Source organism: Lonchura striata, chromosome 2, assembly GCF_046129695.1.
Source record: "Lonchura striata isolate bLonStr1 chromosome 2, bLonStr1.mat, whole genome shotgun sequence".
NCBI lineage: Eukaryota > Metazoa > Chordata > Aves > Passeriformes > Estrildidae > Lonchura > Lonchura striata.
The window spans coordinates 6931204-7003292 of NC_134604.1; the positions used below are offsets into that span (position 1 = coordinate 6931204).

At 34.6% G+C, this 72089-nt stretch overlaps 1 long non-coding RNA gene across 1 annotated transcript; it reads left to right on the plus strand.

Moving 5' to 3' along the window:
• The first annotated feature begins 11276 nt into the window (after positions 1 to 11276).
• Positions 11277 to 31102, plus strand: LOC116183410 (uncharacterized). The gene is made up of 4 exons (XR_004148039.2): positions 11277 to 11331; positions 15901 to 15969; positions 28135 to 28271; positions 30546 to 31102. It is a non-coding gene; the product is annotated as an uncharacterized LOC116183410 (long non-coding RNA).
• The last annotated feature ends 40987 nt before the right edge of the window (positions 31103 to 72089 follow it).

The following is a 72089-nucleotide window of genomic DNA, read 5'->3' on the forward strand; positions in this document are numbered from 1 at the left end:
GAAAACCGGAAATCTTTCAATGAAAAAATGCAAACCAGAAAAAAAGACTCGTTTCACTCAATCAAAACCAATTTGAAATTTGAAAATGTTTTCAATGCCTTTAATCTTCTGTAAAAAAAAAAAAAAAATCTCATCTAGATATTGTACAGATGAAATTATACATAGAATTATAGAATTAATTGAGTTGGAAGGGACTGCTCTGAGGTGGGTATTTAATGTTTTAAAGAAAGGAAAAAAAATTAAGATACACTGTACTGGTAAAAAAGAAGTCTGTCTATTTCTTAAGACTTCAAGAACTTCAAAAAATCTCCATATTTGCCTGACTGGGAAAAGGCAGATCGCTCATGGCCATGGGAAAAATTATGGGTAAGAAAGTTTCTAACAGACTTACAGAAATAAGACATCCTGCTGTAGGAAGCAGCTGTTAGCAGATAATAACATTATTAAGAATTTGTAATATTCTTGAGAAAGACGCAAAAAAGGCATACAGAATGAGTAGGAATTATCTGAACAGAAGTCCTATGACATGTGCTACAATTTTCTAGGACTGGAAGGCTACAGTCAAAGATTGTATATTTGAGTGTACCATTCTTTTGCACTCTCACAGAGTTTTGCCCTTTCTTTTTTGTTTGTTTTAAAGCTAACTTACTAGTGATTGCATCCTAAACAATGATGATTGAAGTGTCCTCTTTATTTGATTTTCAAGTAAATTAATAGTTCCTGTACAATGAGCACAGATGGAATATGATTACTGATTGGGGAATAACAATCATAATCTGAGGCTACCTAATATTTTCAGAGGGTGTTAGGACCTGTGATAAGAAAATGTGAGCAATCATAAAAATAAGAAAGGATTTTGTTAGTCACCTTTTACAGACTTAGAAAAACCCCTAGATCTCTGAGGTTACAGACTGAAAATTACTGATTGAGGTGCTTTTCAGAGTTTCAGAATGTAATGAGTCCTTAGGGATCTCATCTTCACCTAGGGGAAGGGACTTTGTATCAACCATTAAGCAGCTGATTTACTGCTTAGTATTTGGTCCCCCAACCACTGGGTAGTTGTGGGAGATTCATAAACCCTATCTGTCATCAATCTTGAACAGTTACGAGCAATAGATCTAATTTAGTTAGATTTTTTAATTTATTTTTTTTTCTTTACTTGTATAACTGTCATCTAAGTGAACAGTGCTCTTCAATTTTTTTTCCACAGGTAGAAAGCTATATTTTATATATGTCTTACTTTGCAATGCATGATGTGTCCAGGGATGTGTATTCTATTACCATCTGTTAGAACCAGGTGAGGCAATTATCTTCTGTTAATGGGCCACCTGTTAAAAGCAGGTGGGACAGTTCTTTTTATCTCTTCCATGACCCATCCTCCCTCTGGGGAGATATCTTCTGTTAATGGTCCATTGAGGCTCACTGCATGACTGATAAAATTACATCATCCCATTGAGAGATGCTCCACCCAGTGGGAAGAGCCAAGCATCCCTACCTGGATGTAATCTGAGATTTGGAACACCACAGGCAGACTTTTCCCACTGGATTCCCAGAGGAAGACCAGGCCCATCTACACCACTGCTGGACCTTCAGAGGAAAACTACACCCTTCCACAGGATCACTGCTTCAACAGAACCACATCTGCCACTCCAGCAGGACTAGAGCCACCATTCAATCAGACTGCTACCAACACCCTCACCAACAGGGTGTCAGGTTGTATTCTGACTCTATCAGTGCTGGTGTGTATTACTGCATTTTTATTTTTATTTTCCTAATAAAGAGCTGTTATTCCTACTCCCATATCTTTGCCTGAGAGCCCCTTAATTTCAAAATTATAATGATTTAGAGGGAAGGGGTTTACATTTTTCATTTCAGGAGTGGCTCCTCTCTTCCTTAGCAGAAACCTGTGTTTTCAAACCAAGACAATATCATTTCTAAGCATGCTGAAAATCCCAACGCTTTTTTAGGAGAAGAGAATTTGTCAGATTACTACTGGATTGTTTCTTTCGTTTCTGAAAACATTTGTAGATTGCAAAATTTTGTTTGCAAAGGAAGCAGTTGTGGCTAAATATTTGCACAAATATTCACTTGAGTATTTACCTTGATAATGCTTGTGAATTTTGGCCTGCTACATGATCAAGGAAAAAGAAGAGTTTGCAGCTAAACTCCTACTTGTTTTCTTCATTTGATGAATTTGGGAACTGCTCTGAAATCCTTAATGTTTCTAACACAATTTGACTTAATGTCAAGACAGATACATTACAGATAAACCAACACTCTGATGAAACTAGATTATCACAGTTGGATACAACTTAAAAGTCACCCTATTTTTCCAGTTAGAAATATAATCTTAAAAGATGGCATAACCTTTTTTTACTTGTTAAAAGAATGCTTTCTCAATATTATTTCATAGGATCCTTTTTGAATTAGTTTGCTGTTTGTCAGAGAAAACCTGAAGAAAGTGTGTTGTTCTGAGTTAACACAAGAATCCTAATCACATAAGCTTCTTTTATAAGAGTAGTGCTATATTTTATTTCATTTTTCCAAAATTTACCAGCCCTTTGTCTCCCTTTAGACAGCTTACTGTGATTGTGCCTTTTGCTAAAGGAATCAGAGGTATTTATGGTTTGGGACAAAGGTCCTGTTGAGGATTGATGAAATGGAGGGTGGATTCACGATCTAAGACAATAAGGATCAATCAAAACTTGGGTTTTTTTTTTTACAGAATTGTTACTGATAAGCTATAGATTTTTTCCTTCTTAGGATTTCCATTATTAATTTAATGATATAATTGCTATTAAGTAGAGGAATTAGAAATTAATCCTTGCCAGTGCATTTAGCACTCACTTTTAATGAGTGTTATGACTTAAGAGAATTGGGCTTCCTTTTTAATCTAAGTCCTACAAACCAGTATAAAAAAGGAAACATATAGTAGAAATGCCCCTCAGAGCAGCAGCATATTTATGAAACTATAGGAAAAAAACCACAGAGTTGAGCGAAGAGGGGGAAATAATATCATCTTAAATGCTGAACTCCATGCAGCTATGGCTATGTAATTATCAATAATTGTGTCAGATATGTAGAGGTATCTCTGGGACCTCTGCCCTCGATGAGAACATACTTTTTATTGCTGTGTAAGTGCAAATAAACAAATGGTGCTATTCAAAATTCCTGAGGTTATGAATGACCTGAAGTTACAGAAAATAATTTTTGCAGAACTACATATAAATGAATATAAATGAACCTACTGAAAAACTGGGTGCATTTCCTTCTTTTTTAAAACATTTTTGATTTGGAATGGATTAGTGTGGCCTTATAGTTTCTGATCTGGCTGGACTGGATCAAGGGCATCAGCATCTTCACCCATGTAAGTAAAAAAGTTACAAAATACCCCTGGGCATCACAGTCGAGTTTGGGCATAGCATATCTTGCAATAGCTAGGTCCCATGTCAGTATCTCCTGACAGAGTCAGTGTCCCTAATATTCAGTCTGATAGCTTAGCATTTGCACTGTCCTTCCTCTATTCTACTCCCTGTTTTTCTTTTTTAGGAAATGAAATAGATATAAGCAATGGAAATAGGAAAAAAATATATTGTTCTTACTTTTGGTAGCCCAAGCCTCAATTTTCTTTAAATTAGCAAATGAAAAGTATTGCCTTCATGACAATATTTGAATTCCCCAAGTGATTTTTATCTCAAACACTAAAAACAGTCCCTACTTATTTTTATTATTATTTTTTTTTCTGCTCCATTTTGCATTCTCTTTAAACATGGATACTTTTCTGGAATTGGTTATGTGACAGAAAGGCTCTGCTGCTGAAAGTATGTGCAAGGATAAGACCCATGCAACTATTATTTACCACTCATATAGCATTAACACAAGCATTTTAGATTAGGAAGCCAAAAAGAGAGGCTAATTAAAGTTCTTTAATATTACAATTTCCTAAACCAGAAGAATTTTTCCTATGTTGGGTCTTTTCCCAAATTAAGTATTGAAAACAACACATGTAATCAAGAGAGACAGAGGGAAATGCCGAAATGCTGCAGAAATGATATCTTCAGTAGAAATTTTGAGGCTCAAGGGAATGGTATAGGCTTACAGAAATAAGATATATAATCTAAGAATAGCTGAAATGATCCTGCTCAAGGGGCTCAAACTGTACAAGAATTAAGTGTGACTGCTGTGATTTCAGAAGCTCTGGAGGAAGGGCAGCAGCTGTTTATAGCACAGAAACAGGGGCTGAATGTGATAAAGAGGCCCTTCTTCCCACAGCCACTGCCAGAGGAATGGAGATGATGGCAGGTCTGGCAGGCTGAGGAAAGAACTGAGAGTCACTTTCCCCCAAGGACTCATTTTTTGTGTCCCCAGGCTGTATTTGGACCTTGGCTCTGTGTTTCTGAGAACCTGGTTTCAATGCTTGAGGAAGCATGTGAGCTAAAATGATACAAGATAAGATAGAAGTGAAAACTCAGAAGTGTCACTGCTGAAGCACTGGGAGCATTTCAGACTTTCAAAAAGGAAAATACTGACATGAAAAGCTATAAAACACTTGGGGTGGCATCTGGAAAAAAAGACAAAACAAAGAATCAGAAGAGTGGTTCAACAGCATCAGGGATCTACAGGTAGCAACAGAGGCTGATTGATGTTTGTAGCAGATTCTGACTCTTCCATCAGGGCCAGTGAGACTTAATGTTTGGCCTAGGAGCTTCATCATCCAAGATATCTGCTATTGCATTTTTAAACAAGCATGCTGCACTCTCATACTGTAGATATATTTTCAAATTGTCTGGCCTAAGTGACCAGGGAAAGAGCAGGAAAGAAGATTACTGAACACAGGAATGGAGAGGGACCTGAGGTAGTGCTGGGTACAGGCAGGAGAAAGTTTTATCTATCCCACTAATGCAACTAACAGAGCTTTGAAAAGGAAATTCTCATTTGGCCTAAGCTGTGCTTTCATGTTCCAGCTTATTTTCTCTAATGTAAAATCATGATGTAAAAGACATTCATTACTGGAAATTCATAAGCACGAAAATCTCAGGACTGCTAATAGTGTTCTCTCCCTTCTAACGAGACTTTATAAAAATAAATGTAATGAGAGTGTCAAGAAGAAAGAGGAAGAATAATTAAGAAAGGGAAAATAAGAACAGGATGAAAGGGAAGAGCAATAAGGAGCAGTAGCAGAAAATGAGAAATAGAAATATAAATAGGCAATAGGAGAAAAGGATGTATTACAAGAAAAAAATAATACTGTTGAAAATTAATGCTTTTTACATTTTTGGCTGTTGGCTGCTACACTGCTATTCTTTCTGTGAGTTACTAAAATCACATTGTCTGAATATTTTTTAGTATAGAAGATTATTAATGTGTAAAAACCTCATGACAGCTATCTGCAAATGACAGACCTTATGAATTCTGACAAATGACTCTTGATATTAATCATACAAATACGTGAGTACTCTAAAAAGATTCATCTCCAGGAATTTCACGAAAATGTGTTTTAGACAGATGTGAAAGCACATCCTGCTGTGCTTATGGAACCCTTTTCTGAAACTTCCTTCAGAGCAACCTTGTTCTTGTATTATTTATCATTTTATTGTCTCTGATCTATAATTCAAAAAGGAAAACTCTTTGATTAATATATATAAAATATATTTTCAAATCAGTGTTGAAAATTTCAGCTATCAAATGTCCATTATTGTTATCAGCCACAAAAATGTGGAGACAGAGAACACCATTCAGGTCATTCTGTCCACATTTCTGCCAATAAAGGACATACTCTGCCTATTTTTACTGCTGTTGTTATGATAAAATAACGAGGATTGCAAGACTTGCTGTACTTTCTCACTATTCACCTGTGACTACTGAAATGCAAAAGTCTTACTCTCCCTCTGTAAACTAGTCTTGTCATGCCTGAAACATGAATTATATCACAATTTGCTCCAGGGTCAGTCTGCAATCAGGTACTCCTTTCAGTCTTCTTGGTGATTATATCCATCCATTAAATTACAAAAATTCCCTAAAAATGAAGATAAGTATTCGCAAGTATACTACTGATGAGTTGAGCTCTAACATTCTAATAGGTATCATTATATTAGATTATGATATATTGTCTCATGTTTCTCATTAAGATTTCATTACAAGTTTCTAATTATAAGGGTGCTCCCAAATGCTACCAAGGGAAAGCATGTACTATAGCTAAAAACCTGACTTTCTATAGGGGGAGAAATTTGTAAAAGCAGAGATGTCTCTAACTTGCATTGAAATTCAGTTAGAGTTAGCTACCTAACTACTATTTATCCCTTAGGAATGTAACTGAAGCATAAATATTTTTTATGTTTGCACAGCTTGACTGGGGCAAAGGAAAGATTTCCTTTTCCTCCAAAAAACCCAGAAAGACAAAACTGCAAAAGGAAAAAGCAATTTCCCTGAAAATTTTATGGCAGCAGGTAATGATATATTAACAACCAATTTTCTAATTAAGAAGCACACAATTTTTGTCCTTCATTGTAATTTTAACTCTTTGAATACAGAGACACCTATAACTATGAACAGGTTTATAATTAATTGTGCATGAGATTAAAATGGTAATATGATAGCTGAAGCTTTTCTATACAACAATCTAGAAAATAAGGGTTTGTGTCTATGGGAAGGGACACCTTCCACTAGACCAGGTTGCTCAGGTCTCCATCCAACCTGGCCCTGAACACTTCCAGAGATGGGGCATCCACAGATTCTCTGGCAAACCTGCTCCAGTGCTCCATCGACTTCTGAATAAAAACTTTTTCCTATCATGTCTCCTCTTTTGTTTTAAAACTCTTCTCCCTTGTTTATCCCTTACCTTATTTGCTTGTGTAAAAATGTCTCCCTCTTTTTTATAAGCCACTTTCATTAGGCTGAAAGAGGTCAAATGCTGCAATCAGGTCTCCCCCAAAGCCTTCTCCAGAGGGAATAGCCCAGATGTTGGTTGTTGCTGTCGAGGCAGGACGGGAATGAGAAGACTGGCCAGAAGGCTGCATGAGAGTAAAACTCTGACTTTTTTAAAATACACTGCTCTTTTATACAGAGCTTCATGAGGATCAACTCCATTGGTTCTGAAGTGAAAACAACTCAAAGCATTGGTGCAAAGTGCTTGACACACATTGATAGAACTTTACTATAAACAATGTGAAACACAAGAGAGATAAAGAATTGTTTACATTCTTCTCCAGCTCTTTCCCAGGCTTTTTGCCTGGCTAGAAACTCTCAGTTTCTTTCTTTGACTGAATCTGAGTCCCACAGTTGGTCACTCACAGACCTCATAATCTGTCTTTATAGGAAAGGTGCTCCAGCTCTATGATCATCTTCATGGCCCACCTTTGGACTTGCTCTAGAATGGTAAGATGGTCCACATCTCTTTTGTGCTGGAGATCCTGGAATTGGATGCAGCACTCCAATTGGGATCTCAGGAAGGCAGAGTAGAGAGGGAGAATATCCTTCCACACCTGCTGGTCCCACCTCTTTTGATGCAGCCCAGGATTCACTTGGCTTTCTGGAATACTGGCACACATTGCTGTATGCTGTTCAGCTTTGCTTCTATGAGAACTTCCAAATCCTTCTCTGCAGGCTGCTCTCAGTGAGTTCTCTCATGTCTGGGATTGCCCTGACACAGGTCCAGCACCTGGCACTTGTTCTTGTTGAATTTCATGAGGTTATCAGGGGTCAGTTTCTCAAGCTTGTCCAGGAATCCCATCCTTCTATGGTGTCATCTGCACCACTCAGCTTTGTGTCATCTGCAAACTTGCTGAGGCTGCACTCAATGCCACTGTCTCTGGTGTTGATAAAGGTATTGAAGAGCTGCCTGCACCAGCACACAGAGCCACTGGAGAAAACTCTCTGTCTGTGTCTATCCAGCTAATTTTTTATCCAAATAATCCACCCTTTAAAGCCATGTCTCTCGAATTTGGAGATAAGGATATCATGGTGGACAATGTTGAAGAAGTCACAGAAATCACAGAAGTCACAGAAGTCTGGGTAGGTGATATCAGTTTGTCTTCTGCTGATCATTGCAGACACTTCCTCATAGATTGGTTGAGGAACAATTTGTCCCTAATAGAACCACGCTGTCTGTGTTGGATCACCTCTGTAATGTTTGTCTAGATAGGAATAGGATAATCTAAATCTTCATGCACAAAAGAGAGAGAGCTTACATTTCAGACTGAAATTCCTCTTCTTTCCACAGACATTTACTCCTGTGTGATATAGGTGAGATTACTTCTATCAAGTTAGAAAATTTGGCTAATTTTACAGGAGCAAACCTGAGAGATAGTAATGAATATTGCTGCTGGATTCTTACAGACTTTTGAGTAATAAGAGAAAAATGTGAGCCATTTATCCAATAACTGCAACAAATATTATGAGTTTAATCTTCTATATTTTTAAAGAGCAATGTAATGTGCTCAGCAGATCTTTTTTTAAAATGCTTTAATATTAAACTTTTTGCAATTACACAAGGCTGTTTTTCAAGTGTTCTTCTGAAGTGAGACAATTCCTCTTCACTTTGCTTTACCCACCTTTCATTGGCTGGAGAATGACTGCATGCAGATGGATTCATCAGCTTTTCACAGCATGTACACATTTCATTTCCACCAGTACTTCACTAAATAACTGAAAGTGATGATAAATTAGAAATCTTGTGCCTACAAATCCATTTCCTTGTAAAATCTTACAGTCAGAATACTTGCTAAAAATACTAATGAGTGACCACATGATTTTTGCCCAGAATAAGGGTTTTAAGTATAAGTATACAGCATATGTACAATATAGTATGACATATAGTATATATTTATAACATAAGTGGTATCCCTATTGAATTTGGTTTGCTAAGAAAACAATTATATTATTTAAAAAAGTAGAAATAGCATGGCTCTTTCCTTCTAATTATGTGAGAAAATATTAAAATGTGTATCCTCAAGTTTTGAGGAAAGAGGCATCAGGATATTTTAAATGTGTATGAAATTATGCATATGCAGATAGATACTTACACAGTTACATGACAAACTGTTGCAGGTATCAAAGTCACAAGTTTTACTGATAAGAACAATCTGCTATCTTAGGGTGACCAGTGCTTTTATTTCAGTGCACTTGAAAAGATTTTTCAGCATTTTACTGCTACATAATTATTGAATTAAGTGTTGTATATCCTTACATTATATAGGTAGGGATGGTGCTGATATTCTAAAATGGATATTTACCTTCAAAATCCTCTTTAAAATGACAAGATGTGACAATAAACAACCTAACCTGAAGCATATATTTTATTTTTCAGTTTGTAGAGAAGTCCTGAAATTACCGGAGATATTTAGCAAAAGCTTTCCAAGGGAATGATGGTAAGTTGTGAAAACTTATCCCACTAATAAAATTAAATTAAAAAGGAGTAATTTGCTTAGATTTTTTTTTTAAAGGAACTTGCCATGTCATAATGTTCACTAACTTTGCTTCAGAGAGACATCATGGCTCATTAACCAAGTGACTGAAGGCTGGCTCATGAGATCTGTAATTGAGTTGATCACATTGTTCCTGGATGACCTCAGGCAGCCACTGCACCTCTCCACACCTTATGTACTGTACACCACACAGTGGAACAGGCAAACACCCTTGAGTCAGCATCCAAGAACCTCTCTTGGCTCAGCTGCTTTGTGACACTTTTCCTGGGTGATGTTTACACAATGCAAAGATCCCTTTCCCATGACAGCATCTCTTCCTGAAGGAAGCTTGCCTGGACTCTGACAGCAGTAGGATTGTGATGTGGCTCGCTTTTTATGCCCAATCTTTAAAGATCAGCCTCAAAAAAAATAAAGGAAAGCACAGTTTGTCTGAGCCAGAACTCCCCCATTTGGAGTGAGCAGCTGCCGTGGGAGACCTAACCAAGAGTTATTAATAAAAATGGCATCAGTAATTCCAGAAAAATACAAAAATACAAAAATACAAAAAGCAGGTGAAAGTAGTGATGTGCATCAGTGGTTGTGTTTTGCTGTCTTCTGGTGTACAGCCTTCTTGTGCTTTTGGAAAACAGAATCATAAAATCATAGTATTATTAAGTTTGGAAAAACCTCCAGGATTATAAAATGCAACCTTTGACCAATCTCTCCCTTGTGAACCAGACCATGGCAAAATCCAGTTGGAGTGCCACATCCAATCATTTCTTGAACACTTTCAGTGATGGTAATTCCATCATTTGCCTAGGCAGCCTATTTCAATGCTAGGTAACTCTTTCAGTGAAGAAACTCTTCCCAAATAGATAGACCTTCTCTATTGTGAAGGTCTAGGTGCTACAGTGTGAAATACGTTGTTCAACATAAATAATTTTTCAGCGATTGAATACTAAGATCATGCTCAAAATCTGTTTTAGAATAAAACTGGTGTGAACTCAAAGATAGCTTGAGTGGGAATTCAGCTCACTGAAGGTCAAATATCTTCAGCTATCTGCATCCCAATCTATGGTTCCCTTTATATTATGTTTCAGTTTTCTTTTGTTTGTTGTGATTACTTGTCACTGCAGACCTTAAAGGTGGATAGTTTCATACTAAATTCCTGCAATTTCTAATGTCAGTTCCCTGAACATGAGTGTTGTGCTCTATCCCATCAGTGTGAACGCTCTTTTTGTTCACAAAAATTTTCTTGATTGAAAGTACATGAAACTGTAGCTCAAGATATAATTTAGGGCTTTTGAGAATTAAAACAATAAATGACAATTGAAGAATGTCAGTTTTTTATCCAGATCTTTCACAAACCAAATCATTTCAGTTAAAGATAAGTCCTCTCTATTTAAAAGCTAAAAGTATAAATTTAGTGTAAGAGGGAGTTTAGAGGATACACAGATTGCAGATACAGCAGCTAAGGTAGAAGACTGAGTAAGATGTACATGAATGTACATAATATGTATGAGCTTCTCTGCATGGTAAAAATGCCAAACAAACAGAAATCATAAACCAAAGTGATAATTTTTATTACATTCATCCTAACATTTTTCTAAAAGCTTTCAATTGCAAAAGCAACCCCCACTGCATTCATTTCAACCACTCCCAGCTTTTTTTTAAAGAACACAGTAATTAAGAAGAAGCCAACAAAAGTGAAGATACCCAAGTGGATAAAAATTGGTTTGTAATACATTGAAATATATTTCCCAATTATATTTTGCTGCAGTCTTCCCTGTGTGGGTTTTTTGGTTGTTTGGATTTGTGGTTTTTTTGGTTGGTTTTTTTTTTTTTTTGGGGGGTTTTTTTTGGTTTTTTTTTTTTTTTTTGTGTGTGTGTTCTCCAGGGTCTGAATCTTCTGGATATATTAAAATCCAAGGTAAGAATCCACAGCTTTTTATATTCCTCTTTGTTCTTCTAATATCATAAAAACTTGTAAATCCAAATGAACATTAAGGAGACAGATTGATAATATAATTAATTACACACAAAGCTGCAATTAAGTTAGACTAACTGTGTTGAGATGTAAATTATGTCATAAGGGTGCCCATGGGAGCTCTGCAAACACATAGAGCAGAATAATTTGATCTTTGGATTAGAAGTATTTTATCTCTGTGTTTATGTGTATTTAAACATATTTTACATGAAGAACACTATTACTTCAATCTTAGGTGGTTTTCTGGTAGAAAAATATTTCTTGCCCAAGATATTTTCCACTACATTATTTAAAGATTATTGACTGACTGTGGTGGGCTGACCCTGGCTGAATGCCAGAAGCACACAAAATTCAGTCTATCAGCCCCTCATCAGCTGTGCAGGGCAGAAAAAAACATGCATCAAAAAACCCATGTGTCAAGATAAGGTCAGGAAAAGATCATTCAGCAATTAATTAATTAAGATGGGAGGCAGATGACCTGTAATAAAATACTGTATATATTCAAGCTTTAGACAATGAGGCTTATTTTTTATACTAAGTGAAATCAAGATTTATCTACAGAGAAATAGAAAATATGCACCCAAAAGCATAACAAATATTGAAGAGGAGATAAAAGCAATATTTGTCTTTAAGTACAATATTAAATATTTATGATCAGTAGGCATCTACTGTATAAAATTCTCTTTCATATGTATGATTATTTACCTAAAATACAATAGATGCAAAAATCAGAATTAGAATTATTTCTCAAAAGAATGATTAGTATATTTAGTTGGAATGATTGAATCATAAAATAGTCTGGGTTAGATAGGATTTTAAAGATCACCTTGTTCCAACACTGCCATGGGCAAGTGTTCCACTTTCCACTAGACCAGGTTGTTCAGGATCCCATCCAACCTGGCTTGAAATAAAATTCAGTCTGATGGATTGATGGAACAAAAAGCACACATTCATAAAACCATCTTTCTGAATCAAATAGGAATGGATAATTTGGTATGAAAAAAAAAAAAAAAACAAACACAGAAAGAGTGGAAACATTCACACTCTTCACTGCAAGTTAAAGTCATGTTTTGCCAGAGATCGGAAAGAGAGAAACTGAAGAACAAAGGGTCCAATTTAGATTCTGAAACCAGAAAAACAAATCAGAATATACTGTTGAAGTCAAAATAAAAAAAAACCCTAAATTTATTTTGAATATTATTTTTCCTCTGGAGACTGATCCAATTCTGAATAAAAAATGTATTTTTCAAATGAAAAATATAGTCATTTTTTCTTTAATAAATCTCAAATCAATGTGAGAAATTTTATGAGAAAAAAAATCAAAACACATCTGTTCCAAACCCTGAATTGCAAAAAAGAAAAATGAAAAATAATATTTGCATCTATTGATGAACATTTAAATGAAAAATTCTGACAAAATTTCAAAAGTTTGAAAAATCATTGAAAATTCATCAAACCCACCCTTATGTATGTTTCTAGAAATCATCATTTTCAAATAAAATTTTTTCCCTTTCATATCTTTCTATTGGTAAGTCCTAGTGCAAGAAACCCAGGAATTGTGATTTTACAAAGGGTCTAACATTACTGGACTTCAGTCCTCTCTCATCTGGCTTTTAGACACTGAGGGAGTACAGAGGTACATAGAATAATTTTAGCATGCTAGTTCTCAGAATTATTTAAAGAAGTAAATATAAAGAAAATATTTAATTTCATGTACACAAGAGGTGGCTCGAGTTCTGCTTTTAAGTACACTTTTTGAAACAGAAGCAATTTCTCTCATTGGTTGTTTCATGGTAGTCTTGACCAGTATTTCAGGTTTGACAAAAAAGGCAGCCCAATGTATTGCCTGCAATGCGTATTAAATAGAATTGAAAGCAAAACCAGTAGCAAAAAAACCCTCAAAATTGTAAGACACAAACACAGTAAATCCCCTATCCAAGTGGATGGAATAATTTAGATTAAAAAAATGAAAACTAGTGGAGAGATTGGAGAAGAAAGAAAAAATGCACAATATTTTTTTACTGTGGTCAAAAAGAGACTGCAGAGGATTATAATTTAATAACTTTTGTATCTCATGCTTAAATATTCCTTCAGAATACCCTGTGTATACCTTCTCCTACAAAAGAAAAATAACAAGCAGTTGTTTCAGATTTATTTTAGTCTCACAAGGATTGCTGTCTCAACACTGCAAAAATTTTGAGGAGCTCTAAATAATAATCAAGATACAAGGTACAAGAAGCATCACAATAACTGACAAAAGGAAATAGGGTGCTGCAAATATCAAATACTGAAGAAATGCATGAGGTGACCCAAATATGCCAGCAAAGGCTTCCTTGCTAGTCTTTCAAGAAGTGATAATTTTACACACGATGCATTTAACAGATATTCACAAAGTAACTGTGAAATTGTACAGCCAGCGTTACATTGCCAACAACTTCCTCCTTTGGAAAGTAAGCTGTGGCAGGTGACATCCATATTTACTTTTTCTAAACTTATTTTTATCACCAGAACAGACATGTCAGCTCACTTGGAAGAAGAGCTAGAAAAATTTCTCAAAAAAACAACTATTATTTCTACAATTCCTGAGCACTAATGATAGAGCATAAACACTATTTTCTTCCAATGGCATGGAACATGGCTTATCCAGCAGGCTCTACAGTCCATTTTTACAGTTTTCTTTAGGAGATCTCTAAAAAGGGGGAGAGATGACACATGCTTAAAAAATTTCATAAACTTTCTACCCAATTAAAAAAGTTGTGTAAGACTTAAAGCCCAAATATTTCTACAGCATGAATTACAAATGACTGAGTTTCTGTAAGAATTTCCTGGGATGTTTTCGGGTACAGGTAATCCAGAAGCTGGAGATGCTTTCCCAGACTGTATAAAAAAGCATTTTGGATATTGTTTCCTGGACTGCAGCATGACAAAATAATATTGCTCAAAGAGTGAAATTGTTCATGGCAGAAATAGAAGATACCACCCAAGAGCAAAGGTGACATGTTCCTGGCAGTGTTCAAGGCCAGGTTGGATGGGGTTTTGAGCAACCTGGTTCTAGTGGAAGGTGGCCCTGCCCATGGCAGGTGGGTTGCAGATGCTCTTTGATGTCCCTTCTGACTGAAACCATTCCATGATTAGATGATTCTATGAAAAATTAATGCTCATAAACAGAAATGTCCTTGGGACACAACATTCATCTGTTCATTGAGAAAAGGCAAAGTCCAATACTGTTGTTTTGCTGTTTGTTCAATTGTAAATATTTTCTAGTTATTCAACAAGACCATCTCCATGTGGAAGTTCTCTTGTTATTTACAGGTGGAAGCATTACGATTCTGTAAGTTGCATAGTCTCCAATTAAAAATACAAAAGCTCAAGCAGATAAAAAAAGAACTTATACTTAAGCTGTTTATCTGAGCAGGAACCACCAAATTATCAGGAGGATTTGATGTGTACTGTCAAATCTGGAACTGCTTAAACTCTGTGACTACATAACTTTATTAGTCATTACTTCATTATTAGAAAAATAAAGTAAAAATAATAAATTTTTAAAAAATGGGGAGACAGAGCTAATGATATATCTATTAAAAATAGAATTTTTGATCTGAAAAAAATAATATTACAGAAAAAAATGTGCTATGTGGTAATATAAAGCACTCAGTCAACTATCAAAAGAAACATTGGAAAACTAAATATATAATCTTTTAAAAACAGAGAAGAAAAATTAGTGGTGATGTCTTTAGAAGCAAGGCTTACTGACTTAGGTTTGAAAAATTTATAGCTAAATTAAACCTGTAGACAAACTGATTTTTAAAAATTTATTAATCTTTTAATCAGATTTACATAATGTTAAGCTATTCTTTGATATAGTTTCAAAACCAGGTCACTTACTTCTGTGGCAAGAAAAGGTAAAGGAAGGTGATTTAAACTTTCTGGGTAAGATTCATTGGCGCAAACCTTTCTGTACTTCAGTGAGGTACAGGCAAAAATCTTGACCTCTAAGACAACGAATTTTATGGAGTTCTACAATTTTAAAAAACAATCTACACTAAAAATAAAAAGCAATGTCTAGGAGATTATTTCTAAGAAGTATTAATATTTCCTTTTGAAGTGAAACTGTAGACCTAGTGAACATAAAAACATTGACCTGAAATTAAAAATGTTTGAAGATCATGGAATCATAGAGGTTTGGATTGGAAGGGACCTTAAACAGCATCTTGTTCCAACTCCTGCTGTGGGCAAGAGCACCTTCCACTATCCCAGGATGCTCAGAGCCCCATCCAACCTGGCCTTGAACACTTCCAGGCATGGCACAGCCACAGCTTCCCTGGAAACCTGTGCCAGTTCCTCAGTGGCCTCACAGGGAAGAATTAATTTCTAATATCTAATCTAAACCAACTCTATTTCAGTTTGATACATATCAACTTTGCATAAGAAAATACAAGATATTGCAAAGAAAGTATGAAATAACCATTTTTTGTCTTTCAATATTTTAATTAGACATATTTTTGTTTATAGGTATTACACTCCACCTCTTCACCTATTTTTATGTACTTCAAGAATTTCAAGCCTTTTCTGGTTTTGGAGGTGAAGGTTTCACTTAATATCATTACTGTCAAAAACTGTATCAGGCACATGCTTAGAGAAATGCTTAGGAGTGGCATGAAAGAAAAATACTGTCTTCATATATGACTATAAAGTTTACATACATGTTTTCTAAATTAGACAGTATTTGAAATGTCTCAACACTATCTATCAGTAATATTTATAAAATAATAACAAATATGGCAAATAATCCACCCTGTAATTACCTGATTGGATAGACTGTAATAGGTACTTTAATGACATTATAAAAGACATTATACACATGTTAATACTCACAAATCTAAGCTTGTGGCAAGTCTATCATTTGTACACTGTAACAACAAATTCATGCTTAGAAGATTTAAGCATGAAAATTGAACTCATATATGTATTATTAAAAACTAAATATAAAGATGTGTTCTCAGCCACATTGAAATATAGAAATTCTTCTGACACAATGATATATGAAGTTGGTTTCTAGATGAAAAAATATGGAATGAGGATTGTTTTTAGGAGCACAGTAATTATGTTTTTTTCTTACTATACACTTCTGGTTTCAATAAACTAATATTCAAAAACACCTTGGTTATGTATTTTGGGGTGAAAAACTTAAAGGATTCATATAAGAGCTCTTACATCACACCATCTTTGATAGAAAGTAACACATTTATTAAAGCAAGAAAATTGAAATTACTATAGTAATGAAACTGTAATAATTGTGAATTCTCCCTCTATATCAATATGTACTATGATTAGAAGGAGCTCTAAAACACGATAAATCAGATGAAACTGAAATTAAAGACAGGTTAAGTAATATTTAAATAATTTATAAGATTTATCATTAATTGCTTTTTATCTTGAAGACAATAAAAATATTAATTATAGGGGTGTTAATCAATAAATGAAATATTACGATGCATTTTTAGCAATTTATATATCCACATTCTTCACGTTCTGCCAGAAAAAAAAAATGAGTAACATGCAGAGTAACATCCAAAGTAGTAACATATTTATAGCACATCAAAACTTTTCTGGATAAAATTGTGCATTCTCACAGGTATCATTTCATGGTGTCCTTATCACACAAAGCCAAAATATACTCACTACCATGTGTTTAAATATATTCCAATCCCCCAAATGCACACATTTTAAGGTTTATTGCCCATTGTAAAAAAACTTGAAAAAAACAAAAAACACTCTTTTTTCTCAAAGGCAGCTCATTCCTATTTTCATACTCTTTTTTCCAACCCCAAATGTTCTTATTATCCCCCTCAGGAAACCAGTCCCTTTCTTTGTCCACAGAATGCAGCCTTAAAAGTATAGATAAAAATATCAGGCATACATAACATAATTCATAATATAAAATATAAAAAATCATAGATGCTTTTATGTTCAGAGAAAAGTGATTATCTCCTTTCAGCAGGAAAACTTACTATGTGTCTCTTAAATCAAGGCACAATTATAATTCTGATTTAGTTCTGATAGTGTTTAAATATCCAGATATCTCTTTAAACAGAAAAACAAAATGGGGGAAAAGCACCAAATAAAACAAGCAAGCAATCAAAAAACAAAATAAATACAGGAAACAAAGAAATAAAAAAAAAAAATCCCAAACCTACCCACCAAATCAACAAAAACCCTGACAAAGTTTCATTAGAAAATCTTTCTTGTCAGAAAGGGAAGCCACTTCATCTCATGTTGCATATTGACTGCAGTTGCTGAAATTAGAAGTCACTTTTGAAGACCTGGATCAGGTCAAACAGGAAGCACACAAGTATTTAAAGATTTCAAATGCAATACCCTACTCTTCTGTCCCATGCCAATTAATTTCTACAGAGAGCACAAAGAATCACTTGCAGATGAAAATTCCTGTATCTAAAGGTTTAGGCTCTGGTTTTGTTGTGTTTGTTGTGCCCACATGTTCTCTTACTCAAAGAAACTGATTTTTGTCTGACTTCATCATACCATCTGACGTGAGTTACAAACAAAACATATCCAAGGAATTCAACCATTGTTGGGGAAGATGAAACAGGAAAGACTTATAAATATGATTGCCTGGCAAAAGATTTTGAGAACATGGAAACTATAAGTGAGATTGAAATGAAAGCAAGCTTTGAGATACCAAGCCGTAGTTACTGAACAACTGGAAAACAACAGTTGAAGGTAATCCCCTTTTGATTAAAGAATACCCTCTGCTTGCAGACAGGTCGAAAGGTCAGAGCAGACCCTACTAGTTTGGCAGAAGGGGTCCAAAGAGTAGTTTTTATGGTTTAAAATGTAACACAGTATGGTAATGTAATGATTCTTATAGGACATATGTAAATGCTATAGGATTTGTATCTTGTACTAAATTGCTAAGTGAAAATTAGAATATTCAGCACAGAAGAAGATTTATTGTATTGTAACAGGAACTTCTGTCTCTTACTCTTGCTCTCTTAGTCTCTTGCTCTTGCCTCTCTTGCCTCTCCCTTGCTCTTTTGGGCCTGCTCAGAGCTGGGGCTGGCGTCCAAACAGGGCCCTGCACCCAGCCCTTTGCAATAAATCATAATGATAGTAAAAGGGTTTTAAAATCATGGGGATTTAGGGTTAAAAGGAAAATTAAGCTTAGTAGGCCCTGAAAAGAAAAATAAATACCCTAAGTACACGAAGACCTTGTACCTTGCTAGCACTGCACCTGTGTAGCTAATACATGATAAATGATATAATTGTTAGATGTGATGATTGTTTAGTAATTAAATATAATTACTGTTTAATCATAAGAATAATCATGAGAAACTGTGGTCAGGGGCCTAAGAAAGATTAAGAGAAATTCATGTATACAATAGAACAATGTAAGTTTAATAATTAATATATAAATTATATAACTATAGAATATAAAATACGTTCAGCTCGAAAGCCATGTTGGAGTCAGATTTGGGTCTGTACCTCTGATTCCCAGAGCTCTCAATGAAAGCACCTGCATAGAATCATATCCTGTGATTCTGTGTGTTCCTGAATGCTGACAATAAGTTCCAAGACCTGGCTTCAGACGTCTCCCGTCTCCGTCCATCCCGACCCTCCTACCAACCAATGCTCCAACAAACCATAAATCCAGGAGATCTTTTATTTAACTATCAATTCTTTGCTTTCATTACATTCATATAAAAATGGTGATAGCGATTAAAAATTAAGAGGTAAGGAAATAACGTTAGCAATAAATTAATTCAGGGACCCAAATGCGGTGCAAATTGCTCTCTGTTTGTTTGGTTTTAAAGTGTGGGGGTTTTATTTCTTCTGTTCTCAGATGAGGAAAATGACATGAAAACAAGTGCAAAAAAATGTTTCATCAAACACAGACAATAAAGTACCATTGGAAATCAATTAAGATGTCTAGTTACTTGCAAGACAATTTTTGCTGCGTGATAGACTTCTAAGTTTATTCCAATATATTGAAATCTATAAAAGATGTCATATTACTTTGGCTTCATAATTTCTTCATCTGTCCCAATATTCTTAAACTTCTTTCCATCAAAGAGAATATTTAAAGTTTTCTGTGACTTGTGTGTTTTTTCCTCTTATATATTGTCAGAATTGTGAGGAAATATGTGATGAGAATAGAAAAACTGCTTATTATTCAGGTCTTATAACAAGACTTGTAAGAACTTACAGAGAAAAACATTTCTGTCATCTAATTTCTTTCAGAAATAATAATACTAAGAACAGAAAAACACTCCATATCTGAAATGAGAATGGAATATGATTGAAAAGCAATCTATTTTAATGTAAACAAGAGGTAGAAGTCAGATTATCTATTTTTTTTTTTTGTTTGTTTTTTTTTTTCTGTTTAAGAGCTAGACTTGTGGTCAAAACTAGTCATTAGACTAACTTTCTAGGGTAGCAACCTACTATAGGTGGAGCAAAATATCCTCTGCAGATACTCTGCAGATACCCTCCTAAACACAGAAGCTTGGATGACTAGGTGCAAACTCGTAGTGAAAGTGAGAGGAGGTGACATTACCGCATCAAAGTCTTTAGAGAAATTAATTTGGACAGGGGAAATTCATGGTATCTCTCCTATGGGTTTGGTCATCTTGTTACCATGTGAAGTTTTTACTTATGAAAATGTGAAGTGTTCTCTGATGTTATTTACAAGAACCACATAATTTAGTTACTTTGGAAGAAAAATTTTAGAAAAGGACAGCATTTTAGAGAGAGATGACCCCACAGTAATTACTTTCTATGGCATTTTTAGTAACTATACATGTTAAGTACAAATTAAATCAAGCTTTACAAGAATCCAGTTATTCAAGTGTACTATTGCAAATAGAATTGAAAGTCCTGAGACATTTTCCAGAAGCTGTCTGAAGGAATAGCTATAGAGTTACCAGGACATTACATATCACTTGATATCTAAAGATAGGCTTCTGCTTTTCCAAACTGATGAAGAAATTAGTGCATCATTCGCTGCACTCGTGTGGTAGCAAAATTAAGGCCTGCCTTTGTATGTGGCACAATCAAAAATTGAACCTCTAAAAGAGTTCATTAAACTTTGCTCTTCTTAAGGGTTTTTCTTAAGCATAACAGGTAACAGCGTAACAAATCAGTGATTTGTTTCCAAAATTTTACACAAATTTTAAAAAGTATGCTGGATTTAGGGGAGGTAACTTAATTGAAGGCATAGCTGAAAAGATTCATGCTTCCAAAAATGCATCACCATAACTATTAAGTTCTGGGATAGACAACTGAGTATAAAGTTTTATGGAAGAGGCAGAGTGAAATGAAAATGCATTTCTAATCTCCTTCTATCAGATAGTTTTGATCCTTTCTGCAGACATCTGAAAACAAGCAATGTCTGGGATTATTCCCAGTTGCAATCATAAACACAACTATAAATACTTCTAGGACAGCCTTCTTGACTGGCCACCTGGAAACAACCACATGACTTTTAAAATCTTAGTTTAATGCATGAAACTTTAAGAAAGGAAAAGTCAAATTACTATGACAAAATATTGAGTACTCATTCATATCCATTGATTTTTAAAATTATATTTTAATGCCAGTTCTGATAGGAGACACACTTCAGTGATCTCTGTGAATATGGGAAGGAGAAATCTGCAGCCAGGCACACAAAGAAAAGAAATTCTGGTATCTCTGTTTAAGAGTACAATTTAAACAGATAATTATAATGGTATAAAAAGAGATAAAAATTCAGCAATGGTGACACCATCAAGAAAGAAGGAAATGTAAAGTTGACCTTAAAAGAGCGGTTACAAAAATAAAACAAAACCAAAAATTGTGCTTATTGCTCTGCACTTGGAGCCTGCTTAGAACTCTGGTAGACTGTCAAGCTGAGAGTGCTAGAAATGCTTCTAACTATTTATTTTGTCTTTTTCAAAGCATTTGAATCTGTATGCAAAATATAAGAAATTATATATTAATATATACAATTTATATATATAAATAACATTTGGTCTGGATCAGAGCCACTGTGTATACATTCATTTGTTGGATTAAAACCCAGCCTTGCTTTTAATAGCACCAAAGTGACAACACACTAAGCTATTAGGTGAAAAAATTGTACAGCCCTCAGAGAAGAATTTATTTTTTTAAAAAGAATATATAAAGAAAGAAAATTAATATTCTTTTCTTCTTAGCTCCTCATAAAGTATTGCCATAAAAATATTCAAAACGTGTTTTCACTTGCAAAATGAGAGCTTTACTGGATTTTTCAAGTACTTTGAAACTGCCCAGTTTACTCATAAAACAGTCTCAATGCATCTTTAATACATTCAGCATTATTGATTTCTACAAAATATTCTCTGTCAGATAGTTTGAGTTATAGTTGAATACCAACAGTGGAATTCTCCAGGGTCACAGAGATAAATTGTATACTGGAAATAGAAGAACAAGTAATTGTGTCTCTTTCTTGGTAACTCCAGTAAAACCAACATCCTGAGGCAGCCAAGCCAGCATTTATTTCATGTGGGTTCAACTTTTGAATAAATAGAATTTTTCTTCTGTTGTGTTAGGGAGCTTGGTTTTTTTTTTCACTTTTTTGTTCTTGTTAATTATTATAAATAACAGCAGTGTAGTTGAAACTTTGAGATAAACTGACCTTGCTAATATTTATACATAAGTTTTATTAGCATTTTTTAATGGAAATTACTTTTTTTTATATTAGTTATGGCAATTTCAAATAGTAAAATATATTTTAGTAGGAGCACAATGGTTAGGATAGTTCTACTCAGAACAAGATGTTTTTGTTTTGAACTTTTAAAGTCAATGCTGTTCAATCCAGATATATTTAAATCATGAAAATAAAAGGATGTAGGACCTGTGTTTACAATAGTTGAACTTGATTGAGGTTCAGCAGACAGTTTCATGATTCTTTGGTATAAAATTACAGATGAAATATATCAACAGAAGCCTCAGACTGAGAAAACACAACATGGTTGCTGGTTATGGAAGGAGTATAATTCTGTGGATCAGCTGCAAACAGCTTTAGAGATTAGAAAGAGAGGATAAAAGCATACAAACCATAGATTTAGAAACTAATTTAAAAAATTCTAAACTACAAATTTAAGAAAATTATATGTCTAAACAAATTCTGATCCAAATAAGGAGTCATGCAAAGATAGAGCCATGTCAACCTCTGACCATTATCATCACACTTTTAGCAAAATACTGAGATGCTTGATGACTCATTGTAAACTCCTTCCAAATCTTTTCAAGTTCATTGGAGAATACTAGCTATGTCAGTCTTAGGATCTGGAGTAACACTGGAAGAATGAACATAACAAAATGAACAAAAGATACTAAAATGAATAACAACGTTAAGAGTGTTATGGAGATTTCAAGGGTGTAATGAAGCTTTTTAGTAATAGAGATGATGAGAAGATTTGGGCTTTGAGCATCCAGTGTTAGCATCCTTATACCTAGACTAGCAATAATGGCTGTTTTATAATTTGATTATCCTGTAAAAACATTAATCACACTAAAAACTAATTCCAGACAATGCACAGAATGTGCTATCTTTTTGCTTATAAGATTTTTAGTGCAATTTTTTCTTATGAATGTTTTCTGCTTGTTCCTCTTGTAAAAATTTTCCTAAAGACTTTTTTTATTATTCAACTGAAAAGATGATACTGATTTATCTTATACTAATAAATGAAATTCAGTTTTAGTGAGACATGAAGATTTATCTGTTAAATGTAACACACTGTTGATCAAGACCTTGACCCTCATCTTTTTCCCCCTTACAAACATCTTTTTAATAAAATATACCTGTATGGATGATGTCACACCAGGTATATCCACAAAGAGCATTTTGAGTGAGTTTTGCTTAATCCACCTGCTGCATTCCTAGCATGCAGTTCCAGAACTTTCTCTCTTGTGCTTATAAGTGGGAATGCTATCAATTTTAATACACTAAACCAACCTGAATGCAAGAAACTATTCATTCTTCTTCTAAAGATAATAGACCATAGAATCAAAACCCTAGGTTGGAAGGGACCTTGTAGATACAAGGTCCCTTCTGCTGTGGTCAGGGATCCTTTTTACTAGACCAGGTTACTCAGAGTCCCATCCAGCCTGGCCTTTGAACTCTTCCAGGAATGGGGCAGCCACAGCTTTTGTAGAAAACCTGTGCCAGGGCTTCACCACCCTCACAGGGAAGAATTTCTTCCTAATCTCTGATTTAATCCTACTCTCTGTCAGTTTGAAGCTGTTGCCCTTGTCCTGTCACTCCAGACCCTTGTGAATAGTCTCTTTCAATATTTCTCTTGAGCTCCCTTCAGGCACTGGAAGGCCACAATTAGGTCACCCCAAAATCTTCTCTTTTCCAGCCTGAACAATCCCAGTTGTCTCAGCCTCTCCTCCCAGCAGAGCTGCTCCATCCCTCTGCTCCCCTCGGTGCTCCTCTGGCCTGGCTGCAGCAGGTCCCTGTCCTTGCTGTGCTGGAGCCCAGAGCTGGATGAGGCACTGCAGGTTGGGATGGATTCCTTTATTGTGTCTATCTGCACGTGCACACCCACAAACATGTCTGCGTTCACATATTTCTATTCATTTCCTAACTAGCAAAAAAAAAAAAAAAAAGGTCCTACTATGCTTTCAATTGCTTGTAAATCTGTCATACTGCTTCAACAAGCTTAATATTGACTTGTTTGCTTGACTTTATTGACTTTTTCCTGCAGCAGTCCTTTTTTCCAAGAATATATTGTTGCTTTCAGATTACTTTACATCACATTTCAAAAATAACCTGATGAGATAAGTCAGCATTGTTGGAGATGTAGCTGAACATATGTCACATATTTCACTGTTATACACACACGCGCACACACACACACACACACACACACACACACACATATATATATATATATATATATATACACATACATATATATATATATATACACACATATGTATGTATATAAGATTTTCCATGTTATTCTTACTAAGTTTTACTGGAAAGAAAGCATAGATTATGACAAAATTGATCTGAAATGTGAAGGATGAACAGAGGTACATGATCTGACATCTACAAGATTACAATGAAAAAGTCAATGACTTCCTTTTAAACTCATTTGGAATACTATTAATCTTACAAAGAAATTATATTCTTCCAAATGTATTTTTTAGTTCAGTATCTCTAACTTCTCTGCAAGCCTTACTCATGGCAATGGCTTTGTTCATAGACCTGGATTACAAATCCCTTTAAGAAAAATTAAAGCTCAGGTTTTAAGATCTGTTTCATCTGGGTTGTCTTTTTTGGGGGGTATTTTTGTGACTTTGTTTTTTTTTTTTTTCCTTTACCTTTCTAATTTTGTTCTTCAAGCTTTCTGTCATGGCTAATATTCTTACTAGCATTGTAATTGATCTCCTGCTAATTTTTTTCTTTGTGCATTTAAGGCACACTCCATTAGCTCATTCTTCTTAAGCTTGATAAAACTTTTCCCTGTGCCAAACTGTTAGCTCTTTTAAGGCTTATTTTCATACAAAAATAATACCAATATAATTATATGGATATAGTTAACACAGTACAGTTCCTTCAAATTGGCACAGCTGTTCTGTTATACATTTAAGCCAACAGAGATGCTTCTTTAGGCACTGCTATGTGACAAATTCTACACATAATTTTATATTACTGGTTTTACTGGAAAATGAACAGTTTCTGTAGAAAATTGTACCCTTAACCAATTTAATTATGCCAGAATGAAATCTAATAATAGACATCTATTTTCTTTGGCTTCAATCCTGCAATAAACAAAAGATCAAGCTCTATATTTGATTACACAAAGGACTATATCCATAAAAATGAAATTATTAGCATCATGGGAAAAAGTATTCTCATCAAAGAGAGTGAATAGGCCCAGCCTTCTGCTATTATGAAATATAGCCTTTCCATAGCTGTGTATAGAGAGGTTTAATTTTATACCTCTGCAGTGCTAAATGACAGTGTTTAGCATCTTATTACAGCAAAGATGAGCATGATTAATACTTCTGCACAGAAAGGAGACCATGCCAGGATCACACTTCACACTGAGTAATGAGTTCCCCTTTGACTGTGAGGCAGAATTTCCTTATGCGTTATATGGGAGTCTTGGAAGATTAAACCATGATTCCACTGAGGGCAACCAGGGAAGCCTCTCTGCCTCTTATGAAGCCCGCTGTTTCTTTTTAATAACAAAGGAAAAACTTGCATATTTTTTTACAATATATATATTCACAGTGGTGATATATTTTTTCTGTACAATGTTTAAGCATGTTTTCTTCTAAAAGTGCTTCATTCAAATAATATTAAGAGTATAGTACATATTTGTGTTCAGCTTTCAAATTTATTTGGAGACTAATTTAAACTGCTAATTAATTGTTTTGTTCATTACAGAAAATAATGAGTTTATTACAGAATCTCTAAAGCAACTAGAGTGCTTGGAGGAATTACTCTTTGGATATATTTACATAAAATAACTACTAAAATTATTCTGTGCTCTATTATAGATCCTAGTAGTATTATGTTTTTGTGAGGCATTTAAAAATAAATTAATATAAAAAATATCAGGAATTAAGGTTTAAAGAATGTCAGTTGACATTCTGAAGTATATTAAAGCATTACATTATATCCCCTTGCTATGCTTTACTAGAGAAAACAAAATATTACAAAAACATTCACATAACACAGTTGTTAGCAAGAACTTAGTAGTAAAGAAATATTAGTCTTCCTGAATGGATTTAATTGCAAGTCATGAGCATAACTCATGATTGGAAAAAAACAATGAAATGGTTTTTTTTTCCCCAATGCTTTTGAACGATTTCATTTTGTAACTTCTACTTTTTGTTAAGTACCTTTAAGAATTCAGTAAAATAAGGAAAACTTCAATATATTAGGATTGAAATTAATTTAAATTATTTAGATTCAAAGCCCAAACATATAAAATTGAAATAACAGGCCTGTTATACTGTGAGTTCATAAATCTCAGACACAGAACAGAGGACCTTGGGACCTGTATGTTTTAGTGAAAAATTACCCCTGAAATTTTAAATCCCTTATAGAAGTATTACTTATCCAGGAAATGAACAGGGTTTCTTGACAGGAGTGGGATTACAAGCTAAGGGTTTGTAAAGGTGTTACCTGAGCAATCTGAAGACACAGTTTTAATCTTCTTAGTTGAGGCAAGAAAATCAACTGCCCATCAAATTTTACCGTGCTTTTAGTTTAGTTTATTTTACTTCCCTAAAGCATGAAATTAAAAAGGAACAAGTGAAACTCAACTTCTCTCTTGTTTATGGGATTTTTATCTTTTTTTTTTTTTTGCATTTTTTGTGGTAACATAAAGAGCAGCAAATAGGATAAAAGAAGTCCATGACTGTTTCCATGGCTGTCATCAGCAAGGATTTCAAGAAGTGAGGTAAGAGATGTTCTTCATGCAGGTGTGGATCAAGGCCGTGCACATATTGCACTGCACATGTGGTTTTATGGCTGTGCACCTCATAATATGGAAATATTTTTAATTGCAAAGTCATCTGCAGAATTTTATATCTTATGGAATCAAGTTCTATTCCTGAACACAGTAGCAACAATTTTGAACGGAGAAACATGTAAATGTGTTTTGCTATTTGCCCTTGCAGGGAGATACATAGCAAATACAGCACAGGATTTAGTTATTGCCAAAGAAAAAATGGTAAGGGTTGCTGCTACTTTTCACTTGTTGATAAAGAATTTTTAATTTCTTCATGATCCACCCTTTTTGGGTTCTTTATTTCTCACACATGTAAAACTCTTCAAGGCCAGTTGAAATGCAAACTAGCTGGTAAGGGCTCATAATTCATATCACATAGCAGTGTTTTCAAACTTTGTATAGTTTGCAGTAAAATCCAAGAGCTGAGAGTTCATCAATCACCTGTTTAATTGCCTGTAACAAACATTCAGGCAGCAAGAGGAAGAAAGTGAAAGGAGGGAGTACATCATCAACATAAACTGCAATCAGGCTGTTCTTCTGTTATCTTTATCTAGTACAGTGCTATCCATTCCTGTACTCAGGAGCAGGTTGGGAAAAGAAAAACCCATGACTGCTGTAAAGATTCTTCCTGCATATATACTCTTGAAGTTTGTATATTTGATACTTTTATGACACCTCACCTGCAATGTTACATTCAGCACAGCAAGGACAGGGACCTGCTGCAGCCAGGCCAGAGGAGCACCGAGGGGAGCAGAGGGATGGAGCAGCTCTGCTGGGAGGAGAGGCTGGGAGAACTGGGATTGTTCAGGCTGGAAAAGAGAAGGCTCTGGGGTGACCTAATTGGGACCTTCCAGTGCCCAAAGGGAGCCCAAGGGAAATATTGAAATAGACTATTTACAAGGGTCTGGAGTGACACGACAAAGACAGCTTCAAACTGACAGAGAGTAGGGTTAGATTGAGGTTAGGAAGAAATTCTTCCCTGTGAGGGTGGTGATGTAGCTGAATATATGTCACATATGTCACACAGGTTTTCTACAGAAGCTGTGGCTGCCCCATCCCTGGAAGTGTTCAAGGCCAGGCTGGATGGGACTCTGAGCAATCTGGGATAGTGGAAAGTGTCCCTGCTCATGGCAACAGAGTTAACAAAATGGCCTTAAGACTCTTTCCAACCCAAACCATTCTGTGATTCTGTGAAGTACAGAATTTTATAATTGCAGTGTTTTTCTTGCAGGATTTCTTTTCCTTTAGGAATATGTAGAAGAATGGTGTTAAAACAATGATGCTTGCAAGCATTTTACATATTTTAAATTATTACTTAAGGAATTGATGTGGGGCATTCAAGATGATGGACACGAACTAAAGATCATGGTAGGTACTGACTAGCCTTAAATGTTATCTGTTTGCTAGGATGAATAGTTTGCATTATTTCTATGTTTTCCCAAGGGGACTGGCAGAAAGAAATTTCTGTATGGAAATTCAAGTACTCAGGGGTACCTAAAGAACTCCAGGGAATTTTCAATTAGTTTTCATCATAGTTGTATCTCTGGAGAACTGTGTGCAAATATAAATCCCTGGAAACAACTCACACCACTTTGCATTGTTCTGTTCTATTGTGATAAGAAAATGATATGTTTGGCGGCATAGAAAGCTTGGAGGTCAGTAAAAGAAAACAACAAGAAGAAGAAAACAAACAACCCCCCATTTAATTAAAAGAGTAGACAACTCAAAAAACATTGCTTCTAAAATAATTACTACTTTCAAGAAACTTCTGTCCAACTTTCAGTATATAAGTGTGTTCCTTAAATGAAATTGAAATTGAAAACACTGGAATTGAGAACCGACAGATATCAATCTTTTTGAATCACTAGAACTTTCACCTTTGAAGTTTAGCACTCCAGTTTTTCTGAGAGAAAGAATAGTCCTTGAGATAGCAATCATAATTAATGCTGCAATAATTAAGTTGACACTGAAGGTTTTCTGTAATGTTTTTATCTTGAAATCATGTCATGGAAATTCAGATACTAATTGCCATTATTTAAATATGAATTAAGCATGAAAGATTTCAATACTGATGAAAATCCCAAATTAAACAAAGCTTGTATCTTTTATGTATGCTGTAAACCACAAGTCTATAAAACTAGAAGTGATATAAAACAAGAAGTCTGTCTAAAAATATTGACTGTCCATCAATTGAACTATTGATTTCTAGATATTCTAGCAGGTCATTTCCACAGCTGGAGAAAATGAAATCTTTTGGACCAATTCCCTTTTTCATACTTTCCCTGCCTAGACTTTATTCCTTATATGAACACTCTTTATTTAAAACAACAACAACAAAAAAAAATCTGTCCAGTAATCCACTTCTCCTAGGACTAGCTGCAATGTATAAAACTTCCAAAAAACCTGCTACTAAATATGTAAATTTATAGCAAATAGGATTTTAACTATCTGCTTATGGTTAGATGTTTGTTATGTTTTTTGAAGTTTATTACTGAGACTGTAACAAAATGTTTCAATCTTCTATATTTTATGACATAAAAATCTAAGATAAAAGTTTTCCTTAACTGTTTTTATGTGAACAAACCAGGATCATTCCTTTCAGAAATGAGCTCTTTCAGTTTTGAAAATATTTAATCAGAAAAATATAAATGAGCAACTCTGATACAGCCAGGACTAACATATAGATAAGATTTAATTCTAAATATTACCATTCTTTCATAGGGATGTAACTGCAATATAACTGTAATAAAAAGACTGAAAGTATTCTAGAATGAAAGGAACCAAGTGAAAATTTGTTCTTTCTTTCTCTGATTCCTCTTTGGATGTGTAAATGTGAAATTTTGTTTTTTCTTTCTTTGAAGCAGACAGATTGCCTAGCTACCTGCTTTTGGCACTTTTCTGTTTGATCTTATATGGAAAAAATAAATTGAATAAATTGAAATACATTCTAAATTAGTATTTTCAAAATCTTGTTCTCCCTCCATATGCCCAAAGATTATAATCTACCGGGATTATTTCTCCTTTACAATACTACCAGGAAAGCATTCTTGTCTTAAGAAAGAAGATAATTAGCCATGAGAATGTGTTCTATATCTACTCCAGCTAAGGCTTTTGTGGGGCTGGAAGGGAATTTCTGCTCCAACACCTGGAACACCTCTCCCTCTTCATTCCACCTTTGTACTATCACAGTTCACATGACACCACTCTCTGCCAGGTCCCTTATGCCTAATTATACAGGCACACAAACATTAACAATATAGTGTCTCAATAATACTTGTTTAGAATGAAGTGAACCTCCAAACCTCCAAGAATTGGTCCAGTTAATATCCAAACTGCAGGCAGCATTTGTATTCTGGGAAGTCAGCAATAACATAACCTTTTCACTGTTAGAGAGTCTTTTAGCATCAAAAAAACTATGCATGTGTATGTTTGCATTTTAATAAGTTTCCATATGTGGTATATTCAGTATGGATGTGTCCAAATACCAGGTCAAGAAAAATACATGGCAGCACATGATGCCACTAGAAAATAGTAATCATCCCTTTCCACAGTCTTCAGGCAGAAAATACAGCAATTCAAATTCAATTTTTCCTCTTTTTTTTCTTAATTTAAAAAGACTTTATCTTTCCATTTTCCTTTTAGATTTGTATGTAAGTGCTCAAGCCTGCAGCGTCAGCTTTACGAACCATTAACGCACAATTGTCCTGCACAAGTTATCACAAGTTTGTATTTACTTGCTCTTTTTGCTCCCTGAAAAGTAATACATGCCATAATCCAGAGAGAGGAATCCTGCCTGTGAAAGATTGTTCTGGATTTGTTCATACTGCAGTTCTGAAGAATCCTATCAGTAACTGAGAGTTTTCAATTAATTACTCAATTGGGAAATACTTGTATTTGCATTCAATAAAATATGAATAAAATTTGTATTCAATAAAATATGGTCTTCATTTTCAGAGTGAAGAACTCTTGCCTGGGCTGGCTGAAGAGCCAAACAAGCATTTAAAATTTCTATGCTAGAGTGAAGTTTGGTTGGCAATGATTCATGGGGTCTTGTTATCATTCAGACTATCTCAGAAATTTCGTATCTAAATGCTTACATAGCTTGCATATGGGTAGGAGTCTAAAAATAGATGCATCTGTTGATGCATCTAGTAATGCCTGTAAATGCATTTGCAATTAAAACAGTTTTTCTAATGACATTTAACCTGCTTTCATTTTTTTCTGTATCTCATTGTGTAACTGTGAAGAGCTCCTGTGACTGCTGCCTGCTACTTCGAACATCTAAGCTGCAACATTTGCCTATCATTATCTCATCTTGATTTTCCAATTAGTCTCTTCTCTTGACAGCTTAATGCCTTGTTCTACCTACATCCTAAAAAAAAACTGTGGTATGCCTCTGGTATTTCAGAGTACATAACTCTGGGATTTACCCAAGAAAGGATTTTATGACACCTTAGGTATAAACAATTTTCATGACCATGATATGTAGAATCAGAAAGTATGAAAATGCAAACCTTCAAATTAACTCCTCTACTACTTCAGATGAGAGGGATTAGGAATATTCACCCTTACGTAGATAGACGTCACCTCTACTTTATTAGTTACCCAGCTTCGCCAAGCTGGATATTATCTTAATGTACCTTAAATTATTACCTTTATTCTCTGTAGTTGCATAGTCTCTCATTGTATATTCCTTAAAATCCACATTGTAAGCCACCTGAGGTGAAGTTTGTTTTTATTTTTTCTTTGTTTGAACAATTCTTGGTATAACATACCTCTAAACCTGGCTTGCATTCTTTTGTGTTATCACAGGAAAAATCAAATTCCTTCCTATACCTTTGGAACGGGAAGCAGTATTTCCCACCACTTGGGAATTTTCTGATGTTGAGTTTGAAACTAGGACATATTTTAGGAATTTATTAACTTCACTGCTTTTTGAAGTACCAAAGTGTCTTCTCATGGTTGCTTCGTCCACTCATCTGATTAAGTTAACATGACATAAAATTTTCCTCAATTTATTAAAGACTTCTAGACCTTACCAGATGCAATGCACTAAATGTGAACAGTTGCTTACTGTTGATTATTTAGGGACAGTTTAAAATGTTCAGACACCTACAACTCTTTTTAGCTCCTAACTTCTCATTGATTTTCACGTTGGACACTTCATTCACAATCGACATTGCTCATAGTTAAATATCCTGTTCTTCTGCCAGCATGGATTTAAGTTGAGTTAGGTCTTTTGTGTTAAGTGACTAACTAGATATGATGGGGAGGTGGAGCAGGGGGTGGTGACAATTGGTGTCCCTCTGATCCAGGAGGACAATCCATCTGCACACAGCCCAGCCCAAGCTGCCATCACACTCAAGGTCCCTCAGATGGAGGCTAAATGGATGCCACTATTTTTCACAACCATTTGTCAAGGTTCTCTTTAAAACAAAATAATAAAAAAAACCAAAACAAACCCCCCCCAAAAAACCCAACCAAACAAAAACACACATAACCCTCCCCCCCACCCCCAACATAAAGGGCTTGATTTTTATATCTCCATTAAATTTCACACAGTAAGAACACATCAGCTTTGCAATGTGCTACTGAGAGCAGGGTGATATTTCCCTGGAAGTTCTTGGGCCCAGCTGCATACCCAGATATGTATAATCAATCTTTGGTGTTAGTGCTGTCTGATATCTAAAGCAAGGTGCTGGCTGGATGACCTGAGTGCAGCCCATCCCAAGATAGTCAGCGCTATGTTCTTGTCGATCATCTCCATATGCCTTTTCAACAAACTTATTGATAGATGAAAAGAAGTTATAAAGCCCAAAGTGGTAAAGCATTTGCATAACATCTTTATAATCTGGAAAGGTACAAATTCACCTACATGTCTTGAAACTGCTATTGTAAAATAATGTCTGAATTTAGCCAGACAAAAATTTAAAAATAAAAGCAACAGGCTTTTCTGTTAAAAGTTAAAAAGGTCTTCTACCAATTATTTTACCAGTTACATTCTCAAATTAGTCAAGCTAATGTTCTTTATTTTATCATCATCTCTATTTGCCAAGGTGAGTTTCCATAATGATGATTAGTAATATGAAGGCACCTATGTCTGTGAGACCTTTTCTAAATGCTATATGTGTTTAATGTTACAAATGGTGCTATTCCAGAAACAGAAAAAAAAACCCAAAACTTTTTCTTCTTAAGGAACTATATTTGAATGTAACTTACTATATCTGGAAGCAGAAAAAATAGCTTTTTAGTTCAGTGTTGCAATGGCTTTAAAAGCTGTTGTGATACAATAAAAACTTAGAGCTAAGAGCAACAGCACCCATCTAAACTGTATGCTGATGAATTCTATGGATTCATAGAATATTAGAATAGTCGGAAGGGTCTCTTAAAAGTCATCTTGTCCAATCCTGGTGTAATAATCAGGGCTACTCAGAGCCTTTCCAATCTTACCTTGAATGTTTCCAGAGATGGGGTATCTCTGGATCAACATCTCTGAGCAATCTTCTACAGTGTTGTACCATGCTCATTGCGAGAAAGATTCAGTCATCTCATCTGAATCTACCCTTTTTTGGTTTAAAAACATCAACCCTTGTCCTGTCACAGCAGGCCCTTCAAAAATGTTTGCATAGGAATTTTGCAGGAAGGTCACCCTGAAGTCTTATCTTCTCCAGCCTGAACAATCCCAACTCTCTCACCCTCTCCTTATAGGAGAGGTGCTGCAGACCTCGGGTCATTTTTGTAGCCTCCTCTGGACTGGCTCCACAGGTCCATGTCTTTCAAGGGCTGCAGATTCCAAACCTAATCAATGGATGCCAGGTGCAGTCTAACCAGACAAGAGGTAGTTGATCATGACTTCAAAGCTTAAAATTTGAGGTGAGGAGAATTTCTTCAATTTATATTTTTCTTATGCAGGACCAAAAAAAAGTGACTAGTGAGATATATTGGTGCTATGCATGTAAGATTTTAGCACACTTCCTCATTCAAGTACCACATTATTTCCCTTTCTCCCCCTTTTATCTTTGTTCAGCTGTCATTGATGTGGTCTACAGCTTGGAGGAGAACCATATAGTAACTGAATATTTTGAACTCAGTCCTTCAGGTTAACTTAGGCTAGGTTTTGTCCTGTAACCATGCCTCACAGAAATCTGCTCATATTCGCCTAATAGCTTTGTGATTGTCCCACTCTTTTTTTCCTTCAGCTGCATTGAAACTCAATCCTTTAGTTATGGATTCTTAAGTTATGAAGTTATATTTCTTCGTGTATACTTCTGATTTTTTAAACTCTTTATCTTATTAGATTTTTCCCTCATAACCTCTGCCCCCAGTGCAGTCAACTTGATAACGCCCTGGTTTGGAACTCATCTATATCTTACCACTTACTTATTTCCTAATTGTTTTCATGCTTCATGAAATGGGCTAGAAAGCAGGAAAAAACCAAAAAACAAACAAACAAACAAACAAACAAACAAAACCCACCCAAAAAATCCCAATTAGGCTATCTAAGTGAATCTGCTTGGGAAAAACCTAAGTAGTCTTGAAAGTCCAGTCCAGTGGACTTTCAATATCAGTGGTCCAGTACCCATCTGGACCACTGACATTGCCATGCAGAAGGGGCAGCGTGGTGACAGTGTTAGCCTTCTCTTTCAGAAAGGCTTCTGAGAAATTGAATTGCTCCACTGCCTTACCAAAAATTGATATATACTTGTTCATCTTTACTCATGAAACAAACTGCTGCTTTGCTGCTGGATACATTCTTTTTATTCCATTTAGGAAAGCTTTCCCCAGGGGGATTTTAGCAGAAAAAACATTTAACTGATGATTTATTTATTTATTAAAGAAGACTAAAACATTTCAGTTTAAGACCTACTTGGCTTGGATAGCAAGTAAAAATTATTATTTTAATGGTCATTATTAAACACTGAGAACTGTCTTCTACCTCTCTTTTCTCTCTTCAAAAATCCACTGCAAGCTGCTGGCTCTGCAGCTTGGGAGGATATTGAATTAAACATAAATTGGATAAAATTTTATTTTATTAAAGACTATCTGGTTTTCAGGTCCAAGATAACAGGGTAAAATACTCTGGTTTCTTTAAAATCTTTATTTTGTGTAAAGACTGGCTCATACTTATATTTTTCAAACTTGATTAATAGAATATAATCAGTGGGAACAAAATAAAAAACAGAATTAAAAACCTCACAAAGCTGAACAAATGGAAACAAACCAACTGAGTCAGATGTCTAGTTTATGTTCAACACTAATAATTTTCATATACTGATTGTTCACCTTTCAATGAATTGTTGCAGGCAAATCTAATACTTTAAAGAAGATATATCCTGGTTAGTGAACCCTTATCTTCTTCTGACATGGAACACATTTCTATAGATTGCACTGTTGAAGCCAAGTAATTGGATAATCATTTTTACCACACACAGACTAGAAATCCCTTTACATTAGGAAAAAAATCCAAACAATCTCTCTTGGGTTTTTGAAGCATATATGGAAATTAAACTGTAAAAATATGTAGGTGAGCGAAGAACTATCAGTGAGCAATATTCCTAAATATGGTCTAAAGTATTTAACTGTCAGAGGTAATAATTTATAAGCCAGAGCTGTAGACGTTTTCCTGATAGATCTGAGGGGCATGTTAATGGAGCACAATGAAGACAGATAGCTCCATTCTAATGCCATCCAGCAGACAGCCGCCTCATGAAATGCATCTCTGCCAGTGCCCATCAATCTCACCCTGTTGGCCGCTTGGATTAGACACAGAAAAAGTACTCCTGTGAATCTTTAAAAGGCTGTTTCTGTCTTTTGGGAAGTTGTTTAATGTTGTTTTCATTTTATGGATTTGGCTGGACTTTAATGCAGACAGGAGCCTGAAGGCCTACCCTTATAAAATCCTGTGAAAATAGACAGAAACATAAATTGCATCTTTAATGGTTTACCCACTTGAGCTTGCCCTGCTTTATAGTGTGTACTGTATATTGGTTTTGAATCAGATATGTAAGTTTATTAATAAATAAGAGCAATTTAACAATTTGATAAGGAACATGCAAAGTTGAACTTTATATGGCCATGTTCCTCCCATTATTACAAACAGTCAATAAATTGGAAATGTTTAAAACTCAGTGGCTTTATAAAAAAAAGGATTACGTCAGTTAATTTTAGATTTCTTTCCTTTTCAGTGATTTCTCCTTTATTTGTAGCAGTGAGACTTCATATCAAGCTGCTTGCAAAGAGCTTAGTCCAGTTCTCTTACTTGGAACTATGCTGAACTCAGCACTGTGGTACTAAATGCCATTAAATGTGGTGACTCCTAAGTCACAAAAATAAGTTGTTTTGTGACATTAATAAAAAAGAGGAGCCTTACAGCCTAAAAACTTTAAATAATATTCATTAATTTTAACAGAATTTGGACAAAATCCTGGTTTTTGCCTTATGTTTAATATCTTTAAATATGTGGATATATTTCTTCTAGCGTCTTTCATATGCATCACTTCCAGCTTTTCAACACGTTTCTTCTTCTTTCACATACAAGTGAAGCTTTCCCTGGACACATCTGTCTAATGGGCAAGGAGATGTACTAGCAACTTGTAAGCCAGGGCTAACCTAATGTTACATCAACTTGTAAAAATGCTGGTCACTAATAGAAATGCTTTGAGCATTACAGGTCAATTACTTTTCCATATTCACAAAGGAATTCACAAAGGACTCCATAAGGCCACAAGGATATAAATTACTTTCTCCTGGTTAGTTTTTCAAATAACCTGCATCTACACAACCAATTTACACTCTCAAATTCTTAAAAATTATGAAATTTTTGTATGATAAAGCTCTCTAATTTTCTTTATTCTGAAGGCAGCATTAGAGCTTGGATTCTCCAAGCCAAAATGCTGGTAACAATGATCAGCAACAAAATTTTGGTAATGTACACGTTGAAATTTAAGTGAAAATAAAACTGTCTTGAAGTGGACTGTGTTGTACTATGGTCATCCAAAACTCAGCAAAATAACTATTGATATTTTTAAATTTACACAGTAAGTGCTCACAGAAAACTGTTTCTTCAGAAAACACTAAGAATTACTTTATTCTTCAGAAAAAAGATACAAAGCCATCTGCATTGCAGATAATTTTGATGCTCAGTTATCACAAACAGCAAAAAAGCTGCATAAAGTATTTTATTTCTTTTGCTTTAAAAGGCCATGAAGAAGACATATCAACAGTCAGTTATGGAGCTAGGAAGACAGGTGATCTTGCCTGTCATCTGCACATAGTTAACATGTGAGATAGGGGAGAAGCTGTGATGATTGATTCTGTGCCAAGTTAAGAGCTTGATTTTCAAAAATACTATTAATAATGTTCAATTTATTGATGATTTTGAAACAGTCTAACCCCAAGTTCATTCAGCCTTAGCAATTTTTTTTCCTATTTCTCTGAGATGCTTGATTTACTTTATCTGTGGTTTTTTTCTGCTCTGATACTATGCATTACAGAGTTCTAGATGTGTGTTTTTGTAATTTTATGAATTAATATCATGGGTATGTTTTACAATTTGATGTGTGAGATGCAGTGTTTGGTGACTTCCTCATCCACCTCCATTTTGCTCTAAACTAAAATGATGATTGTCATTTCAGTTTGAAATCCCAGTTTATTCCTAGAGAAATGTGGTGAGTTCTTACATGTTGCAGTGTGATTGCTATGAGAAGAGCTGATACAGAAAAAATGAGTGATGGTGTATGAAAAAAAAAAAAAAAAAAAGAGATGTAACTCGCCAGTCAGAACAAGAGCTCCTTAGAGAAAATTAGGAAAATAAAAAAAAAGGGGGGTGGAATGAGGATGAGTAGTGGGAAACCAGCAATTTAGGAATCTGAAAATATCACCAATGTGATGATTACATCGGGAGAACCAACAGAAACAAGTCCTGCAGAGACAGATGTCTGGTCAGCTTTGCTGGATGGTAACCTACCTGTAATGTTATCTGTATGTCTCTTGTTCACAGAATTCTAAAAGTAGACCAAATTCTAAAAATAGCAACAATTTAAATGGAACTAAATTTACTCAGTCTACACTGTCAGAATACATTTCACCTTGTGAGTCAAGAAGTACTGCTCAGTAAGGTGATACATCCTTTCGCACAGATATAAATTATGGATTTGTACATTTTTAATTTTCTTTCCAAATGCAACAAGGTCCCTATTTGCATATCCTTTATGCTTATATTAAACATGTTTAATATTAAGCAGGTGAGCAGAAGCTGCAACGAAATGAAACTGGAATATTTTATCTAGGGAAGGATAACTCTCATTCAGGTATGGAAGCGGGAAATGAATTAAGACAGGGGATCTGCATAATTTATATTACAGAAGATGAATATCAAGAGATTTGATTGCTGTTCCTAAAACTTATCCTTCAGGTAGTGAAGAAATTTTGCTTTGTGTGGGCTTCTCATGTTTCACCATAGTTGGTGAATATCCATCTCAGCATGTTCATCACCATGCTAAGGTGTTTAAAGGTTAGTACTTCTGCTTTGACAGGAATACTTAAGTCCCTCAAGTACCTACTGAACTAGCTTTAGATCTTATCTTCAGATCTGAAAATGATATTTTGAAACATTTTTGGGGAAACTGATTATCAAGATATTTTCATGCTAAAGTCAAGAGTGCATTGTAACCAATTCCATGGAGAACTGATGCAAAATCTTACAAGTTGCTGCAGAGAAGAGTTGGGGTCTTCTGGTCATCTTTAATTTTCTCTGTATTTGTGTGCACATATGAATTAATAGTAAAAAAATACTTCCAGATATTGAGATTTGATATGTTTATTTGCCAAATTTATAATTCTTTCCTCTTTATGAATATCACAAAATTCTAATTCAAAGGATAGAACAAAGAAATTTCCCCAGTCCCTCCTGCTTGTGTCAGTAATACAGGGCATCATTTGAAAAGGTTCAATATGAGATAACATTTGTGCATGTAGTTGTGTTTTGAAAATATAACCCTCCAAAAATTTGAAATCCTTACTTTCTCTTTTCTTTTTCTTTTTCTTTTTCTTTTTCTTTTTCTTTTTCTTTTTCTTTTTCTTTTTCTTTTTCTTTTTCTTTTTCTTTTTCTTTTTCTTTTTCTTTTTCTTTTTCTTTTTCTTTTTTTTTTTTAATTGAGGATGGTGATGGTTTTTTACCTCAGTGAAATAAATGAGGGCTTGCCTTGAAGTCATTTTAGGATAGGTAGAATTTTACACTCCACCACAGGGACTGAACAAACCAACTGTATCATCCTTTTCCATCGGTCTAAAACCCATTTTTTTTTCACTGGATTGAGATTTTTGTCTTCAAATTGCATACAAATAAAGGGTAGCACTGATCTTTATATGAGTAAAATCAACACTTAACCTGTGCAACAGAGCACTTTTCCTGATAGTAAAGGATTTTACACCTATATTTTAGGTGTAAAATCTAGGTTAATATATTTTACCTGTGTAAAATCTCTGGTCAGGTTATTGCTAGGTCAGAAAAGAGTGTCTCCACGTTATTCATTCACCAACAGAGGCTGGGCTGAGTATGAATTAATTTTATTAGGAGAAGAAGCACTGTCTAAAAAATATAATTAATATTGTAAATGAAAAGAGTACATCCAAAAATTTAAGTTTATAATACAGGAAAAAAACACCAGATATTTCTAAAACTGCAGAAATAGGAATAGTACAACAGGGTTCCATCTGTCTTGACATCTAAGCATCTGTTTCACAACTTAGTTTTCTGATATTAGTCAATCATAATTGTAATTGCAATTGTCATCTGGTAGGTGGGAAACTGGTAGGTGGGATCCCATGGAAAGCAGCTCAGAAGTGCAAAAATACTCAGGAAAACTGGCAGCTTTGTAAAGACTGCATGCTCCAGTGACAACAGCAGCTTATCTCAACAGGCAGTAAAATAAGGAACTATATCAGGCTTGGCAAAACACACAACTCAAGTCAGAGCTCCAATGCAGAACGGGCAGAAGCAGAAATAAGTAAAAACAAGGAATTTAGGAACGATGCTTGATTTTGTACTGGGGACACATATAATGCTGCCTTTGCCTTTATCTTCATCAACAGGATCCTCTCTGCCTAGAAGGAAGGTTGAAGTAGGAGAACAACCTGGAGTGGATGAGGATCAAGCCAAGAACTGTTTTTGAGAACTCGGAAGCATAGAAGGGTTTGAGGTGGAAGAGATTTTACAGCTCATCTAGTTCCAAGCCCTCTGCCATGGGCAGGAATATCATCCACTAGACCAGGCTGCTCAGAGCCACATCCAGCCTGGTCTTGGAACAAACTAAATCCACAGAAGTCCATAGAAGTGATCTGAATGCATGACAGCCAAAGGCCCAATGGCTTTGCCAGTCTTGCCACCTTTGATAGGTCAGAGAAACTGGAGATGACAGGAAAAGAGCTAAGGACTGGGACAAGGCATATCTTGTACATTTTCCAAAGTCCAAAATGATGACCCAGTGAAATGTAACCAGGTCAGCTTCACATCCATCCCTGAGAAAAACACTGAGGGAATCTCCTTGGGGAATATTTCTCACCATACGTAGACGGCACAGAGTGTCAACAATCAACAAGGATGGACCCAGTAAAAATCATTCCTGACAAATATGATTGCTTTCTGGGATATAATGACCAGATTTGTGGATGAGGGGGAATGCAATGGGTATCATTTACTGTTATTTTTACAAAACTTATGACACTAACTCTTGGTATATCTTTGTATAAATTAAGACCTTATGGGCTTGATGCACACGTAAGCTAGATGGGTAAAGAAACAACTTGGACAATTAATGGATAGTGACTCATACTCTTCTGGAAGCCAGTAAAATGTGTAATAATGAAAGATCTAGTTTATCATCTGTCTTGTTAAAGATCATTATCTGGAAGAGGTGACAGAGTGCTTGCTTGCCAAATTTGTGTAAGTTGACACAAGAGAGGTTCAGGCTGTACAGAAGGAAAACCTTTTTTCCCTGTGAGGATAGACAAGTAGCAGAGCAGGCTGCCCAGTAAGGTTGTCCAATATCTATTCTTGAAGGTTTTCAAGACCAAGAAGGACCTTGAAAAGACCTGAGCAGCCTATTCTGATCCCAAAACTGATCCTGCAGGACTTTAGACTGGAGATTTCTCAATGTCCCTTCCAACTAGAATTATTCTGTAATCCCATGATCATTTATAAACACTGGTTTATAATGGGATCAGAAGACATCGCCACAGGCTTGATTCTAAATCTATCAATATTAATGGGGCACTTCACCTTGATTTTATTGGTTGTTAAAGTAATATTTTAACCCAGTAGCTGGAGTACGTGGTTGATTATTGCACTAGTTCAATAAAACTAACGGGAAAAATCTATGGATAAAGCACTCATTTCATTAGAAATGGTTCAAGCCTGCTTCAGGAGGCAGATATGAGATAACTGACCAGTAGAATATAGGTAAACTGGACCAGAAAGTTTTAAGCAGCGCTAAACAACCTATAGCTTTCCTAGTCAGCTAAGTTACCAGCATTGGGCATTTTGAACCTCTGCCAGCCAGGCCTCTGGGAACATGCTTTATATCAGCAATAGTCTCCCTTTCCTCAAAAGGTTTTTATTTTTTCTGCTCTGCTCTTTTCTTTAGAGCAAAGAGGGCTTAGGTGAGAGAACTGATGATACTATGAAGAGCTGGTACAAAGACATCTGACTGTCTTTTTTAAGAAGCTTATCCAGTTTTCAATAACTCACTCAGAATTTGATCAATAAACACACTTCACACAAAACTGAGTTTTTCCCATATTATTTGAAGCACTCTGTTGGTTTTTCCCCACACAGATAGTACCAATAATGTCTTTTACTGACTTATCTCTTACTTTTGCTGAGCACAGGCTTTGAGAATATTGTGCCTGTTCCTGTACAGTGATGGGTTGACACTGTGTATGGCTTGAGTGAAACCTTTGGCACTCTCCACCAGCTGTCTGAATGAAAGCTGGTCTGAACTGTTTGCTAAGAGGAATTTCATGCAATTAATAGAAAAGTAGGTAGTCTTCAGAGCATGTACCTCCTATTCAAATGTGGTTCTGTTCTTTTTAATGTATTAATTGCATAAAGCAAGCTAATGAAGGTATTCTTTAAAATATTTTGAATGTTTCAAATGATATATTGTTTCTTACTATATAACCCCATGACCATTCTGTTGGAAATTAATATATTTCATTTTAATACATTTAAATGGAATACATCCTATTTATTAACTGATATAGCCACTGTTTTGTACTTTGCTGAACACTCTATTCCAAAAATGTCTTAATAAGACATTAAATGTATTGTGCTAACACTAAGAAGAGATTAAATGTATCTTATTAAGATACATTTAATCTCTTTTTAGTGTTAACACATAAAACTAATTTTAGGGTTCTTATTCAGTCGATTTTTATTTTGCATTAAAGTTCAGTGTTATGAACAATACCCTTAAGAAAATTCCCTTCCCTTCCCTTCCCTTCCCTTCCCTTCCCTTCCCTTCCCTTCCCTTCCCTTCCCTTCCCTTCCCTTCCCTTCCCTTCCCTTCCCTTCCCTTCCCTTCCCTTCCCTTCCCTTCCCTTCCCTTCCCTTCCCTTCCCTTCCCTTCCCTTCCCTTCCCTTCCCTTCCCTTCCCTTCCCTTCCCCTTGATAAACATTTGCAAAAACATACTCTCAGTTTCTTAACAGTTCTAAAAGAATCTGAAAGACTTACATATATTGGAGTTTTTAAGCTCCAAGTGTTAACTGTAAAATTTACTGAGCTTTTAACTTTTTGCCAGTGTTAAGTGTCTCACGTAATTCTGTTCCACCCTTTGACTTGTGAGCTGTAGGAATTCCACATCAAACTTGTCAGGTAAAGCAGAGCCACTGCAAAACCAGCAGGGCAAGGGCCAAAACAGAGTGCACTTCTGAATAAACAGCATTCATATTTCTGAAGGCTTCCTCTATAAGACAGAAAAAGACTCTGAGAAATAAATCTGCAACCCAAAATAGGCACTTGTTCTTGCCACTTAGCTGTGTTTCTCGTAATATGAACTACTTGAATTTGTTACCATGGACACAGCAAGTAATTGTCTTTTTTTAAGGAGAAAAAAAAAATCTTTTTCTTGTCCTTTTTCTTGTGCTTTCAACCTCCTGGCATTGAGAGTTTTATTTTTCTGTTGTTAGCTAACTAGGAGTTTGACAACCCTATATTATGTATGTGTTTGTATGTAAAGGTCTGTTTAGACAATATCCATTTTAATTAAAAATTTGTAGATGGGTTTGACATTAGATTCATTGACTTAATGATCCTTTGCTGACTATGGAGCTTTTAGGAACTATAATTTGCCTTTTAGCTACATCTGATGTGGTTAAAGAACAATCAAAGTTATGCTCTGCTCAGCATGGATATCATGCTGATGGTGGTTGATCAGACTGAATCATCTGGTAGAGAACTTCCAGGCTTCAGATCTTTATCAGGAAACTAAGGATAGACTCAAATTTAATAATTTAATGCCTGGAAAATAAGAAAAACATGTAGAAAACAGAATTAATTAAAAAAAATTTTCTAATGCCTATATCCAAATTTTCAAAATTAACATTGCAGTTCGAGAGCATAGTTGCAAAATTATCATGGATTATAGTTTTTTTTAATATATTAACTTTTAAACAAAAACCAAATATTCAAAAGCATTTTTCAACATTACCTAGATTATGCCATGAAAAAGGAGGAGGTCATGTGGAATATTCTGTATTCAAAGGAATCCAAAAATAGCCCAAGTTCCTTAGTGTGGCAAGACTTAGAGTTAATTGCAGATGTCCAGGCTTAGAGGATTCAGTTGTATTAGTGGGAGCCATCTCTTAGTACAACTTAGATTAAGTGGATTTAACAGCTGTGTGATGTATTGTGGCACCATATTGAAAGCAGCTTCTCTAAAACTGTCTTGATGAAATATCTAGTGCCATTGTTATGTACAGTTTATTTAAGATATTGCATTTACAGATGACAAGAAAGCTCATACCTCCATGCACAAAGCTGAATGACAGATTTTAATGAGATTTTTGCAAGACCATGAGACTGTAAAAGAGTACAGCTTCCTGATGCTCCAGCAGAAGTTCTATAAAAGCAGAGCCACAGTTTGCCTTGTTCAAAGTCTTAGCAATTGGGAGATGAAAATATGGTGACATGACAGAAACAAAGCACCAATAAATTATGAAAATTTGTGATTGCTTTCATTCCAGACATGCACAATAAAGTTTTTTTTTACTCTCCTACATCCTGAAGAAACTTTTATAAAACAAAGAAAAACAAAAATCAAATTATTTGTTTTGTACACAATAAAACTAAGGAAAGGTGAACACTAAAACTGTAAACATAAAGGGGAAAAGAAAAATACAGTGGTATTGAAAGCAGCAAAGAAACGACAACTTCCTCTACATACTCAAAACTACAATAATCCCTTCTCCTCAGGACCTGTGAATCCCAAGATCAAAAAGTTCTCTTACCTTCCTTATGTTTTCATTTATGATCTCCTGCATGCCTCAAGCTCTAGCCCAAAACACTCAAACCATCTCACATTGTCCTTCATGCATCCTTCATGTGCCTGCAAGCTGAACATGTGTTTGAAAGAGATCGACAATAAATCCTGCAGGTTTCCATCCTGGTTTAAATATAGCTGGTGCTGGTCTCAGTCTAGGGTTTCTTCAAGTAGTTTCAGTGTACAAGAAATTTTAGAAATAATGATTAGTCAGTGCTGGTTTTCTACTCAAGTGTAGTCTCAAAACACATTTAGTCTTTTATTTTACAAATAGTCTCAATATCTATGTATATGTATATGTAATCATGATAACAAGTGATTATTAGACAAACTTGCCAAGTTTCATGCTGGCTAAGAATCCAGTTCAATATTTTCAGATTATTTGAACATACACAGATAATATAAATGAGGTATCAGTGACCATAAAAATGTGAGACTTTACTTTTTTTTATAATAAATATTTAAATAATAGAGTTTGCATTTTGGACAAAAATGCTAAAGACCAAACTCAGCCTCATACAAGTATCGGAAAAGGATCTTAAATCCAGACTTACAAGGTTAAAACCTCGTTAGGTATCAGGGAATATGGGTTTTATTGAAAATTATTTTTAAAAACCAGTTAAAAGCACATCTATAATTTCTATCTATCTATCTATCTATCTATCTATCTATCTATCTATCTATCTACCTATCTATCTATCTATCTATCTATCTATCTATCTATATGTATAGTTCCAGAGAAATTAAAATAATATAATAATTATGGTATGGTTTGGTTTTGCCATATGAAATAATTTTAAATTTTTAGATAGTAAAGGACATCATTATTAATCTCCAAAATAAAATATTTACAAAAAGAAATATTATTTTCTGTTCCTAGTAGGTTCCTAATTTTATTTTTTTCCCAGTCTCTTTCATATATCATTGAAGTTCTTCACTTAAGAATAGCCTCCAAATAATCAAGAGATTCAGGTGGTCAGGCAGGTACAAGAAATAACATCCTAAAAAGCTGGAGAAAAAAGTTATTTAAAGAATGTGTCCCTATGTTTCCTTCAGTCCCAAAAAAGATATTCAAAAAAGAAATACCTTTGAAAATAGCTAAGACAAGTTCAGCAAATTCATTACTCTGATAAAAATAGGATTCAACCATAAAATATATTGCAATTAATAATCAAATTTCTGCATTAGTTCTTTTTTTTTTTTTACAAGAATTTTACAAGAGTTATTTTACACTTACATAATCAATACAGAAAACAAAACATATTAGGTCAGTCACACAGGGTGTTTGGAAAGCTGTGAAAATTTCAAACCTATGCCTAAAGGGGAGCTGCAATAAAGATGGAGACAAACCTTTTAGCAGGGCTGGTGGAAATAAAATAAGGGGCAAAAGGTTTTAAACTAAAAGGGATCTGATTTAGATTAGATATAAGGAAGAAGGTTAGTTCCAGTGAGGATGATGAAGATAAAGGTTTGTTCCAGTCAGGATGATGAAGCACTAGAGCAGGTCACCTGGAGAGGTGGTAGAGTTTTGTTCCTGGAAATGTTCCAAGTCAGGTTTGAGGGATGTTGAGTGGAAAAACTCCCTGATCATTGCAGAGGAGGGTGCACTGGATGACCTTTAAAGTTTCCTTCCTTCCTTCCTTCCTTCCTTCCTTCCTTCCTTCCTTCCTTCCTTCCTTCCTTCCTTCCTTCCTTCCTTTCCTTCCTTTCCTTCCTTTCCTTCCTTCCTTCCTTCCTTCCAACTATTCTATGATTCTATGCTTATTTAGGCAATGGCAGCTTGGAGGGTCCAGTAGAGTAGAAAAGCAAGTCCATTGACAGACTTATTCCTATCTGTTACTGGGTCAGCACACATGTGTAATTATGCATGCATAGAAATCTCATAGTTGTGTATTTTTTCCTTTTTAAAATTAATGTTGAATTAATATTTTAGGAAAACACACTCTCTTGGCACTACAGTGGAAGAATCTTTTAGGAAGAAAGGTCCTAATTTCTAGAGAAACAAAAAAAATAGGCCTCCCCAAGAGTAAAAGAGTTTTCATTTCCAAATTATAATATATACCCAGAAGATTAGGAACATATTAAAATTCTCAAGCTATGACATTTTTCAAAATACAAAGCATTTTACAATAAATTAATAATTAGAAAAGTAATTTATTCACTTGTGTTTAAATTAATCACTTTACCTTTACCTTTTACATAAGCTCATTAGATTTCAATTGTACATTAATCATGATTAGCATTTTGTATTTTTGTTTTGATTGCATAGTTAACATTTTCAATCATAACTGAGCAATAATTAATTAACACTTATAAATTTTTAGATGTGCAAATGAAATTGAGTGGTAGTAGATTCCTGTTGCATTGATGTTTGGCTTTAAACATGACTGATTTTGGAGTATTATTAAATTTACACCTGTGACTCTCATTTGAATTTAGTGTTTCTAGATGAAATTCTATATTTGCAAGGCCTTGGAATTGCAATGGAAATAGGTGAATTAGAAAATCCTTGGTCTAGTGAGAAATTTGATATTAGAAAATAGAACTTCGGTGGAGGCTACAATGAGTTTCATCTTGATGTTTTCCATTTAAAACTATTTTTAAGTAACATTTCTATTTCAGAAAAAGGATCTAAAAACATGTCTCTAGTTTTGTTAAAACATAAGGAAAAAACAGGTCAGGAAGAGTTAAGAAGAAAAGCAGGTTAAGTTTTGGCTTGATTTTGTCTAATGAAGGAGGTAAATATATAAAGAAATATGTTTTGTGTAATCTGGGCTAATTTCATTACTTCAGCAATTAATTTCTGAGTCTGTTTAATTACCACTTAATAAAATGACTAGCAACAATAGAAAAATCTATTGCACTTATGAGTTTATATTTTAATTGCTATGTTCTTCATTTTGTGCTTGGTTTTGTTGTTTTGTTGAGGAGTTTTTTAATAACAAAGTTAAAAGCCCAAATCATATGGAGAATGGTGAAAAAGAACTATCTTTGCCGAGAAACTTGGGAAGAACAAGAAATTTTGGAGAAGGAAGAACAGTAAGAAGGTTCAACAATAGGAAAATCAACTCTGATACTTTATTGATAAGGATTTTTACTTGCATTATCTTTAGCAGCAACTTCAGTTTCATATTAGGAATGTGTTAAAATAGTAATTAAAGAGAAACATGCATATTAAATTTTAATTATTTAGAAGTAAATTCTTTAAGGTAACTTAAAACATTCATAATTGTTGTCTGTGGATCTTTAAAAGTGAAAATGATTACAATTTGGAAAAACAAATGGTGACTTTATGCTTGTAAATGAATTCTCCTCCAAAGTCCTAGAATTGTAGAATAATATCACTTGTTAAAAATGAATAAATAGATAGATATATATATAGATAGTAGATAGATAGATAGATAGATAGATAGATAGATAGATAGATAGACAGATAGATAGATAGATAGATAGATAGATAAGATAAAGCTACGGTAAATTTTTTGCTGTTAGATTTGTTGTGATTTAAACCTGGTAAGCTGCTAAGCCCCACACAAACACTCATAGAACAGAGGAGAAAATTGAAAACATAAAAGATTTGTGGGTTGAGATAAAGGCAGCTTATGGGTGAAGCACAAGTTGCCCATGCAAACAGAGAAAAATAAGAAAAGGATTTGCTCTTTCCTGTTGGCACAGAGGTGTTCAGCCATGTCCAGAAAAACAGGACTTGTCATACCCAGTAGTCACTTGGAAGACAAATGCTACAATTTACAGTGTTCCCCTACTTCCACCCTTTTTCCCAGCTCTATATGGTGAGCATGATGCCATGTGGGGCTGGGACATCCTTTGGTCAGCTGGGGTCAGCTCTCAGCTGTCCCCTCACAAGGTCTTGTGCACCCCAGTGTGAGAAACAGAGGAGGCCTGAGTGATGTTCAAGCACTGCTCAGTGATGGCTAAAATATTCTTGTGTTATCAAAAGTGTTTTCCACACAAATCCAAAACATAGCCTTGTGAAAGCTACTATGAAGAAAATTAACTCTACCCCAGTCCAAGCTAGAGAAAGATTTCACAGTAAATAAAGTGCTATTTCTTTCATTATATCCATGATTATAACCTTGATGTTATCATTACAAACATGAATAATTGCACATATAATGACTGTGCCTTGTTCTAAGCCACTTAGAATAAAAGTTATTTGCATACTGAGCCATATAAGAGCAACAAAATATTCCAAAATTAGTTCTGTAACACTCTCATACCATAAAAATATTGTCAGATTTAATATGTAATACAATATAGCACAACATTCTCCTGATCCAATGCATTAATTTTTATCACAGATCTTTCTTTCTTTTATTTCGTCTTCTATCTATTTTATGTGTAATATTAACATGGTAGAAGTAAGTGACACAATCTTTTTTATACACACCACCATAGTCATGTCACTGACCTGTAGATTTCTAGGTAAGGGCATGGTCATTTAAATTTCTTAAAGGGCATTTGTCTCCTTTTCTTCTCTTCACTTGCATATTTGTAACCCCTTTTTTTCTTATGTTCTTCACATTGCTCACTTAGCTTTGCTGTCATGCAAAAAAACCCCAAACAAAAATCCATAAAATATTTGGCTAGAGATGTCTCTCCAAGAAATTAATATATTGCCAAGTGCAACTCTTTTGTTAATTGAAAAAATTAAGCCATTCCAGTGTGCTCTTTTTTTGTTTCAGTTTCTAGTGTATGAGAAAGAATAATAGTAATAAATAAAAAATCCAATCCCTCTTCATACTTTGAGAAACAAGACCAAACTGTCTGTTCTGTATGGTTAGTTGTATTAGGATTTAAAGTCAATATAATATTTCCTTCTTGCTGTTCATAACTGCAAACTGTTAAGTGCTGTATGGTGGAGTATTTAGGGAAGAAAAAAATCTTGTGTTGAGCTGTGCAATGGGGACATGATGATTAGCAATCCTAATGTCACCAAAACAATGAGAAGCACCTTGTGCTTAATACATAACTTTTACAGTGCTTTTTGTTGTCATCTTGGCCAAAACCCACCCTGGCATCCTAGCAACAAAAAGCCAAGGTCATATTTATGCCATGGCTACCCATAGCCTTGCTGAAGGAGCAGGAGGGACCTGCACACCTTTCACCATCCCTTGAAAAATTCCAAAAGAGCACAGTTGTCTTCTACATGTCCTCACTGGAATAGGACTCTTTCTATCCTCCCTAATATCAGGCTGCCAAGACTGTCTTGAGTGCAAACAGCATAGGCCACAAGGGAAGACTGAAATTTATTCATATGCACCAACAGCAAGCAAGAAAGAATAATGAGAACCACAGGAACTCTTTACATAATTACATAACGTCCAGCAGAGCCAGCAAAATATGAAAACTAATTTCAGAACAAAAGCTATAAACTTTAATATGATCTTCCAAAAACCTAGGAAACAAAGTAATTCCTCACTTCCATGATTTTCAATAGAGAGATAATACTTCAGAGCAATTAAGTTCTCAGATGTTTATCTAGAGCTTATTACTTTAGGTGTTTCAGTCCAGATGCTGAAAAGAAAGTTTCTAAAGGGAAGATAGTTAAGGGATATGTGGTTTTGTTGACAGCTAAATGAGAATTCTTCAATCTGGAACTCCTTTTGCCTGATGAAGGGGTTGAGGCTGACAAAAGATCCCATAGTTTAGACTGTGGATTTGTTATTTGTATTATTTTTGTTATTTTTGTCTCTTCTGATGTGCAGCATCATGGTACCTGTGTCTCTCCTTCTGCTGCAGAAAGTCTGGGAAGGGGAGAGGATAATGCAGATGCAAGAACACAATGCGGTTTGCCAGGAAGGAATGATACCTGACAAAAGCTAAATTTGGTGGCTTTGGGATCCCAGGTGACTCCTGCAGAGTACTGAGCATTTAGTGACATCCACACAAACATACATATCACTTACATAAATATGGAAGAAAAGAGGTGTCTATGATTTAGTAAATCGAGTTTAACCAGGTGAGATGAACAGAGGTGATCAGACACAGGGCCGAGAAATCAAAGAGATGTACACCCAACAGCTTGTTCACTTGTCACAGTCCCTGCCTCTCCCCCATTTTATCCACTATTTTGCTGTTCTTTCCCTGCTCACCTTGATCCCTTGTTTTCTCAAGGACTTTGCCTTATGCCAAAGAAATATGGGCCCACTGAACATCATTTTGGACCAGTTTTACCCCCGCTTTGTTACTTTCAAACCACCACTTGAGCAATCTTGGAATTTATAAAACCCTCTGTAGAGAGCCAAGGGTAGCAACAGCCCTCAGTGACCCAGGACTAAGAAGGGGTTCGACCAGGGCTAGGGCCAGGGCCAGATTTGGGTAAAGGATTTCTATTAAATTTTCATACTGAAACACAGCAAAACATTGGAAATTTTTAAATGTCCTGCACAGATTTAAATTTTTGAGATGGCAATAAAACTATCACTTCCATTTCTCAGCTGGATTAACAGCTCACTCACACACGCACACATATACACACACACATACACACACAAAAAGAGACTTAAAAAGTCTTAAGGGAAAAAAACATAAACCTTATTTTAATAATAAAAGAATACATAATATAAACTCTTCTTATAAAGCTATCCCCTCTAGTATGTATGCTTGTGTAAGACTATGAAGAAATAATTCAAATAGCAGCATGGTATTCACACACCCTAAAACATATTCAAATATCAAATTGATTCATAAATATGACTGCATGAGAGGTCCAAGGTCTGAAAAATCTACCTGCTGTGAAAAATTAAGATAGGACAGTCAATTTTATTTCTGCAATAGTATGTAATGAAACAACTCTTATAGTAGTCTGAAACTAGATACATTTGGAATAACATGGATTTTTGGGAATAAAGAAAGGTGTTTACAAGGACACCAAAACACACATGCACCTACACACACAATACAGAACACTTAATTGAAAAATAATGACATGAATAAATAATTAAAATTAATGTTCATTTCAAAAAGCGGGAAGGGAAGGGAAGGGAAGGGAAGGGAAGGGAAGGGAAGGGAAGGGAAGGGAAAAGGGAAAAGGGAAAAGGGAAAAGGGAAAAGGGAAAAGGGAAAAGGGAAAAGGGAAAAGAAAAAAGGGAAAAGGGAAAAAAAGGGAAAAGGGAAAAGGGAAAAGGGAAAAGGGAAAAGGGAAAAGGGAAAAGGGAAAAGGGAAAAGGGAAAAGAAAAAAGGGAAAAGGGAAAAGGGAAAAGGGAAAAGGGAAAAGGGAAAAGGGAAAAGGGAAAAGGGAAAAGGGAAAAGAAAAAAGGGAAAAGGGAAAAGTAAAAAAGAAAGGAAAAAAGAAAAAGGAAAATAGTAGCTCTATTAATTGGATCCTCATTGCCACCATGACAATTAATCTGAAAGCTTGGAGTTGGATAGGTTCCTTTTACCTCATAGACTTTAAACAGAAGTTAATTTTACATAGTGAGAAATCATGAACAGTTGTGGTCAGTAGTATATAGAATATTACCTGGCACAATCACTAGTGATCACTTCTTGATTTATAATCTATCATGAGGAAAGGATGATGTTCTGCCCTCCTCACATCTTAGTGCTTCATCCATAGTTTCTAGTCATCTTCTCTATCCATACTCAGTAGGAATATTTCTTGTCTACTCACAACTCTAAACCCCAAATATAAAAAGCTAAAAAAACCCCAAAAACCCCTACCCTCCCCCCCCCCAAAAAAAAAAAAAACAAACAAACTGAAAAACCATGCATTCTAGTCTCTCCTCTATCTGGCTTTCTTTTTTTAATTGGCACACAGTAAAATGGGATGATATTCAAACAGAAGATGATCCAGCAGCATTTTGTTGTTTTGTGTGCTAAGTTAGAAAGATGAACAATATTGAGACTCTCCAGCTATGGGCTTATAAAATGAAAATCAATAGTAGTTTCAAGTGTTACTGAGTGACTGAATATAATGATCATGATTGTCCACATGATTTCCATCAAACTTCATGGGTAATATTGATACATGATTTTGGATTTTTCTGTATTGTGTTGTCTGCTACAAAACCATAAGGATGATCCTACCACTTATAACACACTGGATAGTTCAGTGGAAGCCTGAGGCAGCTGAAGCCCTATCAGCTACTAAATCATGTTGGAACAGTAATCCTCTTTGTGCTGCATTTTGCATCAATTTTATAAATATTACAACCAGCAGTTTACCTTGCATCTGTGGATTTTGCAAGACTGAAAGAAAATGCTATCAAAACTATCAAATGCTATCAAAGCTATCAAAATTTTCATCCTTTTTTTTATCTTAATTTTTATTTATTCTGTAGCCAGTTTTGTGCTGATGCTGGAGTCACGGAAGAATATAAAGTAAAGGGGTAGAGATCTCTCTATTATATGTGGGTTTGTGTGCAGTTTTGTGTTCTGGCTTGAACAGAAAATATACGCGACAAGTACTTTTATTTGTAAGTAAAATATAGAAATGTACAGTAGACTGATAAAAGACAAGAAATTATATTCTATATTATAGTAAAAGCATCTGTATGAGGCTTTGGTAGTGGCTTCCTTGCTTTTAGCTCCTGGTGAACAGCACACTTGTGATTAGACAAAAAGTTTTAATCAGAATTCTTTTTTACAGTCTAAAAGCTAAAACTATTACTAGTACAGGGTAGGGTAGGACAGTGCACTATATCAGAGTAATTCTATTAAAGCAATTATGTTAAAGCTAGAAAGAGCAAACAATTATTAAGTAGAGATTGATGTAACTCACCCACACCAACTCCTGTGGAAGGTCTTTTTCTCTCAGCCTTGAGAAGTAACCTGGTTGGGTGTCTCTTTATTGAAGTGACCAATCTTCACACATTTCAGGAAGGAATATGTTTTAAGAGCCTCCCCATTTGAAGTGACTGGACTTAAATAGCATAGTGTTTGACTGCCAATCATGTGTCCAGATCTTAGCACCTTGTCTGCCAAGTATTTCCCTCACTATCAGGATGTTGATTTAGGATTGCTGAGCCAGACTGAGTTTTAGCATAATTCAACACCAAAACCTGCATGTGGTGCCTCCTTTCAGCACATCACTGACAGCTTTGCAAACAGGACATTGTCCAGCTTATTGCCTTCCTACCCAAAGTACCAGGGAACTGTCACCCACAGCCTGGACAATTCAACATGCTCTGTTTATCCACCCTGTTTGCAGCACTCCTGGTCACCAGAGTGCCTTAGGGTTCCTTTGTGGCTGTGGACCTTAATATAATGTGAGAAAGAACATTTTTACTTCTCATTTTGCTTCTCATTTTGCTGACAGAAAAGTCAGAGTAGTCTTCAAGTGGAAGGGCAAAGAGTATCACAAGGCAATTTTCTAAAAGCAGTTCTGAAAAAACCACACTAACCTATGCCTACAGGTTTTTTTGCCAACCACCAGTAGTTAGCTACTTGAACTCGCTTCAGAGCATCACAAAGAGAACATAGGAAAAAATGAAATTTTGAGGATGTTCAGTTGTCTTCAACATGTGTAGGTAGAGGTTAGGCATTAAATATAATTACTTGGTGATCTACAAATACGAGTAGTTACAAAATAAGGTAAACTGACATTAAAAATCAATATTTTAATCTAAAATTAAAATAATAATTTGAATAATATATTCTTGCTGTAGCAATGCAATTAGGCACACATGACTGAGTTAAAAAATCTTTAAAGGATAGTTTGAAGACTAAATTTGAAGTCATATCCTCATTACTTGGGTATTTTCAAGAAAAGTCATGTTATAACTGTCAAGATTTTAAGTAAAATCCTGGATACAAATTTCAAATGCTAAATTCTATTCTTTGCACTACAGAACGTATATGGATTTCAATAGAGTTGCCATTTCAGTTTGAACATATAATATTTTATTACTTGTACTATGATATCCATTAGGAAACAAAATAATTTGAACTGATCAACAGTAAATATGTGGGTAAGTGCATAAGATTTATTTCTACACATACAGCATGTTTATATAAAAGTTGCTGCTGATGTTTTACACATCTGGCTTATGTGCTCATTTTAAAATGTAATGAGTGTAAATTTAAGAAAATAAAAGGAAAACCATGTATAATAAAATGTAGAACCCTAGGAAATTTTATTTTCTAGCATAAAGTACTTGAGATTTTAAACTCAATTTTTTTTAATCTCAGCCTATGTCTAATTAAAGAAAAAATATACAGAATGTTTTGCTTTTATTTGACATTTGTCTTCAAGCTGTAATAGTATTACAGAATAAAGCACATTCAAAAAATAGTCGATACTGTGACTATTCATTGCTACAGGTCACTACATCTTCTGGAAATTATTCATAAGGATGCAGTGTTCTTCCCTGTCAATAATATATGTACAGATACTGGATTAAAACTAGTTTAATTCTTACAGGTTTTGCTAAAGACCCCATTCCACATAATTGAATATCTGTTTAAATTATCATAAGAGATTTTATACAGGCAAATTTGGTGGCATTTCTACTTCCAAGACTTTGAGTGATGCAATTTCTTTTCTAACCCACAGATGAATCTACCATAATTTGACTCCTTAGAGAAAGAGACTTAATTTTAAAGCAATAAATTAGAAAATCAAGAAGCTTATCTAAACAATTTCCAGATAAAAACTCCAGCTGTTAATTGGGTTAGCAAACTAATCCAGAACTAACTTACAACATTCAGAGTTCTTATATTCATTTGATCAATATCAAAAGACACAGTTAATATCAGCAGGAGTAACAGGACTGACAGGCAGTAAACCTTGTGAGATTGTGTGAAATCTCACAAGGAAAAGGCCCCAACAAACACCCCTCCTCACCTCTGTGGTTGCTGATCAATAAAAGTTAATGTCCTGGTGCTGCATTCACTGCAGAGCTTTTCAGAGAGATAGCCCTTTGGAGTTCTTCAAGGACTTTTCATTGCAGTCTAAATACTTATATCCTATTTAATTTGCCATGGCTCAGAGCTGAGAGTAGCACTTGCATAGCCAGTGTTAGCAGGAAGGAAGCCTCAGTCTACATGCCATAAAACACCTTTTTGGAGAAGGGTGATGGCTTCAATAAGAAGAAGCTTTCTTGTTAACATTTGATAAGATTAAAACACACGCAGCACATATTGTGTTACGGTTTGGAGAAGAATCTCTGCAGTATTTTCTTCCTGTATTGTAAATTTTAGTGTGAAAGAACTGTGGAGTTTCTTGATTTGGTTTTAATAATTGCCTTCAAAACTTGATTACACAAAGTGAGTTGGAAGACAGAAGCCCTGCAGGAAGTGATGCTCTGAGAAATTTCATTTCCTCTTCAGGTTCATTGCTGGATGTGAAAAGGACTTTGGGCCCTGGTAAGATTACTTTTACCATTAAACTGAGAGCTCCTTAGGACCAATAACAGGGAATATCCATCTTCATTAAAGTATCTCCATATTTTAAATATGGTGGGTCCAGGTTACATGTACACTTTTGATGAGGATCAGGGCATTGAACCTGTTTGAAGTCTTTATGTAATAAATAAAATAATAAAATAAATAAAATTTATTAATAATAAATAAAAATAAAAAAATAAAATTTTTGTCAAGAAGTTCTTTATATCCTTAAGTACTTTAAATCAACACACACATTTTTATATCTACAAATACTGCATGTCAAACTAATGAAACCAATTACACAAAACTTTATCAGATATGGTCAAGGTATGAATGCTTATGACAGCTGGTTTAAGTGATTTCTCCTGATTCAGAGTATATTATTTAATGAGCAGATGATGCCATTAATACTATTGAAATTAACCCAGAGTGTGACAAAGATTAGAAGACAGCTACTCTGGAAATTTAAAATGTACATATTTCCCCAAATTATTTTTTCCCCTGCAGATCTTTCAGAGGTTACATTATCTGCTTTCTTCATGAACAAGTTCTCACTCTTTCATCTCTCTCCTTTCTGGTCTCACCCCTGCACATCTCTTCACACTTTGGTGGCTAGATCACATTTTCCACAGTATAGCTCTCCATTACTGAATGAAAAAATGAGTAATAGCAAATGCATTGCCAGATGTTCTTCCTTCCTATTTTCATTTTTATTTTATTTGGAAAGAAAAAAACGTCAGCAACAGAAGGTCTTCTTGTAGAGGCAGTAAAGCCTTTAGGACTGAAGGACATTGATTTAAGGATTATTTTTTTTGACTAGGAATGTGCTTATCAAGGGGTTTCCTGGTTTTGGCTTTTGCGAACCAGAGGCTTTTACGAACAAAGTTAACTTTAACATCACAGTTACTTGATATTTAATATAATTGAAAAATTAAAGCCAAAGCAAATTACAAGAAGTAGTCAGATATTTTACACTATATTTTTCATAAACTTACTAACTCAGAAGACCAGTGTGGGCTTTTCTTCTTTTTCAGTAATTAAGTTCTACCACAGGATTTGTCAAATCATGAACAGAATTCAGACAATGATAGACCCAATACAATATAGACTATTTTCCAACGTGACAGCAATCAGATGGTTGCCAGAAGCTAAGACATGATGTACATTCCCCAACCCCTGAAAGCTAGATCTTAATAATATTAATATTTTATCACATGATGCTTTTCACATAAAATACCAGCTTAAAAGTTAGTTGTTCTGCAAGATTTTTGCTTGAAATTTGTCAATGCTTCAATTTTAATTTCAGAGCAGACTGGAACCTCTTTTTTGATTTAAATATAATTATTTATTTTCCATCACAGAAGTGCTTCTCTTGTCATAGGTGATAGGAAGTGGCCAATTATTTATAATACAAAGTAATAAAAACATATACATACTTACAGTATGGCAATAGGCACAGTTCAGGTATTTCCAAGGAAATTACTACTGGACTATCTTAATAAATTAGTTTAATAAAAAATTCTGTGGTTAGATTTCACTGTTTACATCAGAAAAAAACACAATTTTTAAAATCCCTTCTTAATCAATTTTCCATATTTCTAATGATAATAATTTCATTACATTTTAAATTGATAGACTGAAATTATATAATTTCTCTCAGTAAATTAAGCCACTAGAATTATATAATTATAAATTATAAATTATTATAGTCCCTCGCAAACATGGAGAATAAATAGGATCCATATTATATCCTACTATTGTATTTTGAGAAGACAAAAACTGAAACTTAAAATTGTTTGTTGTAAAACATTAATACATCGTTTCCATCCTTTCTAACTTATCTCTATTTTAATGACTGCTTTATCTCACCCAGCCCATGAAAATGCAATAGTAGCCTGTTTATACAGTGACAAAAACCCCAAGGTTTTGCACTGAAGTTACTAGCATAAATTATCATTCACTGGAACTGAAAACTATTGTTTTCTTGCACATGATTGTCAGTAGCAAAATAATTACACAAATAAATGTGCTTCCTACAAAATGTGGCATTTTGTTTGGATTTTTTTGAACATAATAGGTCACTTTTTAGAATTTAAATTCCATTGCAACTGTTATGGTGTCATAAAGAAAAGGACACTGACTCAAAGCAATTTGGGTGGTAGCAGACTTATAAATGTAACGAGCCCCTTATTCTACTACTAAAACTTTTTATAAGTGATGGTGGAAGCAGTATATTTAATCTCAAAGGAAGTTAAACTACCTTTTTTCTCCTTTTTTTCACCCATGGCCCATCCCATGCCTTGTGAATGGTATCTCTATGACAGTAAGTTGCAGGGTGAAGAAACAAGACAGAGAGAACAGGAAGCAGACTAAAATAAGCAGTAAAATATACAGGGTATCGCATATAATTGTCAGTAATACAAAGAATTCATTGGTTTCTATTTTTAAACTGATTGCCAAAACCCAAAATCACACAGAGAAAACTGAAGACCTTTCCTCCATGTCCATATTTATGCATATTTCCACCACACATCTTCTGGATGCTTCAGGATATTTATGTGCTGCCCGTTGTTGCTGTCATTGTCAACTTTCTCTCTTTCACAGAGGATGACACAAGACATTTAGAAGACTCTACAATTCATAAAATCACAACAATACCACAGAGGTTTTTAAAAAAGGCAGATATATTTTTAAATGTAGCTCTGTGTAATTCTGTCCATCTAAACACTGCTTTTACAAGGATTGTAGGTTACTTTTCTAATGTGGAAAAAAAAAAAAGGAATTTTACCCAAATCTCATCTAACTCAACAAATCAAAGGTACTGTTTTTGGGAGATTATGTTCTTTCTTCTCGTCAATGTTTTATCTTTATGCCTGACCTTCAATACATTTTGAAACAACTGTACATGGCAGGTAACAGAAAAGAACAGTCTTCTGGCATAAACCAGTTTCATTACAGCATTCAGCCTGAGTTAAAATCACTTCTATTAGGAATAGTCTCAAATTTTAGAACAAAAAAGAAAAAATATACAACCAAACAAAACATTTAAAAGTACAGAAAAGATTGCTGGGGTTTTTTGATCACATCAGCCTTCCACCTGTGCTGGGCTTCCTTCCACTTTGTGTTAATCAAGCTAGTGGTTATAAAGACAAAAGTGTATTTTTGGTAAGGGCCAGAGACTTTGAGCAATAAGTCAGAACACTTACCAAAATGAGAGGAGCGATAAATGACGAGCTGTGGAAAATAGAAAGACTGAACATAAACCGTACTTGACAGGCGAGTTATAGTCATTGTGTTCATGACTTCAGTGCAATTTTGCAAGTGATAAAAGGAAATAGTTCTGGCATGATTGAAATTGCAAGAACATCTGCCACAAAGAAACAAAACAAAACAAAAAAACCCAACAAGACCTTCAAACATGTCTTTTTTTAGAAGACTGTAGTTAAGTTACTGAATAGGACTTGATCGGTACGTAGACTTTGTGCTATTCATTGCAGATGTAAGCCTAACTCATAATTAGCCATTCATAAATTTAGAGTTATACATGCTAGTTTAGTCATTCCTGCTAATCCATAGCTGCGTTTTCAATTCAGGTGGCAAGTGGCACATTGTGCCAGCTTTGGCATTGTGTAGCTTTGTTATCTTTCAGAATGATGTATTAGCTTTCTGCATTTATTAACACTAAGCAGCTTCTTAAAAATTAATTTAATTTTAAATAGTATTTGGTGGGTAAATATATTGGTTAAATATCTTCAGTGAAACCCCCAGTGGAATGACTTTTTATGAATAGCGTGCTAGATCACAGAATGATAGAATGGCCTGGGCTGGAAGGGACCTCAAAGATTGGCTTGTTCCAACCCCTTGTGATGAGCAGTGACAACTTCCCCTAGACCAGGTTGCTCCAAGCCCCATCCAGCCTGGCCTTGAACACTTCCAGGGATGGGGCACCCAGAGTTTCTCTCAGGCCAACCTGTGCCAGGGCCTCACCACCCTCACAGGGAAGAATTTTTTTCCTAATATGTGATGTAAACCTTGTCTGTGTCAGTTTGAAGTCCTTCCCCCTTGTTCTGTCACTACAGGCTCTTGTATATTCATTTTGCATATGTAATATAGAAAGTTAACTTGCAGAGAAAATGTCTTTAAATATATTTTTGTTACTTGTGACATTATAGATATTGTAAGCTTTTCTACATTCTTTAATAAAAATATCAAAAATTGTGATAATCATATTCCAGATCTTTGACTTGGTTTAAAAACCTCTAATAAAAATATATAGATAGATATAGATTATATAGATATAAATATAGATATAGATGATATAGATAGATATAGATAGATAGATAGATAGATAGATATAGATATAGATATAGATATAGATATGGATGATATAGATATAGATAGATATAGATAGATATAGATATAGATATAGATATAGATATAGATATAGATATAGATATAGATATAGATAGATATAGATAGATATAGATATAGATATAGATAGATATAGGTGATATAGATATAGATAGATATAGATTAGATATAGATAGATATTGGAATTGGACATTTGAATTGGAAACAAGACTAAAAAACTGGGTTTTGGCATACTGAGCAAACAGAATGCAGGAAAAGGAGAACCTAGACATAATAACCAAAGTTAATTTCTTTTTGTTTTTTTTGAATAGGGAGGTGGGTTAAAGAAAAGAGCATAGAACTGAAGATGCCAAAGAAATTAAAGTCACTTTAACTTTGCTTTACATGTATGTGAGATTTTGAATAATTACAGACAGAAAAACAAGACCAGGGAAATTAAAGGAAAATGTAGAAAAATACAAAAATGTACAACAAAATTTTAGCAATGTCACTATTCCAAACCATTACAAATGGATTTTTAATCAGCCTCTTTTTCTAGAAATAGAAAATTTTGTTTATAGAACCAATGTAAATGCCAATGATTCATGTAATAGTACACCACATAGTGTATTATTAGACAAATAGGGGAAAATAGGAGTTGGTAAGAAGCTGGAGAAGATGCCAGCAAAAAGTACCAGCAAATTGACACGAGATCTCTGATAAAAATGAAGATTCTTAGTATTTTCTCAAGAAGCTTCCCTGATCTATTTGAGATTTTATTTCATGTCTTTGACCAAAAAAACCCCAGAATATCTATGTGTGTGTTTGTCGACTTGATCTCTCCCATCTCCTGCGCAGAGGCAAAATGTGCCAATAGAAAGGGCCATAAATACCCTGCAGGATCAAAGGACAAACTTAAATCTGGTATTTCAGGATTCCTGGAGTAACAGCAATTCAGTAGCATGTAAACTACCAGGGTGTGTATTTATGCACTGAAGCTAACAAAAATTTCTGATCTATGATGAACACTCATCATGTAGAGATGATGGGTGACAGATTTAATATACTGCTTCATCCCAAAATGATTATAAAATACCAATGTATTTCAATAACAAATAGGTGAGTTTAATCTTATAATGCATCAGAAGATAATTTTCTAATTTAAATCCTTGGAGTGTAAATTAGACAATCTTGCTTAAATATGTGGGCTTCTGAGTCTATGTTATGGGATGAAAACACAAGCAGATAAATAATCTGATTTTTTTTTTTTTTTTAAGGAAAATACTGCTTCTTAACCAAAATAAAAAAATCAGGTTGTCTTATAAAGGGTTCATTAGCCAGCACATCACTTGGTAACCATTGTCAGTTTGGCTCAGCTGTCCCAGCTGTGTCCCTTCCCAGCTCCCTTTGCATCCTCAGCCTACTCGGTGCAGTGGGTTGAGGGGCTCTCTACAAATTATAACAAAAACATCCTCTGCTTATCAGCACTGCTTTCAGCACAAATCCAAAAGACAGCCTCAAACTAGCTACTATGATTAAAATTAGCTGTATCCCAGCCAAAACCAGAACATAAAAAGCAGCATTTTTTTTTTCTTTGGACTTTCTAAAGTGTGATAAATTAAAGACGTAGCAACAGGCTGGGATTAAAGAAAATCTAAAAAAAAAAAAAAGAATTTTTTTTTGCTTAAAGCAAAAAAAAAAAAAGAAAGAAGACACAATCTTTAAGACTCCATTGTGTTTCACATATATGGTACCCCATATTGGTCATTTTTATATTCTGTGATAAATAGGTAAAACAATATAATGCTCACCAGCAATCCTTGCATGAAATAGCTGATTTGAAAGCTTTTAGAACAGACTAAAATGGCATGATGGCCACAGCTGAGTTGCTATATCAAATAATTGCTTGTCTAGCTGGAAATATGGGGTTTAAATTAATTTTGTGTTACCTTGTAGTCATTTGGATCTCATCCAATGAAATATCTGTGCTAGACCAAAGTGTTTCCAACTTTAAATGGTACAAGTGGGAGCCCAGGGATCATAGTTAACACTGATGTCCTGCTAGTCAAAGTTAAAATGGTGGGTTTCAAAGGATTTCACCTATTCCACTGTAATACAGCAGGCAGTTGTAATTTTGAATGGAAATGACACAAAAAAGTATCAATTTCTTTAGTGAAGGTGCTATTCTGACACCTTTCTATCTGTGATTAATTGACCACCTCTCAACACAAAACGGTTTGGTTTTGAGCAGTCTAATTTCCCATCACATCAGGTAGCATCAAGCAAATTGTCTCTGAGAAGCTTTCAGTTTACTAGGTTTCCATGGTTATCAAGTTATAACCTCCTAAAATAATGTATGAGTTTTGTCTTAAATATCTAATTTCCATAAAGCTACTTTCATTACCATTAATTAAGTTGCAATCTTTTAATACTTCACAAATTATAGTTTTTATCAACTTTGTCCAGATTTTTTGTCATGCTAACTAGCTTAAATATTACTTAAATCATCTTATATTTATTTTGAAATATGAGGATTAACTTCTGTACAGATGGAGTATTTCCAATGATTTTAAGCATATCTATAGATGCAATCTGTGTCACTGAGCGTGTTTGGGCTGGCTTTATAAATAATTTCAGGTCAAGATGGGGGCATTTCTTTAGTTTCATCATTAAATTACTGTTTAATATATTTACAGATAGTTACAAATTAATTTATTTTCATAACAAAGCACTAAAATTTTTTATTAAACAGACATTTCTGAGAGGTTAATTGGAAGGAAGGATTGTTAAGTTGCACTATATTTTGCGATAGTTGGAAAAAGCATAACAGCAGACTGCAAAGCCGTAGCTCAGGAGGAGAGTGATAAAGTTACATTTCAGAAAGAAAGGGGTTTTTTTTCCAAGTGAAATCAAGCATTATGACAGTTTTGTCATTTGCAGTTGTCTGTCTGCATGAGCAAAAGACAGAAGTTCTGGAAAATGTAGGGGAAGCAAAATGACAATTCTGAGCAGACTACAGATTTCTACCATTTTAGGAAAATATTCTGTACAATGTCAAAAAATTGAACTAAGTCTCAATCTTACTTTCAAGCGTGGGAAAAACAATAGGAAAATAAATAAAATAATCAGAAATTTCTTCTTTAAAAGAAGGATATATATTTACTTTCCAATTATATTGCTTTCCAATATTTTTCTGCCCTAAAATCACCCCCAAATCATAGTATTTTAAAACCAAATTGAAATAATTCCTGTTATGCTGATATACCTCTATTCTAACCCCATAGGCTACACATGAATGTCAAAGAGTTCTTGGTATTAGAAACTTCAGTCTAGGTTTTATATATTATCAATATTACTATTTGATATTTTTTCTGTCAACCAAAAATAAGAAGCATATATATAAAATATATATATGTATATGTATATGTATATGTATATGTATAATGGTTAACTTTTTCAAAACAAGTAGAAAATAATTGGCCTTTTACATAATGAATTTGTCCTGAGACTATTTTAATTGAGAAGGAGAAAATATAATAAATTTAGCAAATATATATGCTGAATAATAACATAAGGGAAAAAACCCCAAAATCTACCTCCCCCACCCCCTCAAAATAATTTTTCATAATAAGTAAGGAAGTTTGATAATATATACAAATTCCCTCTTAATGACTCTGCTACTTAGATGCTGCAAACCAATGATGCTCCACGGAAAATACTTCAGCGTCTGGCCGAAAAGTAAAGAAAATTTTCCCACTTTCTTGGAATTCTTTTTCCTTACTCACTGCTTGTTCAGATTTATGAGCAAAAAGTGGGGATATATTGCACAGAAACCTGAAAGTTGGCCACTTATATTATAGAGCTCTGATTTCAAGTGACTGAATATGATTTCCATCACTGAATACTTTCTGGCTTATGAACACTATGTTAAAATTTATATCACTTTGGAGTTCCAGTGGGAAAACTGTCACAGGTAATGCTGGTGTGGACTGCGTATTGATGGATTTTGCACTTTCATCACATTAGCAATATTTCTGCAAGCATTTATCTTGCTGACAGTGACTTTGACAGTTAGAGACCCACTGTTGCACTTTCATTAAAACATCAAGCTGTTTTTCCTACCTGGTGGTCTGGAGAAGCTGTGCATGTCTGCCTTGTAAATGAAGACTCTGGAGAGAAAATAACCTTGAGACTTCCCTGCCTTGCAGGCCCTCACTTACTGCTCGCTGGTGGGGACAGTCATTTTTCTGAGTGCCAATGAGGGGTGTCTGCTTCTACTCTTCAACTCTGGATTCCTTTTTCAAATCAAGTGAAATGTAAGAAGAAAAAGGATTCTCACCAACAGCATCGTTGCAGCATTTTTTTTTTGTAACAATGGTAATTTTTATGCTGTAATGGGTGCGAATATTTGTTCACAACAGAACAAATAATCACATCCATTCTTTCAAGTTAAAAATTTAGGAGGACATGCTGGACTATGATAATCTAAAGAAGACTTGAAACTATGTGCTGTGTTTTGCCTTCTTTTTGATGCAAATACTAAACATTATCACCACTACATTTCAGTCACCTATTTGATTTTTTTCCTCCCCAGTAAAAATCTTTGTCTTACTCATTTCACCTGCCAAAATTAGAAAACTATATTGGCAATCTAAAACATCATGAGCCCAAGTTTCATCTTCCTTTTAATAAAATTAAAGATAAATCTTTCAATGTTTGTGGAAAAAATCCTAGCATCATATACATTTTTTGAAAAATATAGCTAACAGATCATTCTTTTCAAAAATACATTTTGCAGGGACAGATTGTGAATGTTTTGTAATTTATTAGATTACTGTGATCAAGGTTTTAAATGAAAAATCTGGTGAAATTAACTCAAGGGGCTTCCAGTTGACAGTACACAATAAAATAAAATAGATCTTGTGCACATTTTTCTTAGATGTCACAGCTCGTTCTACTGCATGGGTTCACTGTTATAGAAAATTGCCCTTATCTGTTCAAGTAAGTCTTTATTTTTTTCATTGCACTTGCAACTATGCTTCCATTAAGACATTTGGATATGAAAGCATTAGTTAGTTGTGCATTTCCTGATTTCTTTTAGAAATTCACAAGTACTAAGGATATGAGACCTGTCTGAATCACTCTCATTTTCTTTTGTTACAAAAGTGATAAACATCAGTGTCAGCAATGAAAATCCTTTCCTTTGCACTGATTGCTGCAGTTGAACATTGACCAAAAATCTACAAAATTATTTTTAAAATAAAAAATAGAATATGGTAAAGAATAGAAGGAAAAAAGATACATTAAAAGAATCCATAAAGTTTTGCTGAGCCATCATTCACAACATCTACTCTAAGACAGACATGACATGAAATTGAAACCCAGAATAAACTGGATAGAGATGTCTCTCCAGCTAAAGAATAAGAAAAGTCTTCTGGAGAAAGAAGAAATAGAAAATAAAATATAGCAGATGTCTACGAATCAAGGGGCTATTAGCCAAAGAGAGGAATTAAAATGATTAGTCTGTTGTCACTAGCAGAATATGATTAGATACAATCTACTGCAGTATATAAAAAGAGCAGAGATGATTGAACAAAAGATGAAAGCGAAAAAAAAGAAAAAGACATAATTAGAAGCTCATTGTTCTGCTCAATTGTGACATCTTTCAAATTAAGTGTGTGTTTGAAATAGGCAGATTACTAAATTCAAAGATGCTTAGTTGGCTTAAAGTAGGGTTTAGAACTGAAGAAAGTATATTGCAGTTTGTAATTTATCTGCTACTCTATCATGCTACAGTGTAAGGGAATTAAGATTTAAGTGTAAGGGAATTTATTTAAGATTTATATTAAATCATTCTGTTAGGGGTTTATACTTTAGGTGTAGTGAATTGCTTTTTTTCCTTCTTTGTTTCAAAACTATCACTGTGGTTAGGGAATGTAAATAGCAACTTATTTTGCTTATCCTTTAAATGATCTCTGTATTTTCCCAAGAAATTTTACAGACACATTAAATACATTTGTCACAGGACCTTGAAAAAAACAGGAATAGGTTCTTTCTTTACTGTTATAAGTTTGAAGCATTTTGCAGTTTTCTTATTATTCCTATTATCAATAATATTATAGAATATTCTTAATCATAACAAAGAAATCAAGCCACCTTTCAAAATATGAAGACTTAGCTTTAAAAAGAGATCCCAGCAATATTAAATCTTTCTCTAGCAATTTCAATATGATATAAATAATTAAGAACTGAGGACTTTTTCTGTACTACTGAATTCCCACCTACTTCAACAAGTACAGAATTGACCTCTGAGTTTCTTTGCAGAGGAGATTTGATACACAACTTCAAAATATTCTTCTTTTCTGCCAAATTATTTGAACTCTCCAGCCTTCTCTCTCTGTGCCCACTGCCCAGGAAGCTGAGGGAAGCTTGGCCAGTTCCATAGATTTGAAGTAAGATGAGGTAACTCCAACCAGTCACATCACCCAGATTCCAAACACTTCTTGACAAAATCTCACAACCATTTGAAGGGGGCATTCAAATGCACTGTGTGCTCCTTACAAATATAAACTGAAATGTTGCATTTCAGGTAGATAGATTAAAGTAAGCAAAAATTTAGAAAGTATTTTCCATCAAATAAATACTCTTTGATCCTCAGGGAACTAGGGATGTACAATGACAGTTGTGTACCATATCTTTTAAATAGTAATTAAGTGCAAAATTAAAATTATATCCTTAGTAAGATGGATCACTGGGGAAGGTGAACTGTTGCCTTTTCCTGTAAATCACACTCATTACAATTACAGTCCAAAACTCACTTGGGGTTTTAAACCACTGGTATTTAAAAATAATTATGTTAATTCAGGTATGCAAATCAGTTTAATTACTCTTGCTTCCTATAGGTTTCTACATAATCAATGTGTTTTGTATCTTCCTGATGAGGTCAAGACTAGAATTTTCATTTTAAGGCAGGGGTTTGTGTCTGTTGGAATGATTTAAGTATATCTCACTTAAAGAACTGTTGCTATTTTTTTACAGCTCATACTATAACAGTATATGCATGTTTTTGCCCACTTATTGGAGTAAATTTATAAACAATTTGCCTTAGCGTAGTTTCAAAAATATATTGACTTAGCATTGTTTCAAAAATATATTGATTATTGATTTAACTTATTTTCTTCCATTAAAATATTGTGAAAATTAAGATTTTACTTGACTATAAAAATTGATCAATTGAAGTGCCATTATACAGTAATGTGACTCACATTTTAGAGCCATACAATAGGCATCTTTAGTGTTCACATACACTGTGTACCCTCCAGACACTGACTTTTGGTAATGCTTGATATAACTCAATATATATTTACCCTCCTACAGGTTCTGAAAGTGAACTCTCAGTCTAAATTGTTAAACATTTATACTGAGAGTTTTTTAATTACATCCACTAGGAAAAAAAAAAACAAAATCAAAACCCTTGTGAGCACTGACATTTCATGTAGCTTCATGGTTTTAAGAAACGTTTAAAATCTATTCATCACTTTAAGCATGCTGTATGTGATATCACTGTTATAATCTTTGCTGTGGGTTTCTAAATCTTTGCTGTGGGTTTCTAAATTGCTGGTAACAGTACTTGTGCTTCAGATTAACTGAAACTTTCTGTTCCTTGGTGATCTTGTGTTCTACATGAAGAACACAAACTCATTTAACAGATTGTTTGGACATGTTTTCCAGTTTGGGTGTCTCGTGCCAGGGTAATTTTACATTAAGAATAAAATTCTGTTCATACCAGTGAAACTTTGCATTAATGCTACACTAAGTCTAAGCATCCAAAAATAAAAAAAAAATTCAGAAAGAAACAAAGGGACCTTCATAGGAATTTGTCATCTTTTGAAATTTTGCAGCTAAATCATCAAGAGAATTATTCAGGACTGGGCTTTGCTGAACTGAAAAGGGTGGATGAGATTTGTTCTTCCCACTGACTATGACATTTGACACAGCAGGAAGAGCAGAAAGCCATTCTCTTTGTGCTCTCAGCAATGATCCTTCACCCATGTCTGGTGACCAGTTGTAAAGGAATTAGGGAACAGAAGGACTAAACAGAAACTTGGCAATACAGAAAGCTGAAAGTTGAACAGTGAGAATGTGAAGAAAAAGTGAGACAAACCAGGTAATGCAAGGAAACAGAAGAGAGGAAATGGGTGGGAGGGAAGAGAGAGATATGGGGGAATCAGTAGGAAGCCCTGGTGGATGGATATACAGAAGGACCAGAACCTTGCATCAGCATTTAATAAATGCAGAGTGGAGAATAGACAAAAATCAAAGGCAAAGGGGATATGACTCAAAATGAGAAAGAACTGAGGCAAATTATTGTTTAGAAGAGGACAGTAGCTATGAATTACAGAAATAGAGGTAAAAAAAAATTAAAAAAAAATAAAAAAAAAACCTTAGGAAAAAATATTCCTATACTTCATGGTTTTGAATAAAAGCCAAGAATCCATAAAATTGGACAGAATACTTAATTTATCGAGTGCTGTCCCTTACAAGATAGAATCATAAAGGTCAACAATGTTGAATCCTTTATTGAGCACGATTTTACACTGATTTGCTTTTGTACCTAAAACACCTGTCAATCCCAAGCACAATTTTCCTTTTTTCTATTTCCAACTCTTCTCCCATATATTTATAGAGAAAAAAGCATTTCTTTTTCCAGATTGCAGAGATAAGCAAATCAAGCATTTTCAATCATTTCCTATAAACAGATTTTTGCATTCCCTTTAGCATTCTCTGTTCCTCTTCTGTCTCAGATTTATCTAGCTTGAAAATGAATTAAGCTGAGGCCTACATTATATGCAAAAACTCTGTAGTTCCTTGAAGAAAGGTATGTGTACCTATATATTTGTACACATCCCTGTATATGTGTGTATATATATAAAAAACTAATACTTATATACTCTGGCTCTTGTCTGCCTTATTTCCAGATGCAATATGTCCCTGTCTCTGCACACTACGGTTCAGTTTTACTACAGTGCTCCCTGCATACTGCACTAAATTTTATAAGAAATGAATGTGAAGTAAGGAAGTATGTGACCAGGTACTTGACAAATAAGACACTGCATGAGTGAGTCACATTTCCTCCAGTTTAATTTCCCTTGTTTAGTTGCTAAGTATTTTTTTTATTCCAAAGAACATGGTTCTTTTATATGTCCATTTTGTTATATTATCCCCTATATGAATTCAGGCCTGCTATTTATATTCCTCTCCAAACTCTCTAATAATAACCCTGGAATGAAAATCTAAAACTAAGATATGCAAGCTTATGTTTTTGACAGGACAAGAGGACATAGCCTCAAGCTGTGCCAAGGGAGGTTCAGGCTGCACATCAGTAGAATGGAAAGGGCTGTCAAACACTGGAAGGGGCTGCCCAGGGAGGTGGTGGAGTCACCATCCCTGGAATGTTTTAAATAAACAGCATGGAAGTGGCACTCAGTGCTCTGGTCTTGTTGAAAAGGTAGTGGTCAATCAAAGGTGATCCTGGATGTCTTTTCCAATCTTGATGATTCTATATTGTGGATACAAAAGTAAGTTTAAGAATATTATGAGGAAAGTTAAATAAGACCTCTGTTTTTTTTCACGTAAGAGAGAATGAAGAAACCAAACTTTATTTGATGTGCTTCTAAATCTGCTTTCATAGCTATGTCCAGTACCACTTAATGATTTTACATTCACATATAATATTAGTGGAAAAGAAAAAATAATCTCAAGAAAAAAACTTTACATTGTTATTCCTGTTAGATAGTGTAGTCTGTTTACAAAATTTCCAACATGAATTCAGTTCTAGATAATAAATACTTTTTCAAATGGAGGTCCTGTATATTTCCTAGCTCACTAGCAAAACTTAGACTATTAAATCTGTAATCAAATATATGAGGTGAAACATAGAGGGATCAGAGAAAATCACCTGCAAAGTTTTAGAGATTCTGGGCATTCTACACAAACACCTTGACTAAATTATATAGTTTATGTCTGAAAACATAAACTCATTTGCTGTGCCCTACTCACTGACCATTTATGCTAATTTTTTTCATAGGTTCCATCCTCATTTTAAACTTGTAGTCCTTTATGACAGCATTAATAAGAGTGACATTAAAATAATGATTGAAAGATTCATATTCCCCCTTCAGAATCATGTACATGTGAGATTCAGAATCATTTGATTCTGATATTCATAATAAAAAACCTAATTTTAACAAACTGCCATTAAAGAGAATGTGCTCTTGTGTGTGATTCTAGTCTTCACACAGATATACAAGTACCTTTATTTATATCTTGAATAAGACAGTTCCTTCTCTGAAGAAATGCAAGTCCAGTAGGTATTGTGTAATTGCCACATATTAAAGATGCCAATCAGAAAGTTTTCTTTACTCAGAACACTGGTAAAACATTCATTCTGTGAATTGAAATTCTCTAAATAATTTCTCACAGGCTCCGTTAAATTAATCAAATTACTTTAAGTTATCCCTGAAGAATTTCAATTTAATATATAGCTTTTTTAAAATTGTATCGCCACTTTATTTTAGCCTATATTAATCTTTTTATTATTTAAGGCTTTCTTTTTTCAGCATAAATACGCTAAGGAAATCAGTTTACCTCTATGCAAAGGTGGCAATTCTAGCTTTCCTATTGAAAAGAGGAAAGTTCTAATAGTGGGAGATAATATAAAAACTGCACATAGTTGCCTTAAAAAAATGTTTTAAAGCAACAGATATGATGTCCCATCCCTGGAAGTGTTGAAGGCCAGGCTGGATGGGGCTCTGAGCCACCTGGTCTACTGTAAGGAGAACTTGTCCATGACAGGAGAGTTGGAAGGAGGTGATCTTTTTGGTCCCTTTCAATCCAGGTCGTCGTAGTTAACAGGGGTCAGATTGACTTATTCCAAATGCACATTGTCCTTCTGCACATTTGTAATTTTATACAGTGAACAAGAAATAGGTATTTATGAAAATTTCCATGATAAAAAAAGATATTATGCAAATGTAGCAGAACAGCTGCTACAAATTGCAGTAGGACTCAGTACAGATTATCTTTTACTTCTGTTCTTTTTCTTTTGAGTTCTATGTTAAATCTTGAACTCTGACAAGGAGGGATCCAGTAAGCCAGAAAAAAGAAATTACAATAAGGGTTGTATTCCACTGAGAAATTGCTAGAAAACAGAGCTGTATAAAGCATGAGGTCTGCACTGCAACCTGATTCTGTTCATTTAACACAAGTTTTCTCCTGGAAACCATTGGCATGGTTGGATGGAGCTGAACTGCAAGAGTGCATGGTTAGCCCTATGGTCAAATGCTTATACATACTTGTGAGAGACAAAGACTCAGAAATTTAACTCTAATTAATGTCTAAATTTCATTTAGAAAAGTCACTCAAATCAACTTGCACTGATTTTCAGCAAACATTTAATGAAAATTCCAAACTCTTTGCCATAGTGGGTATTCTCAGAAGACATAAATAAGATCTTTAAGACCCCGCTGATACTCATTGGTGGAAGAAATTGCAAGAGGTTCAAAAATGCTTTGTCAGGTGGGTCAAAGCATACCTCAATATTGATTTATAAAACTGTAAAAGCTCCACAGGGGCAAATAGTGTGAGTTTACAGGAGTTCCATGTGGATTAACCTAATGAACTTGAAGTAGTAAATATCAGACTTCTTTTTACTTCATTTCGGATTTTGGGGAGTAAAGTTCTAGCTGGCTTTGAATTATTGATTTATATTTTCATAGGTCTTTAGAAGAGTTTTCTAAGCAGTGCAAAATCTCAGACAACACACCACAGGAGTCTTGTCTTAGGTATTCACGTAAGTAAAACTCCTAAGATCTCGAGTGAGCTTGGAGTAAACTGGGTGCAAGGAAAACTGAAATACTTAGACACACAAAATCAGAGAAGGGAGATTT